Raw genomic sequence first — 72,089 nt, forward strand, 5'->3', positions numbered from 1 at the left:
CGAAAATCAATGAAAAAATCATCTAGTTTGTACTGCATGTGAAAATCAATGAATAAAATGCTCTACCTATATAGATATACATGTTTTGATATATATATATATATATATATATATATTCATGTGGAAGGAAATTTGGGAATTGTTCTGATATACTATTTTTTCTTCAGATCTTTTTTTTCTTGTGTATTTTTCAGATCTGTGATATTCTTTGTTTGTTGGTTTTCTTTGTTTTAAAACTTGTTGGTTTGTTGGTTTTTTTTTTATTTGAAATCTGTGGTCTTTAATATTGACAAGGAAATTCGGGAATTGGTCCGATATGCTATTTTTTCTTCAGATCTTTTTTTTTTCTTGTGTACTTTTCAAATCTGGGATATTCTCTGTTTGTTGGTCTTTTTTGTTTTGAAACTTGTTGGTTTGTTGTTTTTTTTTTTTTTTTTTGAAATCTATGGTCTTTCATATCGAAAACAACTTATTAAATGTATATAAAAGTTTTTAGGAAAATCGTCTAGTTTGTACTGCATGTGAAAACCAAGTTTTGTGATCAGTAATTTAATACACACAGGAAAAAACTATAAAATAGAGAAAGAATCAGTAATTTAATACACAATAAAACTACATTAGGATACATTAATTTCTTCATGATCTTGTGGGAGTTAGCTTAGTTTACTGTTTTGTGATCAATAATTTAGTACACAGAGGAAAAAACTATAAACCAGAGAAAGAATCAGTAATCTAATACAATATACAATAAATACAACATAAAACAACTCACAAAGAAGAGCTAGCTTAGTTTACTATTCTGTGATCAGTAATTTAGTACACAGAGAGAAAACCCATAAATTAGAGAAAGAATCAATAATTTAATACAACATACAATAAATACAACATAAAACAACCCACAAAGAAGAGTTAACTTAGTTTACTATTTTATGATCAGTAATTTAGTACACAGAGAAAAAAAAATATAAACTAGAGAAAGAATCAGTAATTTAATAAAACATACAATAAAAACAACATAAAACAACCCACAAAGACTCGGCATAAAACGTAGAATGAAACAACAAATGCTAAAATGACATTTCTTTGCCTTAGAAGACAAATACTTCTAAACATAAAAATCAGGAATCAACTCTCAAAAAGAAATCACTAGACAAACCACAAAGGAAATCACCAAACAACCATGAAGGAAAATAAAGCTATGGAAGGGAAGGAAAATAACCCATGGAAGATGCTTGTAGGGTGCATTGTACACTTTTATTTAAACTACTGATTAGCTTACGTAAATAGAAAAGAGAATGAAAATTAAAAAAAAAAATGGAAAATATATTTATCTGCAAAAATCACTGACACATTAGTAAAAGCCATCCAAACAATTAAATTGAAGTCCAGTGACACAACCGACGAAATGATATAGTTACTCAATAAAATAGAACACTTAAACCTTTAGTAATGAGTGCTCAAAATTTCTATAATTGTTTGAGGAAAAAATCACAATATTATGTAAGATACAATTTTCTAATTATCTAATTTCTAATATATATATATATATATGTATGATGTATGTATATTTTTGCAGATATCCTACTGCTTACCCACGGATAGAAAGAAAAGAAGCTAGCATATGACACTGGAAATTGGAAGAGAATTTTGTAAATTGTAACTTATTATAATATTTTCCAAACTCAACATATAATATTTGTCCAACCCAACATGTAAATGTAGAACAAAAAATCTAAGATTTATATCCATAGAGCCAGACGGCATTGGAGAGAGAGTAGCAATTAGGGACTTTTGCACTGACACATGTAAAATCAATCTATCGAAAAAGACAATTATATCCCCAGAGTACATGGATCCACATGCTTATTTAACAAAACGTGTTTGGCAGGATATAAAATAATCAACACTAATCTACTATTCATTACACAGGGACTCAACATGAAAAAAAAAATATAGTTACTGCTCATTAATGTAACAGCTCATTAGGCACTAATATAATAGAATATTGTTATGAACTCAATGAAAAATGAGAGAGTTTCAAGAGATTGAGAGAGAATAAAAGAGGAGATTTTCTTATTGATCTGTTATCAAACTTATGAATTCCTTAAAGGATACGGCGATATATATAGGAGTACAAAAGAGATTATGCTTTTGACGACTAGCACTATGCATTTAACAACTAGCACTATGCACTAGCACTATACATTTGACGACTAGCACAATGCATTTGACGGCTAGCTAAATGTGGTCATACAATTCAAGATAGTTTATAACACTTCCCCTTTAGATGACCATATTTAAAGAATATGCCTCGTTAAAACCTTGCCAAGGAAAAACCCTGTGGGAAAAAAACCAATGACGAAGGAAAAAGAGTACAGTATTCATGTGAACCGCCAAGTGTTTTAGGATTGCCTCATTAAAACCTTGCAAAGGAAAACCCAGTGGGATAAAACCTTAGCGAACGAAAAAGAGTACAATCAGTACAAGTCTTCAAGACATTACTTTTCCTGAAAAGTGTATGATAACAGGTCTTCAAATCTCCGCATTCCAATGTTCTGCACAATTTTCTTAAATGTTGTAGTTGTTAATGCTTTTGTGAATAAATCTGCCAGATTTTTACTTGACCGTACCTTCTTGATATCAATTTCAACTTTCTTTTCATGAATTGCAATGGTCTTCTTATGTATATCTGAAAGATAACTCGCATCTGTACATCCAACTAACTGTGGACTTGATCCATGTTGATAAAATAATCACAACTGGATCTTTCTGCTCATCACTACTCTTCTGGAGTTCTTGTAAATAACACAGTTAGTGGAGAATTCATCAACATTAAACCGCTAACCTCATTTTTTAATAAAAATGGTGGCCAGCCTTTTAAGATCAGACAAGCACCGCAGATTTTCAACTCCTCTGTAGGTGTCAGGCGTGCTGTTAGGTGCCGCAGAGCTATGAAGCTATATTTCATCTCTTTTCTCTTGCTTCACGAGAGATGCTGTATCATAATTTTCTCTATAAAAGAGATATTCAGCTCATCTTCATTCGCATCTCATCTTCTTCACTTTTCTGTAATCATACTACATTTTTACTCTGCAATCTCTTTCTACATTCTTATCCTACAATGGCTCAGCGATCTTCTCATGGCCAATATATGAGGTACTCTGCACCTCGTTCATCAGCTGTTCCTGCTTCTACCACAGGTGCTATCATGCAATATAATGAGCTGACTCATAGGTCAGATAATGAAGCTATATATGAGCTTGTGAGTCTCAGTACCCGATACTCATCATCCATTGTTGCATTTTCTCAGCGACTACAATCCAAAACTTGTGGAGTTGACAATCTCCACAAGAATATTGCTATACTTCAGCGACTTCTTCTGGAGTCCAACATGAAGATAGAATCAATAAAGCAAGAGAATAGGAATTTAAAATCATTGCTTAAATATTCTTTTCGATTGCCCACCCCTTTAGATAGGGATGCCATGCAGATTCTTGAAGAACAATAGCGTTTGAAGAATGAGGCAAAGTGCCTCAAATTTCTATAATTCTTGCTTCAAGATAATAAATAATATTTCACAAATATTTGTATTTGTGTTTCTATCTTTTAGTAGATGTTCTGTGTGCTCCCTTTTATTTTTTCTTTAATAATGCACACTTCATATCAAACCCATAATATGAATCTGAAATACTAATTATATTAAAAGATGGTATTTCATGACTAATAACATTATCCATCTTCCCCTTGAAGCCGCAAGGGTTTCAGATTTATATTTCAAATATGTGCAGTTTTCATGAGCTCTTCTGGAGCCTCAATGACATTTAAATCATATATATAAACTGCAATAATAGCTTGTTTCCATTTGCGTTTGGATTGCTTTAGATCATATAAGGATCTTTGAAACTTGATAGAATACATATTTCCAGATGTACTCATATTAGAAGTTTCAGACATTTTCTATCCTTCAGGGATTTTCATATATATATATCATGATCCAATAATCCATATAAATATGCAGTTAATCATGCATATCCAAACTCTCGGTAACTTTCAAGCTAATAAAAATCTCAATATGATTTCAACCACTTTAAAATCATATCAATATTGTTTCTTCAAGAAACTAACTTGTGATTTCTATATCACATTTTCATATTAAAAGCTTCAGGCTTTTTATATCATGTATATAAATATCCACTAATATTTAACAAAAATCACTTCTTTAGGTGTTTGGACTTCAAGTCCATATTTATCACATTTTACTTAGTGATATCAATTCTGCAGGAATTGAGAAACTAACTCGTGATTTATATATCACATTTTTATTTCCTTTCTATAAATACCCACTGACATTCAACAAGCATCACCTCTTTAGGTGTTTGGACTATAAGTCCCGATGCATCATATTTTACTAGTGAATCAATTCTGCAAGAATTGTTTCTTTCAAATTTGGCCAATATTTTACGTCGTTTTCTTCGACGGTTCTTGATTCACTTTCATCATTACTTCTGGTAATGTCAATTGCCATCTCATATGGAAATACGTTATCGACAACGATTTTATTTCTATCCATAATTTCTCCAATATTCATGAAATGTATCGAGATCTCGTTATTTTCAGGTACCTGTCCCTCTTCAAGGGAAGACATTTTCATGAAAAACCTCTTTAGGAGGCACTCTTCAGGAGATTTATACTCTTCAAGAGTTTATATAGGAGAATTTTATACAGAAAATTTGGATGGACTTTATTGCTTGTTCTGTGGGTATGGCCTCTTCAGGAGCACCAAATTATTTGTGCCTTTCTCTTTTGAGATACTCTATCTTTTGTATCGATAATTCTCACATGTCTTTATACATGTCTTTAGACTGCTGAATTTCTTAATTGTCCTACAGGGACTTCAATCTTCGCTTGGATTTTAGCAGCTAGAATATGAGACATTTTTATCTTATTGCATCCAAAATTTAATTATCATCTGAACTTCTGGTTCACATATGATAATTAAGATAACGTCGAATAATTTCATCTTATTTGCTTCAAGCAAATTTTTCTTTCCACTTATGGTGGTAAGACTTTATAGTAAAAGAATCTTTTGGTTCTTTTATGGACATCCATATGAAAATCATTCGACTTATCGTAATTGATTTTGGATGATCAAGATAACCATAAATGATACAAATACTTTGAATCATATCACCTTTTGATGCATCATAATATTTGATTCAATAATTGTATAATATCATCTCAAAGAGAAAGCTTATAGTTTTTCCAATATGAGCTTCTGGCTCGAAAAGATATTCATTATCACGTTCAATCTCTTAGTTTCTTTGAATGAAACGAATCATTCTTTTCACTTCAGGGAATAGCATGATATAAATTCATTATCATTCACTTCAGGGAATGATGTAGATCTAGTAAGACGTGACTAATGATTCTCATCAAAATCTCATTATTTTGCTTAGTCACTGAAAGATCATATATAAATTTAGAATATATTGTGAACGTTTACATTTCATATTGCTACTTCAGGAGCACATTCGAGACGTTCATTCAAATATATATTATTTCCACAATTTCAATTATGCAACTTCAGGTGCATAAATCATAATGAACTTTTGGTACAAGTATCAATCATTTAAACTATGAGATACTCAAAAGTTATTATTGATTTAGGGCGATCCTTCAGGGATGCTCCATTTCCATTTTCAGATAAATCATATCATCAATAATTTATAACAAGTATAAAAGAATAAATAAAACTTGTATTTTAGAGATTTCAAATACTATATTGAAAAACTTACTTGAAATAGAAGACTACTATCTTCAGTATCATCTGAATTTTCGTGCACTATAAAAATTAGTAAGATTGAAAAAGATCACAGTACATAACTCCTGTCTGAAAAACTAAAATTTTTAATCAAACATGTCAAGCTAATCATAAAAATTTATCTCTATCTCTTATAAAGAGGGAACCAGTCTAACTATTATTACAATAATAGTAATAATCACTTACCAAACTCAAAACCTCATAATTCATATTTATCATCCGTAAACACCCACCAACCATTGACTAGTGCACCTTGAGGGCCCCACTTGCAGCCCACCCACCTACCTTTCACAGTTCTCACTCACCAAACGAAAAAAAAAACTTCTGCACATGGTCAGCGTGTAGAGCCAACCAATTTAGACTTATAGGTGTAGTTGTTGGTGGGCCGTAAATCTCTCCTATGTCTTGTGAGCCACTTTTAAAGACTTTGTTAAAAAGTCTTAAAGTCTTATCCCTACTAAGAAAAGGGGGCAAAATGGGTCCCAATAGCCACAATGGCTCAGGCAAGTCTGAACTGAAACGCACTCACAACACAGCAAAAAGCCGTGATTTGAGGAAAGATATTAGGGAGGATTTGGACCAAATATAGAAAAGAACTTCTTATTAGTGTTGCGATATCGGCACAAGCGAAATCTTCTTCAGCTTCTCCATGTTCCTGAAACCTGCAAAAGTAATAATCAGCACCTTATTCAAATGCTGCCGACAAGCCCTACGCCTTTTAACTTTTGTAAAGAAAACTAAAAAGCATCATTGTATAAGTTCCATCAATTTTGTTTTATTCATTTTTTTTTCTTCTTTTGTTTTTTTTTTCTTTGTTCAAATTTCTCCATTCTCTTCTTGCTCGGCTTTGCTGACCACCCAAGGGCATTCAAAAGATTGCCCCTATGCTGTACAAGGTCTCCCCCTTCAAAGAATGCATGCGAAGATGGATTCAGAGGTGACAAGCCTCTCAACTTCGTCCCCTACCAGATCTCCTTGCCGACCAGTCTATTATGTGCATAGCCAGTCGCGGGACTCCCCATCTTCAACCTTGTCCACCATGCCTGGACCGGGGGCTTAGCCAGATCTCGAACCCTTCGTTCTTAGATCTCTTCCTCTCTCTCAAATTTGAGAATCACCTCACATCTCCTTCATTTACGCCCTCACTCAACAAATCCTTCCTGAATCCTCTCTCCAAATACAAAGAAATATCTCCGGACACCTCTCCAAACGATATACCACCACCATGAACATCTTGAACAAGCTTGTTGGCTTCGGCTCCCCGAGGGTCACTCAATCCACTGCAAAGCTGCAGATCATCACCTCGATCAAGGATAAGGATTCAAAGTTTTGGTTGATTCTTGTTGAGAGCAGGATTCACAAGGCCGCTCAGAAGTCGGCTCCGGCTACCGGAGGAGTGAAGAAACCACACAGGTTCAGGCCCAGGATGATGGCACTAAGGGAGATCAGGAGCTGATCCAGCAGCTGCCTTGCCCCAGGAGACACAGTTGAGGTGCTCGGAGCTCGGCGACTCGCCTATAAGATAGATCTGGAGGCTCGCGAAATCGAGCTTGAGAATCTCGAGGCTCGCGGAAGATCTGAAAGATAAATCCACAGCCTTGGCCATTGTCCCCGCCGCCATGTAGGGCTAGTCCGGCGCCAACACCACTGACGCTAATCTACCCACTCCTGTATTAGAGACATGATCGGCAGCAAGCTTGGATCGTGTGGTATGAAGATGAAGGTTGAGCCGTATGGCTGGCCGTCGATCTCGCACATCAGGTGCTCAATTTCCTGGGCAAATGAACGGTGGATATCGAACTGACCAAGACCAACCGAGAGCCCCAAAGAAAAACTGGGAGTTTTCCGTCTCCGAGCAACTCGAGAACCAAGCAGTAGCAAAATTTTTTTTTTTTTTTTTTCAGGATCATGCTGATAACGTGTTATGAACTCAATGAAAAAGAAGAGAGTTTCAGAGATTGAGACAGAACGAGAGAGGAGATTTTCTTATTGATCTGTTATCAAACTTATGAATTCCTTAAAGGATACGGCGATATATATAGGAGTACAAAAGAGATTATGCTTTTGACGACTAGCACTATGCATTTGACAATTAGCTCTATGCACTAACACTATGCATTTGACGACTAGCACTATGCATTTGACGGTTAGCTAAATGTGGTCATACAATTCAAGATAGTTTATAATAAATATATATATATATATATATCCTAATTCACCCGCCTTTGTGTTGCGGCAAGTCTTCTTTAGACACACACGACTCTAGAAGACTCAATAGTATCGATTCTTTCAAACGTGGACCTCCAAATGCCCTAACCTCTGTTCCCACCCGCTAGTACAATCTCTCATGAGCGTTCTTGGGCAGTAGGAACTCGGATTGTCATAACATTTTATTTGTTCTTGTTTTTGCTCTCCCTGGTTAAGTCAATGCTAGTTTGAATTTAGAGATGAAATGAGATAGTTTTTTATGAAAGATTAAAGTAATTAAAATATTGTTAAAATATTATTTTTTAAATATTATTATGGGTTAATTACACTTTACCTTCTCGGACTTCACTCAATTCATAATGTGCACCCGAAACTAACAATTATTTCAAAGCAGACCTGCTTATTTTCAAAACTTCACAATCCCCCCTTCAGTCTACCATCAGCATTAAATCGAACAGAAATTGAGTACGTGCTATTCATGTGCAGCTTCTTCTTCTACAAAGATAAAAATACCCCCAACAAGAAATTTCACTTTGCCTCCTCGAACTTTCACGTGATTCTCAATTTGTCTTGAATGTCATATTAAATTAGATTTTTATAATAAATTGAATTAAATTTTTATAATAAATCTGAATTTACAAATCTCGAATAAAAGACTAGCAAAAAGATAAATTTTTGAACTCATTAAAATACTAGGATATAATTTTCTAATTCTTTTAAAAAAATTTAAAAATGTATTTGAATAACTCTATATAAAACATACTAAATATATAAATATATATAACTAAATATGTAATATTAATAAAAATAAAGGTTTTTTTCTCTACCTCATGAATAGCTATTATTCTCATTTTATTCTTAAATTCTTTGATTTTTTTTTATATATTCGTCGTTAATTATGGAATAGCTCCTGAAATTTTGGAATAGTGTCTATAATAATTTTATTTCTTTAATTTTGTAGGATTTTATGAAGAGGAACAATAACTCATGTTCCATAAATAAGAATAAATCAAAATCAAGAATAAAATGAGAATAATAACTATTCATGAGGTAGAGAAATAAAGCTTTATTTTTTTAATATTACATATTTAGTTATATATATATTTGTATATTTAGTGTGATTTATATAGAGTTATTCAAATATAATTTTAAAAATTAAAAAAGAAACGAAAATTATATCCTAGTATTTTACTGAGTTTAAAGATTTATCTTTTTGCTATTCTTTTTATTCCAGATTTGTAAATTCAAATTTATTATAAAAATTTAATTTAATTTATTATAAAAATCTAATTTAATGTGACATTCGGGGCAAATTGAGAATCATGTGAAAGTTTGAGGGAGTAAAGTGAAATTTTTCCTTAGGGGTATTTTTGTCTTTGTAGGTGAAGAAGCTGCATGTGAGCAACACGTGCTCAATTTCTGTTTAATTTAACGCTAATGGTAGACCGAAGGGGGGATTGTAAAGTTTTGAATGTAAGTGGGTCCACTTTGATGCAATTATTAGTTTAAGGTGTATATTGTGAATTAAGAAAAAGTTCTGAAGATAAAGTGTAATTAATCCTATTATTATTGTTTTGAGATTTGAAAAAGTTAAATTATTCATTATATTTTGTGTAAAAATTTAAAAAAATTGTAATAATAAAATGAGATAAGATTGATACTTTCCAAATCTAAAACAGTGCCTAAGCTTTCTGTTGAATCTAAGATTTCAAGTTTTGTATAATTATATATCTACACATAGATTTTGATGATAACAAATGAATTCAAAGAATAAAGGAGTCTCAAACTCAAGTTGTCTACACAATGGAGTCAAGCACATCAAGGAATCAAGTATGAGCAAGAAGGGAACAAGTTCACATTAAAGTGATAGAGTAATGTTGTAAATCTCTTAAAAATTTGAAATTAAGATTAAGGTTCAAAATTAATATTTTATCATAAAACATTAAAATACATTTTCCACATGTGCATGAATATTTTTGAAAATTAAATTTGAAAATTTTGAAAGATGACTGATTGTCATCTTTTACATGTGCATGCCTTGATTAAAGGGTTGAACTTTGAAAATATTAAAGATGATTGATTGTCATCTTTCACATGTGCATGTTTTATTTGAATATTTTTAAAAGTGATTGATACTTTTTTTGACTTATACAAAAGGTAGATGATTTTGTTTGAAATATTTGAAAAGTAAAGTGTGTTCCTTTTGTCATATGCAAAAAGTAAAAGATTAGGTTTGAATTTTTTAAAAAGTAAAGTGTGCTCCTTTTGTCATATGCAAAAACTAAAAGATTAGGTTTGATTTATTTGAAAAGAAAAGTGTATTCCTTTTGTCATATGCCAAAAGTAAAAGATTAGGTTTGAAATTTTTGAAAAATGAATGATGTTGTCTTTGACAATTGAAAAAGAAGAACTTTCTATTTGAATTTTTTGAAAAAAGTGAATGATGTTGTCTTTGACATGTGAATCTTTTTTAATTTGAATCTGAAGTCTCATATGCCTATAAATAGATCATTTGAGAGCTTCACATTTACAACACCAAGAGCATACAACATTCATTCAAAATTTTCATTTTCTCTTCTCTAAGCATTGAGCCTTAATCCTTGTTCATTATGAGAGATATAGTTTGCGCTATATTGTTCTTATTTCACTCATTGAGGAGTGTTTTCTGATAACCTATCCACTATCTGTGACGCCCCCAAAATCCCCACGCCCGAACACGGGGAAATTGAGACGTCCGGATGGTGACACCCCGGGTCACCATCCCATCGACGGGTGCCGAGTGTGTGCAAGGCAGCAATTGTGTACAGAGAGGCACGCAGCGGATAAGAAAGTCATAACTAAGTACCAGAATTTTTCTTAACGTAGTACAAGCTGTTTAAAACATACATAGATAAAATATTACATATATCACAAATACAGTTTTAAACAAATAAAAAGATAACATCAGCAACCCGGCGGAGCCGCATCCTCGGGCTCAGCCTCTTCCTCCTCAACCTCATCTCCTGCACCAAAAGCTACGGGACCACGAATGGTACCGCAGGTAAGTAAAACCCAAACACTACCAGATAAAACACATATAACTCAAACAAGATGCATGAAACATGCCCAATGCACAAACCCGTAAAACACAAGTTTTCCACGCACGCCAAAAGACACATTTGACATCTCAAACCATTATCCAATTTTAACCGTATGCACCATGACCTCCCCTAGGGGTCATCCGCACACCCTGGCTCCAGTGTCACACCGCAGAGTACCGCCACGCATGTGACACCCAACGAGCGATGCCCAGTTCCGCGCCCCGCGCGTGCGTAGCCAAGCATCCTCTAGCCCTCGCCAGCGAAGGGCCACGGAGTCGGTGAGTAGGCCGATGCCCGGTTCCGCGCCCGGCGCGTTCGTAGCCAAGCACCCCCTAGTCCCGCTCCCATTATCGCTTTCGATAACTCAGGGGACATCACTCAGTTTATTCCGCTCCCGAGTGACCAGAGGAGCTCCACCGAGATAATAACCCATCCCGGCTTGGGTTCGTGATACCCACGCACCCGCAACACACTCACGCCAAAACACAGGCTTTTCTCATAAACCCACACACACGTGCATGCACCATGTAATGCCAAATCAATGCACAATAAAATAATCCAACAATCATAAATCAAATAAACAAGCAACTCCGTCCTCCATCCATCCGACCCCCGAAACTCCTCGGACTCAGTCCGGAATCAACAACCAACAACAGTAAAATAATTGAATGAGCAATATATATTTAAATCTGAAAATAGGGTTTGGAAAATACTTACAGCGCTATACGGCAATTTTAGAAAACACGAGGCGTTGCAAACGGCGGAAAAACAGCAACGTCACAGTGAAAATTCACTGTGGCCGTGGGTCCGAAAAACCCACTTTTGAACGGGGACAAACTAGGTCACGAAATTGATAGGGAATGGTCTAGAGGTGGTTGTGAAGCTATTGGAAGTGACGGACGGCCGTGGGTGGCGGCGGAATGGCCGGAAATGGCCGGATTACCCAAAACGGAAACTAAGCTCGTAGGAGCTGTTCCGGTGGTCGTTGGAGGCCGGAAATAGGTGGGTTAGGACGGCAAGGAGTCGGTGATGAAGTGGTGAAGAAATGGTGGCCGGAGGTGGAGCGACGGCGGCGGATCGGAGCAAAATCCGTGCGCCCTTTGGAAGCTTTTTCCGGCCAAATGGCCGGCCGGTTGGGGGTGGGTTTTGGAGGGAAGGTAGACCGGAAGGAGAGGAAGAGAATGGGACCGGTGGGAGGCCGAACGGTGGCCGGACGGCGGCGGTAGGGCTTAGGGAAGGTGACGCCGGCGTAGGGAGAGAGAGAGAAGAGAGAGAGAGAGCACGGGGGGGGGGGTATCCGGGTCGAGCGGGAGGGAGGAGAGAGAAAAGAAAGAGAAAAAAGAAAAAGAAGAAAAAAGAAAAGAAGGGAAAAGAAAAAAAAAGGAAAAAGAGAAAAAGAAAAAAAGATGTAAAAAGAAATGAGGTCCAGTCCTCACTCCGGGAAAAGAAACAAACCGCCAAAAAGATTAAAACCACAAAAACAACTAAAAGAAATAAAACACAACCTCAAATAAATTAAAATAAATTAAAAACCGACTTTAAAAACGCAATTAAAATAAAATAAAATATCTGATATATTAATTAAAATAAAAACAATTATTTCAGCGAAAATACACTTAAAAGCGGGTCATCACATCCTCCCCTCCTTAAAAACAATTTCGTCCTCGAAATTGCAAGATCACCATCAACTTAAACCAAGCCACACAAACGCACATGAACCAACTGAGACCAAGATTAAAATTACATACCTTCATCATTCAAACAAATATGGATATTGCTCCCTCATGTCCGCTGCTCGCTCCCAAGAGAAGTCTTGAGCTAACGGATCTCCCCAAGCCACTTTAACTAAAGGTATCGTCTTGGACCTCAACTGTTGCTCCTTCCAATCCAAAATCTGCGACGGAACAACCTCGTAAGTGAGATCCGGTTGCAACTGAATACCTGCTGGGTCGACGAAACGTGGCTCTTGCTGTCCAAAGCTCTTCTTCAGGGATGATACATGGAAGACGTCATGAACATCTCCAAAATAATCCGGCAAAGCAACTCTATAGGCGACGGACCCTACTCTCTCCAGAATCTGAAAAGGGCCGACGTACCTCGGATCTAGTTTCTTTTTCTTACCAAAACGCTTAACACCTCTCATGGGAGAGACTTTAAGATAAACCCAATCACCAACTTCAAATGACAATTCTCTCCTCCTGGTATCAGCGTAGCTTTTCTGGCGACTCTGAGCTGCCGCCATTTTTTCTCTGATGATCCGGACTTGGCTTTGCATTTCCTGAATTATTTCGGGTCCAATTACCCTACTCTCCCCAACTTCATCCCAACACAAGGGCGACCTACACTTTCTCCCATAAAGAGCTTCATAGGGAGCCATCTGAATGGTCGCATGGTAGCTGTTATTGTAGGCAAACTCAATGAGCGGCAAATGATTTTCCCAACTCCCTTGGAATTCCAGGGCACATGCTCTCAACATGTCTTCCAAGGTCTGTATGGTGCGCTCTGACTGGCCGTCTGTCTGCGGGTGATAAGCAGTACTGAACTTCAACTTAGTACCCAAAGCTGCCTGCAAACTCTTCCAGAACTGCGACGTAAACCTCGGGTCTCGATCCGACACTATAGTCTTTGGTGTGCCATGTAGCCGAACTATCTCTTTGACATACAAACGGGTCAACTTACCCAAAGAGTCGGTGTTGTTAACAGGCAGAAAATGAGCACTCTTCGTTAACCGGTCCACAATCACCCAAACAGAATTCTTCCCACTAGGTGTTCTCGGCAAACCCACAACGAAATCCATCGTGATGTCATCCCACTTCCACTCAGGAATAGGGAGGGGTTGGAGCATACCTGCAGGTCTCTGATGCTCGGCCTTTACCTGACGACACGTGTGGCATTTCTCCACATATAAGGCAACGTCCTTCTTCATTCCATCCCACCAGTAATTTTTCTTCAAGTCTCGATACATCTTTGTACTGCCGGGATGAACTGAATACGGGGCCGCATGAGCTTCCGCCATGATTCGTTCCTTGAAATCTGAGTCCTTTGGGATCACTCTGCGATCTCGGAACCGAAGTATTCCATCACTATCCATGCTATAGTGCAACGGCCCTCGAGATTTTCGGACTCTTTTCCTGATGTTCAGCAGCTTCTGATCCTTTCTTTGGAGAGCTTTCAATTCTTCAAAATCTATTACCCGAATGTCCAGAACCGAAGACAAAATCTCTACTTGCTGCGAACTCTCTATAAGGAGCCTTCTCATCCCATAAAGTAACGAATCCATTTCTGACGGTTCGGCTTCATCCTCCAAATGAGACTTCCGGCTCAAAGCATCAGCAACTATGTTAGCCTTCCCCGGGTGGTACTTGATCTCACACTGATAGTCACTGATTAGCTCTAGCCAACGCCTCTGCCTCATATTCAAATTTTTCTGGGAAAACAAATGCTTCAAGCTCTTATGATCAGTAAATACCTCACAAGCTTCCCCATACAAGAAATGCCGCCAGATCTTGAGTGCAAAAACAATCGCAGCCAACTCTAGATCATGCGTCGGATAATTCTTCTCATGGTCTTTAAGCTGACGAGATGCATAGGCTACAACCCGTCCTTCCTGCATAAGGACACAACCCAAACCGAACTTAGACGCATCACTGAAGACTACAAACGGCTTATGCGGTTCTGGGAGTGCTAACACTGGTGCCGTCGTCAGCCTGTTCTTCAATTCCTGGAAGCTTCTCTCACATTTCTCTGACCAAACAAATTCTGTATTCTTCCGAGTCAAAGCTGTGAGAGGTCCGGATAAACGAGCAAAACCCTCTACAAACCTTCGGTAGTAACCGGCGAGCCCCAAGAAACTCCTGATCTCGCGTACTGTAGTTGGGCGTGGCCATGACAAAATGGCTTCTACCTTACTGGGATCAACTGCCACTCCACCCTGGGAAATTACATGCCCAAGAAATTTAACTTCTTCCAACCAGAACTCACACTTGCTGAGCTTGGCGTACAACTGGTGCTCTCTCAATTTCTCAAGTACCAGACTAAGATGATACACATGCTCTTCAATATCTCGGGAATAAATCAGTATATCATCAATAAATACTACCACGAAGGAATCCAGATAAGGTTGGAACACCCGATTCATCAAATCCATGAAAGCGGCAGGAGCATTAGCTAGCCCAAACGGCATCACCTTAAATTCATAGTGTCCATACCTCGACCTGAAGGCTGTTTTCGGCACATCCTGCTCTCTGATTCTCAGCTGGTAGTATCCTGACCTCAGATCAATTTTTGAGAACACCGCTGCTCCTTGAAGTTGGTCAAACAAGTCATCAATCCGCGGGAGAGGGTATTTATTTTTGATGGTCACCTTGTTCAACTCCCTATAGTCAATGCACATACGAAGGGTTCCATCTTTCTTTTTAACAAATAAAACTGGAGCACCCCACGGCGACGTACTAGGCTGAATAAACCCCTTCTCTACTAATTCTTGCAACTGAGTCTTCAACTCTTTCAATTCAGCTGGTGCCATGCGGTAAGGAGCCTTATGCACAGGAGCCGCTCCAGGTTCCAAGTCTATAACAAACTCCATCTCTCGCACGGGGGGCAGTCCGGGCAAGTCATCCACAAACACATCGGGAAACTCTTCCACAACTGGAATATCTGCCAAGGACTTCTTCTCAGACGGCGTGGACACCATCTGAACCAAGAATGCATCCGCTCCCCATGCAATCTCTCTTCTTGCCTGTATCGCCGATATAATCATCGGCTTTTCTTTTAATCTACTCCCCGCAAATTCCAGACAATCACCATCCGGAAGCTGAAAGCTAATTGTCCGACTTCTGCAATTAATAGTCGCAGAATATCGGTATAGCCAATCCATCCCGAGGATGATATCAAAACCCAACAGCTTGAATACCACCAGATCAGCATCCAAAAATCTTCCCTCAAAATTTAACGGGCATCCCAAGGCAACCTTGGAACACCACACCATCTCGCCGTCGGGCAGCGCCACTACCATAGCCTTCGGCAACGGTTCCGTGACCAAGTTACACACCCGAGCAAATGTGGAAGACACAAACGATCGTGAAGCACCAGAATCAAACAAAGTACAAGCATAAAACTCATACAACCGGACTCTTCCTGAACCAAACACACAACCCATGAAATCCAAAAAACAACGAAGAAACCAAATATACCAAAAATAAATCCAACTTAAAAGATTAAATTAATCCATACCTGTGATTACTCCCGCATCATGGGTCGCTGGTGCCTCATCGTCCACCTCTCCGGGCGTGACAGCATAAACCCGGGCTTGCACTGCTTGTCTCGGGTTGGTTCTTCCACCGTGTCTACCTCCACGGCTTCCTTGAGCTCTGACGGGGCAATCCCGAACTATATGTCCCACTTGACCGCACCGATAACACTGGGGTCCGCTACTCGTGCGACACTCGCCCTCATGAGCTCTATTACAAACCCCACAAACAGGCATACGTCCTCCCATGCGAACACTGGAGGATGCTTGAGATCGGGTTCCAGTCCGCTGAACAAACTTCTGAGGCGAACCCGAGCTGCTTCCTTCACCAGAAAAACTCCGCCTCTTTTGCCCTGAAGGGGATCCCATACACAGATTATTTTCCCGCTCTATAAGGGTGGCCACATCCACTAACTCCTGAAAAGTGGATATCCGATGGCTGACCACCAAACGGCGTATATCAGGGCGTAGTCCCTCCTGAAAACGCTCAGCTCGCAGCTCCTCTGTGGCAACAAGATGAGGAGCAAACCGCTCCAGTTCTATGAACCTCCGGGCGTATTGTTCCACTGTTGCGCCCCCTTGGACCAGATTAGAGAATTCTCTTGCCTTTTGCTTCCTTACCGATGCGGGAAAGAAGCGGTCATTGAATTCCTTCTTGAAACGCTGCCAGGTCACCGCAGCGAAAGATCCCAGTTCAGCTTCCAACATCACCCTCCTGGTATCCCACCAATCAGAAGCGATACCTTGTAAGAGGTAGCTGGCATAGAGTACCTGTTGTGCTTCAGTGCACCCACTCACCTCAAAAGTCTTCTCCAAATCTTTGATCCATTTCCCAGCCTGAAGTGGATCCTCATTCCCATTGAAGTGTGGAGTCCTATGCGCCAAGAAGCGCTCATAGGTGCACCCAGCTTGCACCGTGCTACTGGACCCTCCTTGATACATCCAAGGCCCTCCCTGATATGGCCAGGGACCTCCTGGTTGTGGCCAATACATTCCCTGTGGCGGACAAGGCTCTCCTGACGGTGGATAGGGCCCTCCTGATGGTGGATAAGGCCCTCCTGATGGTGGCCAAGGACCCCCTTGTGGTGGCCAAGGTCCTTGTGGTGGCCAAGGCCCTGCCTGTTGTGGCCTAATATTCTGTTGCATGAACTCCGTCATCTGCCGAATTGCTTCGGCTATGGAGTCATCCCTGGATGTATTGTCTTGCGGTTCCTGAGTATTTTTCCTTGGTCTACCTGGTCTCCCCATAATTCTGTCACAACACCACCCTTGACCCTCCTTTAAGAAAACAAACAAAAACCATCATAAAACCAACAAAACAAAACAGCACCACGCAGCGAGAAACAAAAGAAACCCGCATGCCAAAACATAACTAAATAAAACAAGCAAACAAACATAAACAAATAAAACAAATAAAACAACTATACTTAACATAACTTTAAAACACAACTTTAAAAACATTCTGGTACTACCTACGGGACTTGTGGTTTTACCCAGAGCCAAACCGCTCTGATACCACCTGTGACGCCCCCAAAATCCCCACGCCCGAACACGGGGAAATTGAGACGTCCGGATGGTGACACCCCGGGTCACCATCCCATCGACGGGTGCCGAGTGTGTGCAAGGCAGCAATTGTGTACAGAGAGGCACGCAGCGGATAAGAAAGTCATAACTAAGTACCAGAATTTTTCTTAACGTAGTACAAGCTGTTTAAAACATACATAGATAAAATATTACATATATCACAAATACAGTTTTAAACAAATAAAAAGATAACATCAGCAACCCGGCGGAGCCGCATCCTCGGGCTCAGCCTCTTCCTCCTCAACCTCATCTCCTGCACCAAAAGCTACGGGACCACGAATGGTACCGCAGGTAAGTAAAACCCAAACACTACCAGATAAAACACATATAACTCAAACAAGATGCATGAAACATGCCCAATGCACAAACCCGTAAAACACAAGTTTTCCACGCACGCCAAAAGACACATTTGACATCTCAAACCATTATCCAATTTTAACCGTATGCACCATGACCTCCCCTAGGGGTCATCCGCACACCCTGGCTCCAGTGTCACACCGCAGAGTACCGCCACGCATGTGACACCCAACGAGCGATGCCCAGTTCCGCGCCCCGCGCGTGCGTAGCCAAGCATCCTCTAGCCCTCGCCAGCGAAGGGCCACGGAGTCGGTGAGTAGGCCGATGCCCGGTTCCGCGCCCGGCGCGTTCGTAGCCAAGCACCCCCTAGTCCCGCTCCCATTATCGCTTTCGATAACTCAGGGGACATCACTCAGTTTATTCCGCTCCCGAGTGACCAGAGGAGCTCCACCGAGATAATAACCCATCCCGGCTTGGGTTCGTGATACCCACGCACCCGCAACACACTCACGCCAAAACACAGGCTTTTCTCATAAACCCACACACACGTGCATGCACCATGTAATGCCAAATCAATGCACAATAAAATAATCCAACAATCATAAATCAAATAAACAAGCAACTCCGTCCTCCATCCATCCGACCCCCGAAACTCCTCGGACTCAGTCCGGAATCAACAACCAACAACAGTAAAATAATTGAATGAGCAATATATATTTAAATCTGAAAATAGGGTTTGGAAAATACTTACAGCGCTATACGGCAATTTTAGAAAACACGAGGCGTTGCAAACGGCGGAAAAACAGCAACGTCACAGTGAAAATTCACTGTGGCCGTGGGTCCGAAAAACCCACTTTTGAACGGGGACAAACTAGGTCACGAAATTGATAGGGAATGGTCTAGAGGTGGTTGTGAAGCTATTGGAAGTGACGGACAGCCGTGGGTGGCGGCGGAATGGCCGGAAATGGCCGGATTACCCAAAACGGAAACTAAGCTCGTAGGAGCTGTTCCGGTGGTCGTTGGAGGCCGGAAATAGGTGGGTTAGGACGGCAAGGAGTCGGTGATGAAGTGGTGAAGAAATGGTGGCCGGAGGTGGAGCGACGGCGGCGGATCGGAGCAAAATCCGTGCGCCCTTTGGAAGCTTTTTCCGGCCAAATGGCCGGCCGGTTGGGGGTGGGTTTTGGAGGGAAGGTAGACCGGAAGGAGAGGAAGAGAATGGGACCGGTGGGAGGCCGAACGGTGGCCGGACGGCGGCGGTAGGGCTTAGGGAAGGTGACGCCGGCGTAGGGAGAGAGAGAGAAGAGAGAGAGAGAGCACGGGGGGGGGGGTATCCGGGTCGAGCGGGAGGGAGGAGAGAGAAAAGAAAGAGAAAAAAGAAAAAGAAGAAAAAAGAAAAGAAGGGAAAAGAAAAAAAAAGGAAAAAGAGAAAAAGAAAAAAAGATGTAAAAAGAAATGAGGTCCAGTCCTCACTCCGGGAAAAGAAACAAACCGCCAAAAAGATTAAAACCACAAAAACAACTAAAAGAAATAAAACACAACCTCAAATAAATTAAAATAAATTAAAAACCGACTTTAAAAACGCAATTAAAATAAAATAAAATATCTGATATATTAATTAAAATAAAAACAATTATTTCAGCGAAAATACACTTAAAAGCGGGTCATCACACTATCAGCTTTTGTATCAAAAAAAGGGTATGTATAACCCTTGTGCGTGTAGAAAGTATTCTACACGGGGAATAGTTGAATCACCACATGTAATGTGATTGCAAGTGTAGAGGGTGTTCTACACGGATCCTTTGTAGCGGTGTTGTTCAAAGGTGTAATAGGTTTCTATCTCCACCTGAAGGAGGTTGAATAGTGAATTTGAAAATCCTCAAGGGGTAGTTTGAGGCGAGGACGTAGGCAGTGGGGCCGAACCTCGTTAACATACTAAGTTTGCTTCTCTTTTACCCTTACTCTTTATATTTATTGTTATTTCATATTTTGTTTATATTTTATATTATATATTTGATTTATAATTGTTATTTTTTTTAATACAACTCAATTCACCCCCCTCTTGTTTTAGTCATCTAGGCAACAATTGGTATCAGAGCTAAGAGCTCTATTATAAGATTAACTATCTTTTGAGTTAAGATCTTATGATTAACATTTAAGCTTCATTTGGTGAAGGTCAATCTAGCAGTCGGCCTCCACTCTTTTGTGGAAATAATTACTCATTCTGGAAAGTTAGAATGAGAATATTCCTTCAGGCTCAAGGTCGAGAAATCTGGAAATGCATTGTAAATGTACCTTATATTCCAACAAAAGTGGTTGATGGAGTAAAGGTCAAAAAGAAAGAAGAAGAGTTTGATCGTGAAGACGATAGACTTTATACTTTAAATTTAACTGCTATGAATTTATTATATAATGCTCTCAATGGAAATGAGTTTAATATAATAATGACTTGTGCTACGGCAAAAGAAATTTGGGATAACTTGGAAGTTACTTATGAAGGAACCTCGCAAGTCAAGGAATCAAAAATTTATATTCTTACTCATGAATATGAAATGTTTAAGATGAATAATGATGAATCTATTTCTAGTATGTACACTCATTTTACTAACATCATAAACAGCTTGACAGCTCTTGGTAAAGTTTATTCCAAGGTAGAGATAGTAAGAAAAATTTTCAACTCTTTACCAAAACGCTGGGAATCAAAAGTGACAGCAATTTTTGAAGCTAGAGACCTCAAGAAGTTCGAAGTGAATGAACTCATCGGGTCACTTATCGCCCATGAGTACACATTGAAAAGAGGAGAAGAAGAAGGAAAGCCAAAAAAGAGCTTGGCACTTAAAGCTGTTCTTCATGAAAGTGAAAGTGATGAAGATGAGGAAAATGAAGACAAAGATGAAGAAGTTGCGATGATAACAAGAAGAATTCAGAGGTTCTTAAAGAAAAATAAAACTCTTCCGAGTAAATCCTTCAAAAAAGTTTTCCAAGAAAGATTCAGGTAAAAATGACACTTTAATTTATTATAAATGCAATAAACCTAGTCATATGAAACCAGATTGTCCTCTGCTAAAAAAAAATCGAAACAAGGGCAAGAAAGCAATGAAAGCTACATGGGATGATGATTCAAGTAGCTCAGATAGTGAAGCAAGCAATGGAGAATCAGCAAATCTTTGTCTTATGGCTAAAAATGACATTGAGGTAACAAATCTTGATAATATTGAAGATCCTTCATATTAAGAATTGCAAAATATTTTAGAAGAGGTTTATGAGGAATTTGAAAAATTGGGTATCAAATATACTGCTTTGAAAAAGAAAAATTTTTCTTTAACAAATGAAATTGATATTTTAAGGAAAGAAAGTATCATTTTGAAATATGAAAATCTTGAATTGAATAAGAAGAAAATCGATTTAGAAAATATTGTTGAAAACTTTACGAATGGAAAAAAAAAATTTTGAAAAACTTCTTGGTAGTCAAAGATGTGTTTTTGATAAGGCAGGTTTGGGATATATGCCAAAACAAAAATACAAACCTTATAAAAATTTCTTTGATAATCCTTCTATATCAAAGACCAATAATCAAAATTCTTTTCATAAAAATAATTTTGTCAAAAAAAGATATTATTATAATCATTCAAGTTCTTCATATATGTCACATGCTATTTGCAATTTCTGTAATAGAAATGATCATAATTATCATACTTGTCCTATTAGAAGAAATCATACAATGACTATTAGGGCCATATGGGTACTTAAAAATCTTGTTTCTTCTAATACTAGTAAATAAATGACCCAAAGAACTTGGGTACTAAGAAAAATCATTTTAATTATTTTTATAGGTATGCATGAAGTCATCTACAAGCAAAAACAAGTAGTTTTTAGATAGTGGATGTTCAAAACACATGACGGGAGACAAGACTAAGTTTTTTGATCTTAGATCTAAAGAAGAAGGATACGTGACATTTGGAAACAACTCGAAAGGAAAGATCGTGGGAATAAGTAAAATTGGTAATGAATCTTCTCTCATAATTGAAGATGTTCTACTTGTTGAAGGTCTAAAACATAATCTTTTGAGCATAAGTCAATTATGTGATAAATGATTTACAATTACTTTCAAAATGGATAAGTGCATTATTTTGAATAATCATGATTGTAATATTTGTTTTATTGCTTTTAGAAACAATAATGTTTATACAATCGATTTTGAAGAAATCATCTCATAAGATGTTATTTGCTTTTCAGCTCAAAATGAAACTAGTTGGCTATGGTATAGAAGATTAGGTCATGCCAACATAGAACTTATTTCCAAACTTTCAAAAAATGATTTTGTGAGAGGTTTACCAAAAAAAAAATTTCTTAAAGACAAAATTTGTGATGCATGTCAATTTGGTAAACAAACAAAAACTTTTTTTAAAGCTAAGAAACATATTTCCACTACTAGACCATTGCAACTGATACACATGGATCTTTTTGGACCAAATAGAGTTGCAAGTCTAGGAGGAAAATATTATGCATTTGTTATTATTTATGATTTCTCTAGATATACTTGGGTCATCTTTCTTACTCATAAAGATAAGGCACATAATGCATTTACCAAATTATGCAAGAGAATTTAAAATGAAAAGGGTTATACTATTTCAAGTATCCGAAGTGATAGGGGAAAAGAGTTTGTTAATAAAAATACTGAAACATTTTGTGATGAAAATGGTTTTGTGCATAATTTTTCTGCTCCTCGAACTCCTCAACAAAATGGGGTAGTAGAGAGGAAAAATAGATCTCTTCAAGAGATGGCAAGAACAATGCTCAATGAGAACAACTTGCCTAGTTAGCCGAAGCGGTAAGTACTGCATGTTATGTTATAAATAGAGTTATGCTAAGGTTTAAGTTAGATAAAACCCCCTATGAGCTTTGGAATGAGAATAAGTCTAACATTGGTTACTTTCATGTATTTGGATGTAAATGTTTTATTTTGAGTGACAAGGATAATTTAGGTAAGTTTGATGTAAAATCTAATGAAGATATCTTTCTAAGGTATTCTATTAATAGTAAAGCTTATAGAGTATTCAATAAAAAGACTTTGACTGTACAAGAATCTATGCATGTAGTATTTGATGAATCTAATTCTTCACTCTCCAAGAAATCTATTAATGAAGAAATAGGAGGTATAAGAACACAGAAAGTCTCAATCTCAACAAAGAGAAAACAATAGAGGAAGTTCAACATGGAGCCATTAGGAAAGATCATCAAAATTTAATACAAGATCCAACCAAATAGTGGAAATTTGTGAAAGATCATCCAGTGGAACAAATTTTGGGAGAACCTTCACGAGGTGTAAGTACTCGATCATCTCTTAGAAATATTTGCAATCATACTGCTTTTCTATCTCAAATTGAACCCAAAAATATTGATGACGCACTTCTTGATGAATCTTGGATTCTAGCTATGCAAGAAGAGTTTAATCAATTTGAAAGAAATGATGTTTGGAAACTTGTCCCTAAACCTAAAAATCATACTATTATTGGAACAAAATGGGTTTTTACAAACAAAAAAAATGAGTCCGGAGTCATTACTAGAAATAAGGCTCGACTTGTAGCCCAAGGTTTTAATCAAGAAGAAGGAATCGATTATGATGAGACATATGCACCAGTCGCAAGATTAGAAGCTATTCGAATGCTACTTGCATATGCTTATTATAAAGATTTCAAACTTTTTCAAATGGATATTAAAAGTGCTTTCTTAAATGGTTTTATAAATGAAGAGGTATATGTTGAGCAATTTCCAAGTTTTGAAAATCATATTTCCCCAAATCATGTTTTCAAACTGACAAAAGCACTATATGGACTTAAACAAGCTCCTAGAGATTGGTACGAGAGACTCAATGGTTTCTTAATTGAAAAATATTTTTTAAGAGGAAAAATCGACACAATTCTTTCCATTAAATATGAAAATGATGATATTCTTTTGATTCAGATTTATGTTGATGATATAATATTCGATGCTACTAATGAAAATATGTGTCAAGTTTTTGCTAAGACTATGCAAGAAGAATTTGAGATAAGCATTATCGGAGAACTTACATTATTTCTCGGATTGCAAATTAAGCAAGCAAAAAGTGGGATATTCATCAATCAATCAAAATATATTAAGGAATTACTGAAGAAGTTTGGGATGGAAAATGCTAAAGAAATTGGAACACCAATGAGCCCATCAACTAAACTTGATAAAGATGAATCCGGTAAACCAGTTGACTCAAAGATATATCGAGGTATGATTGGTAGCTTATTATATTTAACAGCCAGTAGACCAGATATTATGTTTAGTGTGTGCTTATGTGCACGCTTTCAATCATCTCCAAAAGAATCACATTTAATTGCAGTTAAGCGCATTCTTAGATATTTTAGTGGTACAATTAACCTAGGGTTATGGTACCCTAAGCACACATCTCTCGATCTAATCAGCTACACAGATGCAGATTATGCTGGCTGTAAAATAGATCTATCAGGCACTACTGGAGCATGTCATTTCTTAGGTCATGCATTAGTTTCATGGTTTAGTAGAAAACAAAATTTTGTTGCACTATCTACTGCTGAGGTAGAATATGTTACTGCGAGTAGTTGTTGTGCTCAAGTTCTCTACATGAAGCAATAACTTGAAGATTTTAAACTCATGTATAATCAAATTTCAATCAAATGTGATAATACAAGTGTTATAAATCTTTCAAAAAACCCAATACAACATTCTAGAACTAAGCATATTGAAATAAGATATCATTTTCTTCGAAATCATGTGCAGAAAGACGATATAGTACTAGAATTCACAAACACACACGATCAGTTAGCAGATATTTTCACAAAGCCTTTACCAGAAGATAGATTATGTATGATCAGAAGAGAAATAGGTATGATGCATGTTATGAATATCTCTTAAAAGATAGACCAGAGTCAATAAAAATAGAAATAATTTTTTTAAGTACTTTTACATAAACTTGAGATTCTTAGCCTCATATTTGAGACGCTCATTCTCTTCATACAATATCATGTCATTCTTATCCATGGGAACCGGCAAACGGAATGAAGAATCTAATAAAGATTTCAACTGTTTATTCTTCTGCCGAATGATTCTTTCCCTTGTGTGAAACTCTTGAACAATTCGTTGAAATACAATAATTTGTTCTTTGAACTTTTCAACTTCATGATTTTTGGCTTGTAGCCGCTGAGAAAAAGTAACAATAGAGGAGAGTAGCGAGTCCCAAGACTCACCAAGTCATAAATAGTCTCAGAATCTGACTTATTAGTCAGATTATTATTTTATTGCTGTAACATGACACCAATGGCAGCTGCAGAAAGGACAGGAGGTTGAGATGCATAATGCCTCATGGATGGATCTAGAGAAATGTTAGAAGAATGAGCCATTGAGAATAGAATAGAAGGCTTAAAACGAGAATATTGAAGGAATACAGATGAGTTATAGAGATGAGAAGAAAACTTGATGCGGATTGGATGAACTTTAAGACTGATTTTATAAAGATAGCATAAAGAACCAGACGAGCTATCATCCAAGTCAAAGAGTAACGTGATTTTTTTTCCCGATCGGTGAAAATGACATCTTTTAGAAACTCGGAGCCTTCAATCTAGTTTGTCAACAACATCAAGCGATTTTTTCAAATCTCCAGCCACACTTGTCGGGTCACGGACGGATCCAATTTTTTTTTTCAACTATCTACAGTGTCTACTAACGCACCGTTTTTTTCAGTCCATTTATTTGTTACGAATCCTTTTTAATGATGCCAAAAGGGGGAGAAGTGTTAGAATAGAACATTAACTGTGACGCCCCCAAATCCCCACGCCCGGACACGGGAAAATCGAGACGTCCAGATGATGACAACCCGGGTCACCACCCTAACTACGAGTGCCAAGTGTGTGTAAAAGCAACAAATGTGCAAAGGAAACGCAGCGGATAACGAAAGTCATATAACTAAGTACCAGAATTTTTCTTAATATAATACAAGCTGTTCAAAACATACATAAATAAAATATTACATAACACAAATATAGTTTTAAATACAGCTACAAAACATTACTTCAACTCAAAACTCCGGTGGAGCCGCATCCTCGGGCTCAGCCTCCTCCTCCTCCTCGAATCCTGTACCAAAATCTACAGAACCAAAAATGGTACCGCAGGTAAGTAAAATCCAAACACCACCAGATAAAAACATATAGAACTCAAACAATATGCATGAAGTGATGCCAATGCGCAAAACCCATAAAAACATATTTTTCCACACAAGCCAAAAATCTCATTTGGCCCCAAAAACACATCATTTCCAAAAACCCACGCCAAAAGTCACATTTGGCCTCTATAACCGTCTCAAACCAAAAACCATTTTATCTGTATGCACCATGACCTCCCCTAGGGGTCATCCGCACACCCTGGCTCCAGTGCCACACCGCAGAGTACCACTACGCATGTGACACCTAACGAGCGATGCCCAGTTCCACGCCCCGCGTGTTCGTAGCCAAGCATCCTCTAACCCTCGCCAGCGAAGGGCCACGGAGTCAGTGCGTAGAGCGATGCCCGGTTCCGCGCCCGGCACGTTCGTAGCCAAGCAACCCCTAGCCCCCGCTCCCGTCGTCGCCTAGCGACAACCCAGGGGACATCACTCAGTTTATTCCGCTCCCGAGTGACCAGAGGAGCTCCACCGGGATAATACCCCATCCCGGCTTGGGGTCATGATACACACGCACCCGTAAGTCCATTTACGCCAATAAACAGGCTTTTCACAATTAAACAAAAACACACGTGTATGCACCATGTAAATGCTATATCAATGCACAAAAATAAACAACCAACATAATTCAATAAAATAAACAACTCCGTCCTCCATCCATCCGACCCCCGAACTCCTCGGACTCAGTCCGGAATCAACCAACCAGCAGATAAAATATTTATTGAATGAGCAAAATATATTTAAATCTAAAAGTAGAGTTTGGAAAATACTTACAGCGCTATATGGTATTTTTAGAAAGCTCGCAGAGTTGTAAACGGCGGAGGAAGAGCAACGTAACAGTGTAATTTACACTGTTGCCGTGGGTAATAAATTACCCATTTTCGAACGGGGACAAACCAAGGCTCGGGATTGATAGGGAATGGCCTTGAGATATTTATGAAGTTAAGGGAAATGAGTTTTGGTCGTGGGTGGTGGTGGAAATGGCGGTCGAAGGCCAAAAAGGGGCTGAACGGAGTTGAGCTCATGGGAGCTGCTCCGGCAACGAATCGAGGCCGAAAATAGGTGGTTTAGGTCGGCAAGAGGTAGGGGAAGAAGCTGTGAAAAGATGGTGGCCGGAGGTGGTGCGACGGCGCTGGAAACGGTGAAAAACCGTATGGCTTGGAGGAGCTCGTGGCGGCTAACAGTGGCTCGGATGGAGGTGAAACTTGGTGGGGATGTTCACCGGTGAGAAGGGAAGAAAACTGGGTGGGTGGTGTAGGTCACGCCGCCGGCGAGCGGCGGTTCTGGGCTGCGAAAGCAACCGGCGACAGGGGCAAAAATAGAGCAGGTGCAGCGACTTCCGGCGGCTCTCGAAGGCTAACGGCTGGTCTGATGGCTCTGAAAATTGGTGGAGATGATCTCTGGTGGAAGGGGAAGAGAATGGTGGTGACGGTGCACTAAAAAGTGGCTGGACGGCAGAGAACGGGGCTGACAAACAGGCGGCGACGGAAGGAAAAAAAAAAGGGGGCTGCTGCGTACGCGGGAGAGGAGGAAGAAGAAAGAAAAAGAAAAGGAAGAAAAGAAGGAAAAAGAAAGAAAAAGAAAGAAAAGAAAAGGGAAAAGAAAAAGAGAAAAGAAAAGAAATGAGGTCCAATCCTCACCTCTGGAGTCCAACAACTGATCCAACGAAAATAAGTTTAAAAGCAATAAAACTAAGAAAATATTTTAAACACAACGTAAAGCTAAAATATAATAATTAACTAGTAAAAACAAACTATTTAATTTTAAATCCAAAGACAAGCTAAAATAAATTAAACAGCAATTTAAATTCAACAGTAATTAAAATCCAATTAAAATCCGATAATTTAAAATAAAAGAAATATTATATTAATTAAATTAAAATATTCCTTCAGTGAAAATACACATAAAAATGGGGTGTCACATTAACATTATTTGAATTGCTAAACTTATTATATATATTTGGAATTACATTTATACTTTTGCTTGAAAAACTAACGCACATTCTTAGGGGGAGCTTAAATATTAATACAGGCTTCAGGTTCTATCAAGTATTTGTCATCATCAAAAAGGGGGAGATTATTGAACCCAAGGTTTCAAGTTTTGTGTAATTATATATCTACACATGGATTTTAATGATAACAAATGAATTCAAAGAATAAAGGAGTCTCAAGCTCAAGTTGTCTACACAATGGAGTCAAGCACATCAAGGAATCAAGTATGAGCAAGAAGGGAACAAGTTCACATTAAAGTGATAGAGTAATGTTATAAATCTCTTAAAAATTCGAAATTAAGATTAAGCCTCAAAATTAATATTTTATTATAAAACATTAAAATACATTTTCCACATGTGCGTAAATATTTTTGAAAATTAAATTTGAAAATTTTGAAAGATGATTGATTGTCATCTTTTACATGTGCATGCCTTGATTAAAGGGTTGAACTTTGAAAATATTAAAGATGATTGATTGTCATTTTTCACATGTGCATGTTTTATTTGAATATTTTCAAAAGTGATTGATGCTTTTTTTGACTTATACAAAAGGTAGATGATTTTGTTTGAAATATTTGAAAAATAAAGTGTGCTCATTTTGTCATATGCAAAAAGTAAAAGATTAGGTTTGAATTTTTTTAAAAGTAAAGTGTGCTCCTTTTGTCATATGCAAAAAGTAAAAGATTAGGTTTGATTTATTTGAAAAGAAAAGTGTGCTCCTTTTGTCATATGCCAAAAGTAAAAGATTAGGTTTGAAATTTTTGAAAAATGAATGATGTTGTCTTTGACAATTAAAAAAGAACTTTTTATTTGAATTTTTTGAAAAAGTGAATGATGTTGTCTTTGACATGTGAATCTTTTTTAATTTGAATAAGAAGTCTCATATGCCTATAAATAGATCATTTGAGAGCTTCACATTTACAACACCAAGAACATACAACATTCATTCAAAGTTTTCATTCCCTCTTCTCTAAGCATTGAGCCTTAATCCTTGTTCATTTTGAGAGATATAGTTTGCGCTGTATTGTTCTTATTTTACTCATTGAGGAGTGTTTTCTGATTACCTACCCACTATCAGCTCTTGTATCAAAAAAATGGTGTGTATAATCCTTGTGCGTGTAGAAAGTATTCTACACGGGGAATAGTTGAATCACCACGTGTAAGGTGATTGCAAGTGTAGAGGGTGTTCTACACGGATCATTTGTAGTGGTGTTGTTCAAAAGTATAATAGGTTTCTATCTCCACCTGAAGGAGGTTGAATAGTGAATTTGGGAATCCTCAAGGGGTAGCTTGAGGCGATGACGTAAGCAGTGGGGCCGAACCTCGTTAACATACTAAGTTTGCTTCTCTCTTACCCTTACTCTTTATATTTATTGTTATTTCATATTTTGTTTATATTTTATATTATATATTTGATTTATAATTGTTATTTTTTTTAATACAACTCAATTCACCCCCCTCTTGTGTTAGTCATCTGGGCAACACTTTCTATCTTTTGGGTTAATTATACTTTACCTCACCAAACTTACACAGTTGCACTCAATTTACAATGTGCCCCCAAAACAAATAATTACATCAAAGTGGACCCGTTTACTTTTAAAACTTATCAATTCCCCCCCTCTATATACCAATAGCGTCAAATGTAACAGAAACTTCTTCTACGTACTGCTTACATGCATAACAGTCATTGCAAAGACAAAAGCACCCTTGACTACATCGAAATTATTAATTTGGAGACATATTGTGAATTGCGTAAAAGTTTGATGAGACAAAGTGAAATTAATCCTAATTAATAAGTCTAATATAAAAAAGAAATATCAATTTGATGCAAAATAAATTAAGAGAAATATATGGTCTAAAGTATGTTAATTAAATATATATATATATATATATATAGGTTTCTATCAATCTGAAAGAAATGGTTGTGCTTCAATGAGTTCTTTTACTTTTTTTCCTTTTTTAACTTAAAAAATATTTTGTAAGAGTTTTGCTGTATACAGTCACTTTTGTATATTTTTTCTGCATTCTACTAATGTGATTGACCAAAACAGTTATTTTATATTAAAAAAGGTGACGCAGCTAATCACATTAGTGGAGTGCACAAAAATTATGCAAAAGTGTTTGCAAATAAGATTTTTGTTAATTATCCCATTTTTAACAATAATATAAAACATCAATTGCAAACAATTTTATTAATATTTTAAGAAATATTTATAAATAAATATGAATGACTTGTATTCTATCAATTTGTTATTATTAGAATCATTAAGAATATATTTGAATAAAACAATGCAATTTATATAAAATTATGTTAGATAAATTTTTTTTCCAATTCAAATAATACAGATAAATTTATACAGAATAATACATTCTTGTGTATTTTTAAATAGTATAAAAATTTCTAAAATACACATGAACTTTTACTTTGCCCTCTCGATCTTTCACGCAATTCACAATATATCCTCTAAACTAATAATTTCGATGCACATGAGTAGCACGTGGAGGAAGTTTTTGTTACATTTGACGCTGCTGGTAGACAAAAGGAGGATTGATAAGTTTTGAAAATAAGTAGATTTATTTTGATACAATTATTAATTTCAGAGACATATTAGAAATTGAATGAAAATTTAAAGAGAGGAAAATGTAATTAACCCTTTATCTTTTTCTAGCTAAGAATGATCAAAGTCACAGAAGTAAAGTCCTCCGTCAACCAACTTACAGATTGCTTTGCCATAACATCTGTCATGGTGTTCGTGTTGTCCTGTACCTTATTATTATTATTATTATTATTATACTATATTAATTGTTACGAGATGTTTTTTTTTTAATCAAGTGGACAATGTATAGTTGTTGGAATAGTGGAGAGTCTCGCTCTTTTTACATATTACACAACATGTGGATCTTTTCCATTATGAATTTGCAATAAACTTGGAGGGATTTTGATTAAGAGAATATTTCCATAGACTTTCATTGTTGCCGTCCATTGTGCTAGATTATGCGTGTATCGATTTGAAAATCGATGAATTTTCGTTGCTTCCCATCTTGTGAAGGATTTTAAAAGATGCTTGATATCATTGATGATGGGGTTTAGCACCCAGTCTTGGATAGCTAAGGAATTTATAATGTCTTGTATGACCACATTGGAATCTTCTTGAAGAATTATATTCTTCAATTTCATTTTTTTAGCTTCTTAAATGGCCATTAGTACTGCTCTGGCTTCCCCTATGTTCGAATGGGAGCTATATATCCAATCTATTTCAACAAAACAAAAAATTGCCCCTTTTGAGTCCCTTCCTACTGCAGAAATTGTTGTATCTTAATCTTCACAGCTATATCAAAAGACAATATCTTGGATTCTGGTGGGTCTTGGTGTTTTTCTTTGATTGACAAGAAATCTTCAAATGCCAAATAATTATCTTTCCTTGTCCAAGTTCTTATATGATCCTGAAAAGTTTTTTTGAACTAATTCCACAAATTTGATTGGGTTAGACTGAATCTGTTCATGTATGACTTTGTTCCTTTGAAACCATAGAGAATCCATGGCAATGCAAGCAAAGATTTAAAAACTTTGGTGTTTAGATTTTGGGATTTTTAAAAACTTGCTTTGATTGATGATATTTTTGATCTAGTCATGAACTGGTTGATTCAAGAATATAGTGATATCTATAGGTCATTTGGACTGTCTCTACACAATTTTGAAATAAATACAGTTTAGAAATAAGTGGGTAAGATTTTCTTATTCAGTTTTGCAAAGAGGGCATAAAATCTGTTCTTCATCCAGGGAAATGAATCTATAAATGATTTCTTTTGTGGAAAAGATGTTGTGGCAAATTTTTCAAATAAAGAGTTTCGTTCGGTCTTAGATTTTTATTTTTCACAAGTATTTTCAGTTAATTAAATTATTTGAGTGGAAATGATTGAAATTTTGATTCATAAGGCAGCATAAATTGACTTTACTGAAAATTTTTCTGATTAGTGATGGGTCCATTTGCTTATGTCAGGGATTGAGCGGAAGTTAGGGATGGCTAAGGGAATTGTTACGAGATATTTGTTGTGAGTGGTTCTGTAACCTATATTTAATAATTAATATATATGAACCGTAGTGGTTAAAGAAAAGAATAGATGGGGGGAGCCATGGGCATTTATTACCTACGAGTGAGGACCACCTTATTCCCTTTTGGCAAGCGGCTTATCGTGGGAAGTTCTGACTATTTAATTGATGGAAATGTACACGTGTACAGATCGTAATACAAGTAGCATCGACAAGCCTTTGTGATTCCCAGGTGACGTACGTTTTAGTCGCTTTACAGGGTTTTTGGCATCTTCTTCCTTGAATATCATGGACTACAGTTCTCTGACTATCCCCCGTTCACGCTCACCCACTCGCCCAACCTCCGAAACTCGTACACTCGCTGACCCCGCGCAGCTAATTTTTAACTGGAAAAAACCTATTTTAGTACCAATTTTTCGTAATTTTCTTTAAAACCATTATATAACTATTAAAACACTTCTTTGTTTCGAAAATTACGAAAATCTCATTCATCATGCATATAAAATTATAAAAAAATAAAAATTTTATATACAGTTATTTTTATATATTTCATGCGTATTTCACTAATATGATCAATTGCGTTATTTTTTAATATAAAATAATTATTTTGACCAATTACATAAATACAGTGTGTAATAAACAAACAAAAGTAATTATATATAACAGAACTCATTATAGAGTGTGCAAGCATCGCATATTTTTTTAAAAAAAAATTATATGAATATCAAATTTAATTATTTTTTCTAAAATGAATACATTATGCAAATATCATGTCTTTTTCTTTGGTCACAATATTATTTTAGCCCAAAACAAAATGATACAACGGTAAATAAGTGCGGATTATGCAAATGCATAGATGGAAGAAAGTTGGCCATAGTTCAAATAAAAAAAAACTATGAGTAATGTTACATACAGTCATTTTTACGCACTCCCTGCGCACTCCACTGATATGATTGGCTGGATTAATTTTTTTTAATACACAACCAATCATATCACTGGAGTGCGCAAAGGAGTCCGCAAAAATGACTGCACATAGAATTTTCCAAAAACTATATGCAGTTGGTTCTTGCAAGCACTGTGCAAACGGCTCTGACGTGGAAAAATAAACACTGCACCATTTCAGTGTTTCCTCTATTTCCCTCATCTCTTTCTTGAAGAATTCAGTTTGTATTTTTCCCCCGATCCCCACTCCCCAGATAGTAAAAGAGTTGTGTGCTTCTTCTTAAGTCCTGGTAGTAACGATAGAAAAGAGAGATCAAGGGTTGTTGCTTGCTCATTGATCTTGAAGCTCCAGCCCAAGATGCTGTGTGAGCTAGCGAGCAAACCCGTCGAAGTAGAGAACCCAACGAACATAATTCTTGAAGGATCTATGAGAGATCTACTTTAAGTGACAAGTGGCTTACTGAGTTTTGAAGAAAATGGCGAAACCAAAACACATATAAATTCTTGAATGATCTGCAGAGAACCCATTTTTTGGTACAAGATTTTGAGATTGATCGAGGTATTCAGAAATTGCATCTAAAAGGATTGGTGAACTCAGAAGAGGAAAGTGTAAGCACGGCTCGGAAATCACTTTTTTTCAAGTGGTTGACTTGAAAAAAGTGATGTGATTTAAATAAAGAATTCATCTATTTGTTTTTTTTTTTTAAACAGTCACGTCTCTTCAATGGTCTCCCTTTCTTCACCTTTTTAATTGGAGCACCAAAAGATGGATTCTAAACTCTAGACTCTAAGGTGTCTATTACTTGAGGTAGATCTTATTTGGAGATTGTCCATTTGTTTTGTTTTGCAAGGATGTTCCTTCTGTACAACAAACCCATATAGATGGTCATGAAAATAATGACTGATGCAGATGCACATAATAGACCCAGAACCAGAGCTTTGTTTTTTTATTTTCGATTTTTAGTGCTGGAGTTTCTGATCAAATGGTTATGTTTTTAGATGGGTCAGCGATCCAGAACCTAAAATTTTGTAACTATTTTGAGGTGCACTAGCTTGGTGATGATGAGGTAGGCGAACCAACAAGGCAAAGCTCGGATTATTTTATTTTATTTTAAACTGACGTGGAGTCAATGACTGTAAAGTGGTTGTATATAACGCTTGTATATAGAAGAATTGGTTCGAATATACTTCGAAAACAACTATTCTTTATTTTATTTTATTGATTTATTTTCTAAGCAACTCCATTATTTATTTAAATATGAGTTGGAATATAAAATTATTAGAATGCACGACACGTGAAATGTTTCCTTATCTCTATTTGACATTTAAAATTATTAGAATGACTTGAAATTGGTTTACTAATTATTTTGGAAGCCAACAACTCCATTGGTTGTTTTATCTCTTTTTAATTTCATTTCTTATCCCTAATTTTGGAGTAACCTATAGCATCTCTCAATAAGATTAATATTTTTGAAATAAGAAACTTTATTTCCATGAATAGACCTCAAGTCTACACAATGCCTGGAAATCTTGCAAATAGAATTTCTCACAAATATTATTAATTGGGCCTTCCATCTAGTTGCCTACATCGCATACTATTACAAGTAATTTTTAATTTTTTTTTTTTAAATTTCTTATTCATGCTAATCATATAGAGTTTTTCTATTCATCATAAATACACAACACACTTGCTAAGGAAAAATAAAACATAAAAAATAAAAAATAAATACAGGTATGTGATATAGGGATAATAAGTAGAATTTTTCTTATTAATTTTATTTTAGATTTTATTATTGATCATGTTGATTAAGTATATTTCAGATATTTCATAGTCAATTACTTAGACAAAATATTTCTTAAATATAACAAATTTCTAATAAAAATGTACATAATAAAATTTAAAATAAAAAATAATTAACATCTATCAAATAGTAAAAAAGACAATTATATACCTTAAACAATTTAATGATTATATCATAAAAAAGGTAATAATATTAATACAAGAGATGAAGCTTATGTTTTAAGATAAAAGAAATTATTTTATTTATAAATCGGTCTAAAAAGAATTCTGTTACATATAGTTATTTTTGCACACTACACTGATGTGATTGGCCGAAACAGTTATTTGCTGGTTTGTATACCTAAACCTAAATTATCTCATTTCATCTTATTTCATATAATCATTACAATTTTTACAAATTTTCACACAAAATATAACAAAACAATTCAATTTTTTCAAATTTTAAAATAAAATTAATATTAAAAAATTATATTATATAATATTTTATTCAACTTTTAACAAAATATCACATCTCATTTCATCTGAATTATATAACCAAACGAGGCTTATATTTAAAAAGAGTAATGCAAACAATCACATTAATAAAATATACAATAAGTATATAAAATTAACTTCACATAGATTTTTTAATCTGAAAAAAACATCTTATACAATATTTAAACGATAAAATCTAATTTAGAATAAATTTAATGGTATCAAATCAGGTGAATTTTTGTATTTGGATACGTCATAAAATGCAAAACTCGTTAACGTACGAAGCGAGTAGCAATTTACTCAACACTCGCGAGTACGGTTCACACTTTACGCCATCCAAAAAACGCCGTAACTAGACCGCTCCATTCGATGCTTGTTCCTTCGATTTTCTTCATCAATACAATGGATAATCATAATTCGAATCCAAAACAAAATTTCATAGCAGAGCTCCAAATTCAATTCAAATCTGCAACCAACTAAAAACCTTGATAACAGATTTTCTTATCTTCAATCCCTTCAAATCTGCCCCTGAAATTGCATCGATACACAGAAAAACAAACCAAGCCGAAATTCACCTCCTTTCCCTCAAAAAAGTCATTTTTCAAAATGCATGGCTCCAATCCATCGCCGCCTTCGGAGGCTGCGCTCGACACGTCGCCGCTCCTCGGCAACTCCACAGCCGAAAACCTCCTCCGGAGCCGCCGGTTCATCCGGCGCACGACGCCGCCGCCTCTTCGCGGTGCCGCTCGGTTTCTCCGGCGCGCTAGCGGGCGGCGCATGATGCTCCGAGAACCGTCTGTCCGGGTCCGAGAGAATGCAGCCGAGCAGCTCGAGGAGCGGCAGAGCGGCTGGGCGCACTCGAAGCCGGTGATAGTATTGGATCTTCTGTGGAACTTGGCGTTTGTGGGGGTTGGGTTGACGGTCTTGGGGCTGAGCGTGAAGGAGGCGCCGATCGTCCCATTGAAGCTCTGGATTATTGGGTACGTGGTGCAATGCTTGATACATATGGTGTGTGTAGTCCTGGAGTATAGAAAGCGACGCGAGGAACGTACGTTGGGAGCAGAGGGAAGTGCGGGTTGGGAAAGTGGTGGCGATGCGTATTTGAATTCCGATTCCGGGTCTGGGAGTGATGGGGAGTATTATGGAATAGACCAGCGTCTGGTTGAGGAAGAAACCAGGTTAGCCTTGAGACTTGCTAACGTTGTTCTCCTTGTTCTGATTTGAATGCTAACATTAATCTCCGTACATGTACGGCTTCAAGCCTTCCCCACCCCCACCCGCCCACGTAATTACGAGGTAAACCGTAAAATTTGGGGGCATGGTCACTGTTTTTCGTTGAGTACAACGCAGAACCGTAATTGGCGAATTATTGCTATTTTTCTCTTCAGATTCTATTTAACTTGTGCATAATTTACCTTGCGACTTGGTGAGGATTCCGAGTGCAATTCGCCTCAGGAACTATATATATAGCTCTACAATTTGGTTCTTTTTCTCAAATAACTAGTGCTGTTGGAAGCGGTAGATACTTTGATAACAACGTTTAATATTTTGTGAAGTAGTTGGTGGTAATTTCATTGAGAAGCAACGAATTCCTGTTTTTCTTGCACTATGATGGAGCATACTGGTAATGGTTGTCTTTGAAACAAGTAGATTTGGATGCTCGGTTAATGAAATACTCCTTTATAGAATTTGGTAACTAATGGCTTCCATATGCACGGTTAGAATTCGATAGCAACTTTTTTAGACTGAAAAGAAGGGAAATAATACTGTACCAATGCTGCGATCCTCCACGGTATGGTTGTCATATATAAAAAGGCTAGGACAGGGTACCGTTATTTGAGCTTATACTAAAAAGGGTTGAATAAAGTGAACAAAACCCTATCCCATCTTCATGGTGGCTTTGAGCCTGCTTGAATCATTTAGCAATTCTAAGGAGCAGGACAATGGGGGCGAGATGAGTATTGTTGATTCTTTTGATCCATATGATCTATATAGTTGTTCAATTTTTTGTACGACTTTTGGGTCAGTTCTGCCTGCAGCGAGGATTTGATGTCTGCACTATCCTTAGCTGAAAGTTGACCCTGCTTCCCCCTCCCTAAATGCAAAGCTGAACTGAAACACTCTCTGAGCATTCTGTTGAAAACCTCATTTATCCTTCGCATGCGCATAATTTAGCCATATAAATGCTCTGATTATATCTCATAGAAATGTATGGTGATAATATTGAAAACTGTGGCAGTGTCATGAAGAATCTTGAGTTCGCAAATACAATGTTTTCATTTATCTGGTGGATCATCGGATTCTACTGGGTAACTGCTGGTGGTCAAACTTTAACACAAGATTCACCTCAACTTTACTGGTGCGTTCAAACAAATTTCTTTTGATTCATCTTCTTCTTTGAAGTGATTTTCTGCTTGTCTCTTTTTATTGCTTATGGATGGGCCTATTTTGCAGGCTCTGTATTGCATTTCTAGCTTTCGATGTTGTTTTCGTCCTGATCTGCGTTGCTGTTGCATGTCTTGTTGGTATTGCTGTTTGCTGCTGTCTACCATGCATCATCTCAATCTTATATGTCGTGACAGATCAGGTAGATAATCATGAATTTTTTCATTATATTCACAAACTATGTTGTAAGCCATTTTGTGTTATTTTTCAATTGAATTTGCAATCTTCAGTTGGAGGTGAGAAATTTTGCTTATGTGATGGGTAGCTCTTCTGGCAGACATGGGCTAGAGTCTGCATGGTCAACGAGAAATAGTTTACATTCACACTTATAGTTTCTTGTTTCAGTTACAGACTTGCTCAACTTCCTTTTCATACTTAATAGTTTATTGTTTTTTTCCCTTTTTTGGGGTGGGAGAATAAGATTGGATACTTTTCATTTAAAAATTAAGCAATTATCTTCAAACTTGTGAAATCACATCCCTTCCCTATTGTATGGTTCACATCATATTTGTTTTAGGAGTGACATTTTTTCTATGCTTCTTTAGTTAAACTAACACTTGTCTTGAATATTCATACATGTCAATGTTATCCATGCCGTCAACTAGAGCACATAATCTGTTGATGTGGCTCATAAGAATTGTCCATAGGGTTGCTACCCACCCCTAGCGGGTGGGCAGCCAAGGCCCCCAGCCCCATCTATAGTTAATTGGTTAGGCAATTTGAGCCGAACCCATTTATGATGTAGCTATATCCTTCAGCTCTGATTATATGATGTATGGTTCACATCATATCCGTTTTGGAAGTGACCTTTTTTTATACTTCTTTAGGTAAACTAATACTTGTCTTGAATATTCAATTGTGTCAATGTTATCCATGCTGTCAACTAGAGCACATAATCTGTTGATGTGGCTCATGGGAATTGTCCATAGGGGTGCTACCCGCCCCTAGCGGGTGGGCAGCCAAGGCTCCCAGCCCGGGCCTGTCTATAGCTAAATGATTAGGTAGTTTTGACCTGAACCCATTTATGATATAGCTATATCATTTAGCTCTGATTATATCATTTACCAATTTATGAGATATATCATTTAGCTATATATGTCATTTAGCTCTTATTATATCTCACCTATAAAAAAAAAGCTCTTACTATATCTCATTTAATTAGATATATCACCTATAAAAATGGATTTGAGTCAAAGTGGGTTTGTGTTTGATATAAATGGGCGAGGCGGGCTGGATGCAGGGGCCCGCCCAGCACCCCTAATAGTCCATGTCATTGATGGTGGTTATTAGTGGATTTATGTGGCGTTGGGATTGTTTGTGCAAATTGATCTAAAAAAGATATTTAAATTTAGGGTTTGCTTGGCATGGAACAGATGAAGGACAAAAGTTGATTGGGAAACACAGGAGAAAATGTGCCACTTTAGATAAGATGTACGCTCTTCACTGTGAGCAGTGAAACTTTATGGCTTCTGTTAGCCATGTCAGCAATTCCAATGCTCCAGTGATGACAGGGTAACAGTGGCATTAGAATTGGTTTAATTGAAAGTCCTGAGACGAATTTAGTGCATTAGTGGTTTAACCTCCTTTTTTTTCCTCTCTTCCCTGCATAAAGAGTCTAAAGAAATCACTTTTAACTAATTGAAAGTTCAAGTGATTTATGACTTTATGTTAAGTAAAAGTATTTTGGTCAAGTATCACCAAACCTAAATATAGAATCTGGTATGTTGCAAGTGAACTTTATTTTCTCGTCTTTTAATTTTCTTTTTTTTTTTTTGGAATTTTGGGGTCAATCCGTTTATATTTAACTGTACAATTCACTCTTCTTGCTGCATTCCAATGTAGTGGAAGATTTATGCAAAGAAATAAATATGGAGTATAATACGGAATTAAATCTAGATGATGGATGGGAGTCAATTAGGGGACATTTTTGTTTGATTTTAGACTTTTGCAATGTGATATTTTTATGTTGTTTTTTTATTGGCAACCAGTATCCGGGGATAAATTCCTGACTAATTTGAGGGTGCACAGGCCCTCGGCAATGAGTTTTTTCGCAAGTGTACTTTGGGTTGTTCAAGGGAAAATTTCTCCTAGTCCGATAACTCTTAGAAATTGTTTGCACCCAAGGGTTTTAACCGTAGATCTGGAGGAATCATACCAACAAGACTAAGGCTCTACCACTTGAGCCAACCCCTAGGGGTTAATGATATTTTATACGTGAGCTCACTTCATCTTTTGTATGTATAAAGGAAGGAGCAACAGAGGAAGAGATTGATCAATTGCCAAAGTTCAAATTCCAGAAGATAGTTGATGTTGAGAAAGTTAATGGTGAAACTCAGGAGTCTTTTAGAGGAATGATGACTGAATGTGACACCGATACGCCAATTGAACGTGCTCTGTCCCAAGAGGATGCTGTAAGTTATAATTTGTTGTTAAATATATTTTTATTTTTTAACATTTCTTGGATGTCATTCTTGAAAATAGCTTAACAGCTTTCACCTGGGAGTAAAAGCTTTTGTGGCTTCAGCACCATATCTGGACTATAATGGGACTTATATGATCAAAGTGCATAATGAGTCTGAATTGTTGATGCCAAAACCATCATCAACTTTTTCTAAACTGGAAAAGAAAGTTACTCAGTACAATTAGGTGTTTTTAAATTGTTTGATCACTTTCTGTTGAAATTTCACTTTTTGTTGTAAATCATAGGAATGTTGCATTTGCCTTTCTGCCTACGATGATGGAGCTGAACTGCGTGAGCTTCCTTGTAATCACCATTTCCACTGCAGCTGCATAGACAAGTGGTTACACATCAATGCCACATGCCCTCTGTGCAAATTTAACGTATTGAAGTATGTCAACCAAAGTGGCAGTGAAGAAGCATAGAAAAAAAAGGTTCATTAACCAAGTGCTTATCAAAGCATTTCTCAAGGATCTCATGCACGCTTGGCATGCTATCAGCAACCATGAATTCAGATTGCTCCGAGTGACTTTATGGTTTGGTTCTGTTCGCTAATGTAGATTCAGAGTATTTATTGTTTTGTAATCCTCATCTATAATGTATATGGGTTTATGCTATGTTTCCACCATAATTGTAAAAATACCAGTTCTTATGATTTTACTTATTAATTTTTAGGAAGATTTCTTGCTGTCAATTGTAATGGGCTATTTCCTGTGCTGTATCCACAGAAACTTGAATCGTGGTAAGCTGCCTGTAAAATTTGAGGGTTCGTGTATGAGGAGGATTGCTCAGTGTCGAATGGTATATCATATTTCATAGAAATAAAAAGGAGAGATTTTGGGTGCTTTTTCTCTTTTAAAAATATTGGAGAGTAAAGAAGAATAAAAACAAAAATAAAAATAGCTGCATCCGCAGAAACTTTAATATTTCACAGGGAAAAAAGGGAGATTTAGGGGGATTATTTTAAGGAAATATTGGAGAATAAAGATGATTAAAAAAAAGAAAAGGGTTTAAAAGAGAGCTCAGATGTGCTAGTTTTCGTCTTGGTTATCAGACGTCGGTGATGGACCCAACCATCACATTTTAGCACGTATTTCATCATCGCTCATCTGCACCAGCCGGGAATCGAACCCGGGTCTGTACCGTGGCAGGGTACTATTCTACCACTAGACCACTGGTGCTTGTTGTTTGTCCTACCGTTCTGTATATATATATTCATTAAATTATTGGACCGGGATTAAAAGTTAAAACTCCCTTTTAACTGCCTATATAAAAGTCTAATCATTAGAATTTTTTCAAATTCTTACAGATTATAAGAAATAATTCAAGATTTTTAAATATTAAAATAATATTTAACAATATTTTATTCAACTCATCTCATCTCAATTCACTATCTAAACACCTCTTAAAGGGTTTTTAATTATCTAGTATAGGTCAAAACATAATTTGGTTGAAAGAGTAGTGATGCGCGCTTCAAGTATCATGAGGTATGTAAGTCTTATGCAGACCTTTTATACACCCATCAAGAAAGTGATTTTTATAACATTTTATAAAAGATTTGTACGCACATGCACTTCCAACTTGTTTAAATTTTACTCTTCTTTTTAATTTCTAAAGATTAAAGAAAGAAAAAAAAAAAAAAAGACAAGTTAGCATAAATTGCTGGGATTAGTACTAAAAATTACTCTTTTAATGATTTATGATTTTTATCGGGGCGTAATTGAAATCACACAAATTCCCAAGTTGAAATCCTCAATCTACCCGGCCCTTAACAGCCGATAATCAAATTCGGAAACAATTCCAACAGGAAATGAATACACTTTCAACAACCCAAGATCACTTTCTTCATATCAAGAAAGAAACTGCTAGACCTTGATGATCTGTTGGTTGAGATAAACCCAGCACAAAAAATTTTATGAAGACCACTTACATGTTCTGTCTTTGATACTCCATCTGGATGGCTGAGATAAAACCAGCACAAAGAATTTTATGAAGACCACTCACATGTTCTGTCATCTGTCAATCCATTTTCTTCTCCATATCTATGCTGCATCTCAAAATTTATGATCATGAAATAGTCAAGTGTGTGTGCATATATATTTCCAAAAATCTCCATATCTCCTATTAAATCTACTTTTGTTTTTATACCAGTTCTACCTGCTCTACTTCAATTATGAGTGTTAAAAGCAAAGAGAGATTTCCGACTAATCCCGATGGTGCATAGGCTTAGGCAAAGAGTTTTCCGCAAGTATACCTCGGGTAATTCAAGTAAAAAATTTCCTAGTCAGATAGCCTATATAGATTGTTTATATCTAAGGAGATTTGAACCTTAGACCTAGGAGAGCATACCTCCAAGTCCAAAGCTTTTACAACTTGAGCCAACTTTTAAGGGTTTAAAAAAAGCAAAGAAAGATTTATCACATATGAAGTAAGTAGATTGCTGATGAAAAAGAAAAAGACAAAACAAAACAAAAGAAACATAAACAGAAAGAAATTAGAGTAGTCTTAACAAAACAAAAGAAAAATAAACAGAAAGAAATTAGAGTAGTCTTAGTGGTAGAGAAATGTTACCTTTTCATGTAGTGAATTAGTTGGCTATGCTTAATTTGGTAATATGAGACGACTTTGTATGCAAATCGTGTAGGAAACACGCAAGTCTTTTGGCTATCTGATCGTGATGACAGCCATTAATATATAGATCATATCGATCATCTCATGCATGCACCCTAGCCTTCTTTAAAATGTTATATATTATATTCTCGTCCTTACGTTCATTAAAATGAATAATTATCGACGTTAATCTTTATTTTAATTTTGGAAAAATAACATATGCTATATTGTTGATCGAAATATTCATTCTCTATTTTTTTCAATGAATAGATTGCATAAATTTATCGATCAATTACACAAATAATAATATGGTAATTTTCTAGCCTTGATAGTACTGTTTCATGATAGGAGCACCAACAGGAACGCCAGGGACAACCCCTCCATAACACGGTGTCTTCCCGAAAGGTACTCCAATGGTGGTGGCAGTACTCGAACACGATGAGGCTGCATATTCTGGGACTTTTGCCTTTACAGAGACATTGATAATCCCATTCCGCTCCCCATTACTGTTTCTCAATCTGTAACTCAAAAAATGCAGATAACTCTGCGGCACAAAACCTCCGACGAAATCTGACACCGGAATCCTTGCCATCCCCAATGTTTTGTCCCCGGCGGAGGTCTTACATTGTACCTCTACTGTTATAAACCGCGCAAGCTGTGGGATTTCCACGTTATGCTTTTCATTCCAGTAGGGATAGCTCCCGCCGTCCTTGTCCATCTCCGTTCTGCAGAGGGGCTGCGAATCCGTTCGGATTACGGCGAAAGCATTCTTCTTGACGGGTTTCCGGTTGTTTCTTATATCTTCACCGGAGATCACCGTGATCTCAAGGGTGCTGGATGCCATGCTAAACATGTCGATCGAAGAAATAAATATATTGTAATTAGCGGCCGGCGAAAGCCTACGTGAGGTTTGGGTATCTGCGAATTAGTGATATTGAACGTACGATTTACTGGGTCTCTGAATTCCCAATGTTTTGGAGTAACGTCGATAACGGGGGTAATGTGCTTTTATAGACGTTTTAAGGGAGGAAACTGTCGACTTAAGTCTAGAGAAGGAAGACAGAAACACGTACGTGGTTTCTGTGTTTGTTCGAAATTTTGAACTAACGCGGAAGGTCCAAGGGACTTACCGCCTGCTTGCCGGCACAAGGAATTACATGGCATTTATTATTATTATTATTTTTTTGGTCTTTTTATTTATTTACTTTTAAATAAGTGTGTGGGACTTGGAATTCAATTCTGGCGTGTGGAAGTGAACATGCTAAAATTGATTTTTCAATTTCTAATTTGCTACTTTTCTCAATTTTTTTCTGTCTATTTATCATATTTACACATTATATGTTATACATAATTTTTAATTTTTTAATTTTTTTTTCTTACTAAATACATGGTGTTTAAACGATAAGTAATAAAACTCAAATAGTTTATAAAGAATAAAATTAAAAAAAAATAAAATATATAATATATAAGGATGATCAGCAACAAAATTTATTTTCGATTAGAAAATTAAGATGAAGTCATATGTAGTCTTTGACTAGTCGGCACATGATTTCAATATGTGCATCAACTAATCAAATGATTAACTTGGTGTAATAGTGACACGTGTCAATCTTGTCCTTAATTTTTTGACAACAAATTAATGGATGTACCTAATTTTTTGACAACAAATTGCGGTTCTTTAAAATTCAAGTATGATTTGGTGAGAGTTAAAAATTGATATCATTTTGTGAGGGTTAAAAATTGATATCTCAAATTATAAAAACATAAAAATTCAATTACTGATATTGCAAGTTTACCCTTTCCCATATATATTGGGAATTGAGTAGATTTTACTCTTTTATTATATACACGTAAACAACCAAACCTCCACCTAATTTTCCATCAAACTCTCACCTAAATTCCATATGATTTGGTTCCATCTTCTGGTTCCCGTTTTTTAACATTTCTTCATTAAATAACTATTCCCCCGTTTTCAATATTATATATATATATATATTATATGACAGCGTGTCGAATAAGCTTATCAGGATGACATATTTAAATAATAAGAGCTCCCAAAAGCAACGGCGCCGTTATGGTGCCATTCCTATTTTCCACTTTGGTGGGCGCCCGTGTTTTTGTTTGTTTCGAGTCTTTGACGGTACAAAATATGAGTATATAAAAAATGAGTAAATATAAAATTTATATAAAAATTAATTTTTTAATATAAATTTTATATTTTTTAAAGATATTTACACAGTCTATAATTTTATCTAATATTATTCAAAAATTATTTCTAATATAATATATATTTTAATGTTGTATGAAAAGTTTATGCAATAAATACTAAGAATTTTAATTTTTTTTTTAAATTATGTTTATAAACTCTCAAAAGTAATCCATTATCTTTAAATTATTATCTTTTTATCATTTTATATATTAGGAGGATGATAATTAAAAATTAATAAAATACTATTTTTCATTAGCGCATTTGTTGACTTGTCAACAACAAAACACATTTTCGCGTGAGCTGAGAGCTCTGACGAAGCCTTCGTCTGACGAGATATTGGTAGACAAATTTGACAATTTCAATATACGGTCGGACGATTCCCTCGAGCTAATAATTCTACTGCACAATAAACTGTGTGGTCTGACCGACCCTAACATGGATGGTGCTAGGATTCCGCTGTTGGTACATTTCGTTGGAGTTTCCCTTTTTGTATTTTGAGTTTATCATATTTATTTTTATTTTTTTACATATTTATTAAATATTTTTTTTTTAAATAATCACAATATTATTAAGAATTAATTTCTTAATTACTAAGTAAAATAATAATAATAAAATAAAACGAGATCCTTATCATTTTTCACCCTAACAAAAGCCACTTTATGGAAGTCTGTTACATACTTTTTTACTTTAAAAAAACAAAAAAAAAACATCAATGAGTGCATGCGAGAAATTAAACACATGGGAGAGAACAATAACATATGTATCTCTTTTATTGTTGTTCGCTTTGCTAGATATAATTCTAAGAGATGTAAATTTTTTGTACTTTCTTAAAAAAATAATTGAGTATAGTATTTAAAAAAATAACTTTTTCATATGAATTTCAAATTTATCCACTTTTTTTTTTTTAAGAAATAACTTTTTTTTTTCAAATTTATCCAATTTCAAAAAAAATAATTGAGTATAGTAAGGGATTTACCAACTTTGAAACTGCAAATATAATCATTTATATAGGATTAGTATAACAAGATCAAATGAAAAGCAATGTAAAATACTATTAGTGTCTCCCTTTGCAGTCATAGAATGTTAAGCTAGTATACAATCTTGCATATAGGGTTATGTGTGTGGGCTAGTATAATAATTTCAGATAAGTCAAGATAAGTTATGCATGTTATAGCATACGTATGATCATTCATGATTTTAAGTTTTTAGAAAAAATATTTTATGAAAAATTTTACGTTAAATATGTTTACGTTATAATGAGTTTCTTACTGAATCATCAACTCATTTGATTTGTTTTATATTTTTAAACTTCCTTAAGTCATAATATTTAAGAAGGTAGAGCTACATGATAGGATTTAGTCTAGAAAAAAGTGATAGTAACTTAGATTATGTGTATAGATTTTAAGTTATAATTATTATTGTACGAACTTTGATAAATTTTAATAAATATTTCTGTCCATTTTTATTTATGATTTTAATATTTTAATACGATACGATTATATTTATTATAAAAGATCTTTGTACTTTTCGCTTCTTTCAGAACAAAAATATATATATATTTTTGAGTCAATATCATCAATAGTACTTCGGCTGAAATTTAGAAAAATAATTTTATTATTAACTGTAGATAGTAGGCTGACACACAAATATATATATATATATATATATATATGACATGCATGTTAAGTACACGTGAACTATGACAAAGTGGAAGAAACGCGTGGCAGAGAAGTTTTTGACACTGTAAGATTGGATTTTCCAGGAGCATGTGCGTGGCACGTCAGAGTCAGACCACCTTGACTTCGTCAACACCAATTAATATTTTAATTAACGTAATTTGATTGTGAAACACTGTGCGGTTCCCATATTTCGTTCCACGAAAAGATCATCCAATTTCTTTTGGTGTTTCCTTTTCTGTATTCAGGACAGCAGGGCTTAATTACGTAGTCCCTCTAATAATAGTCCAATGGTTCTGTTCCTATACCAAGAACGAATGAATCGTTCAGGACAGAAAGAATGAAACGAATGAATCGTTTTAATTAAAAGTTTTGCTACATACAAACACAATCGCACACTAATCTGTGTACCAATACTGATTTATTCATACTTAAAATTTAAATTAATACTATTTTCAATAAAATCTACTTTTTGACCAATCACATTATATGAGTGCACAGATTAGTGCACAATTATGTTTGTAACTATATTTTTCCTTTAATTATCTATTAAATATAATTTACATTAAAATTATCTGAATTTAATTTAATTTAGTATTCTTGGATTTAGTTTTAAAAATAATAATAATCTTCCTCTCAATTCTCATATATATATATATATATATTAGACTTTTTTTTTTTGGATAAATATATATATATATATATTTATATTCGACTTGAATACACCTTTTGTTCTCTTTTATTTTATATATGAAAGGAGAAAAGGAGATTTGAGGGGGCAAATCACCTATGGCTATACTAAAGATATATGAAAAAAGCTTTTAAACAATAAGATTAATGTAATTTGGAGCCCCTCCCCTATTTGAAGCAAAAAGAAAAGCCCCTATTTCAAGCATCGCTTTTTTTTTAAAAACAAAATTTTTAAATTTTTCTTTGAAAAAATGTTATCTATATTTACAATTTTATGCACATAAATATAGGTGTTAACACATCAGCTATTGAAAAATTGAAGATTTTGAAATGTAAATTCAGAATTTGAACTAAAAAATTGATAAAATAGGACGGATACTCAATACGTATTATTGTGCATAATACTTTACATACATATAGTACTATTATTTTTCTTTTTAATTAGAGTAATACTACTATTTATATTAGACTTTTTCATCTCTAGTTTTATACATTAATAGGACGTATTTCAAGTAGATTCATATCTATAAGTAGGATTGAAGATGAAGATGATAAAATTTATAATAAAGAATAAAGTTATCTATATAAAAATTCTATCACTTATGAATCCTAAAAATAAAAGAAGTACTGCATGCACAAAAATATTTTATAAAAATAAATTAACAAATTAATGTTGATTGACATAGATGTAACATATCATATAAAGTCATATCATATAAAATTATAAAATTATTACGTTAGATTATAATTTTTTTTTATAAAATAGATATAATATATCATATAAAATCATATCAGTTTATGAATTTATTTTTATAAAATCTATTTATGGTTAAAATAATTTTATGAAATAAAGAATAATTTAAGAGTTTCTTTTTTTAATATTTATATGGACTAGATTAGTAATTGAAAATTTGACTCGGCTAAGTTAGTTGCATCATCCTTTTAAGTCATATGATTACGCAAGCAATCTAGAGGGGGGATCCCTATTATCACACATAATTTGCCTACGTGGCACAAGTATAAAAGTTTCCAATTCATTACTTCAGCAAGGTAGGTAATTCCAATCATGCATGCCTTGCTGGTAATTTTGGAATTTTCTTAAGTGAAAAAAGAAACAAAAGTAATTCAGTAATTAAACTTCCATTAATTTCCATAATATGCACAACCATTTGCATATTATGTGATTTCTTTTTGGGGGTTTATAAATTAATTAATTAATTAAAAAAATAATTTTTTTTTTTGTGTGAAATAAATATGCATTTAAATTAAGGCTCTAGCTATTTTGTTTTTTAAAGGTACATGTGGGCTCTGCGAAAGAAGAAAGGAGGACTGGTAGAGAAATGTACATTGCGTTGACAGTGTCAACCATATATCTATCCTTCAGGATCATTTCCACGATCGCGACGGACCCCTCTAGTCATCAACTCATCACCCTGATTATGTAAGCGTCTGTGACATCTTATTTACGGAAAAAGGACCACCAATAATTCTATCTCCACAAAATAGATATATGAAAATATTGAAAAATATTATTTGAATTACATAAAGATCTCTTAGAAATAAATAATTTCACATTTTAATCTGATTTGGTCTGCTACATCAAGTTATAAAACTCTTAATTATCATTTCTATATTATTATAAAAAAAAATCAAACGTATCCTATTTAATCATGTTAATTTTTTAATTTTATTTTTATAAGATCTTTTTGTAAACCAGTCAATTCTCTAACATAGATTGAATAACAATACCAATTTCCCTGCTCTATCATGGCATTCGAATAATTCTACATGTAATTATAGAGTGTGTAAATACAATGTAGTCATTTTGAAAAAGAATAGAGTTCATTATTAAAAAATTAATTTCTTTTCATATGAATCTCGTATTTATTCAATGTTTTTAAACTGATTACACAGCATTTGTGTATTTACAACTGCAACTATCATTTCTCTTTGTTATATTATTAAGAGATACAACCCTTCATGTGTAGTACTTTTTATATATCAATCTATATTTATATTAAATCTAGTAATATAATCTATGTTTCTTTAGTTTAATTATGGCTTCGAGGAATTTAGAAGTAGAAGAAATGGAGGAAGAAAGAGAAAAGAATTATTCATTTTCCATCGATTACGAGATTTGTGGCAAGCATTTTAAACCTTTTGGCTTTCTCATGCTATGATCAGCAACATTTGTATTCCATTGATCGATTTTGTTTTTCTTGACTTGTGGAAAGCATGGGCATGCAAACCCCAACAAAAAAACAAAACAAACATGACTTAACCATTTGAATTTTATATTTTTTAATGAAAAAAATCATTAATTTTCCATGGCCAACAAATGCCAAGTTTTTCTTGGCCTTAGTGGTGGTGACATCATCGCTAATGACGTAACCCTATGATCTGCAAGGGAAACATTTTTTCCACGACTTTAATTTGTTTGTCACCAAGGAAAATGCTGCATGCAGCACTACAAAAGTCACGATATTTTGTTTTTATTATATGTTTTTTAATTTAATTGTTAAGAAAGTGTGCTTATATATATATATATATATATATATATATATATATATATTTTTAAAATAGTTAAGAGTATAAAAAAATATTTGAAAAACAAATGATTGAAAAAAAAAGCCATTTAATATGTGACCACTCTCATATTCGGTTAGTGTAGTACGACTCTTTTTTACCCATAACATAAATGTCTACCTCACTTGCAATGACAATTTTCTGTTCTATCTTATCTCATCTCATTATTTAAACACATTTTTTTACAAATTATTTCATCTCATCTTAATTAAAAAATTTTACTGCTATTTAAAATATCTTATCTCATCTCATCTAAACTGTATATCCAAACGAGACCTAATTGTTGTTGATTGGATAGTCTCACTTAATTGAATGTCATGGATAGAGATGAGAAAAATTGTGGAAAATGCATTTTTGTCTCCCTGTATAATATATGTCATGAATGAGAAATGCTACAGACCACTTTCATATAATCATATGATACAAAATTAAAGTGTTTCAATAACGTGTCTTTTTTTTCATCTTCTTCATTTTTTTTTTTGTCTAATCAAGCATTCATTAATAGTAAAGAGTGAGTACAAAAGTTTAAGGAGAATTAAAAGGAAAAGAAGTGGAAAGAAAGTCAATAGGGCTACCAAAAACAAGATTAGTAGCCGCCCACTTTGGAATAGAATGCATACATCGATTTTAGGTTCGATGAATTTTTGCTAAAAGATAAATTTTGAAAATGTGTTTATGTTCACAAAGCTATAGAGAAATTTATTATGCTAAAGAATCATAAAATATACTTTGAGGTGAAATTTTACTGTTCAAAACATTCAGAACCCGCATTAAGTATATATTTATAGTCTCCTACAATAGAAATCATAATTTGCACTTTTCTGCAATATTTGCTAGAGTGGCGTGCCGAACACGCATTAAGCTAATTCTTTGTCAAAACTTCACTCGAGCAGAGTATTGAGCAAGTGTCAAGCAAACTCTCTATGTAAGTTTCACTTGATCGAGTGTCGAGCGAACTTTTTATTTAATGTTTTTTTTTATCGCAAAAATCTACAAAAAATCATAACGCATTCTTGTCGGGTCAAATCATCAATTCAAACCGAGACATCAATAAAATTAGGCTCCACAAACCCAACAATTTGGGGTATAAAATTTACTATAAATGAAGTTAATAATAAGTTGAATATGAAACTCTTACTCCCCTAAAGCGTCCCCATGTCATCTAACCCAGTTACCCTTGGTCTCTATCACAATTCAGTCTTTCGTATTTAATATATAGTTGTCTTCTCCCATCATAAATAATTGCATCTTTTTATTAAACAGTATATCAACACAAAAATGATCTTATTCATAACATAGTAATTTACAAGCCTTTGTAACCTATTTATGATTGAGGAAGATGAAGTGGATAAAAGAACTATTTTTTTTTTTTAAAAAAAAAAAAAAATCAAGTGAGCTTTTCTTTTAAAAAAATTTAGCCACATTAACAAAGAAAAATGCTAGATAAATAATGAACAGTACAATAAACAGTAACGAGAATATGAGGGATCATCCGTTTTTTCGGCATGTGCAATTGTCCATACCCATGGCCCTACTCAAGGACGAAACCAGGATTAGAAGTTTGGAGAAGCTTATAATATTTTAAGTCTAAAATAAAATAGTTAAACTGAATTTTTTTAGGAATATCTTTAATCAAGTGATAAAAAAAAATTATATTCTTTGATGCATACGGGTAATTAAGAGAAGAGATTGAACTATGGAATTGAGAACAATCTACATAGAAATTATAGATCGGAAAGAGGTAATAAGTTTTTAAGTAGCACAATCACATACCACGCAGCCAGCTAGCTACTAAGCAAACGTGAGGTTTTTAGTAAATATGTTGCCCTAATAATTATAAACTTTAAAAGAGAAATACTGTAACGAGAACATCATATTCGAATTTAATTTCTTGAAATAAAACAAAAAGAACAAGAAAAAAAATATAATTACCATAAAATTATTGCTTGTGTAGCCACCACTTAAAAGTTAAAATTCTCTTTTATTATAATTTTTTCAAATTTTCACAGAATATAAGAAATAATTCAAGATTTTTAAAATAAAAATAAAAATAATATTAAACAATGTTTTATTAAACTCATCTCATGACAACTCACTATCCAAACCTCTCCTAAACAGTTTTTAATGATCTAGTATAGGTCAAAACATAATTTGGTTGGAAGAGTAGTGATGCGTGCTTCAAGTATGAGGTGTGTAAGTCTTATGTAGACCTTTTATACCTCCATCAAGAAAGTGATTTTTATAACATGATTTTTATAAAAGATTTGTACGCACGAACTTGTATAAATTTTACTCTTCTTTTTAGTTTCTAAAAATTAAAGAAAAAAACAAGGTAGCTTAAATTGCAGGGATTAGTACTAAAAATTACTCTTTTAAAGATTGATGATTTTTATCGGGGCGTAATTGAAATCACACAAATTCCCAAGTTGAAATCCACAATCTACCCCCTAATAGCCAATAATCAAATCCGGAAACAATTCCAACAAGAAATGAATACACTTTCAACAACCCAAGATCACTTTCTCCATATCAAGAAAGACCCTGCTAGACCTTGATGATCTGCTGCTTGAAAAAAAGCCAGCACAAAAAATTTTATGAAGACCACTCACATGTTCTGTCTTTGATACTCTATCTTGATTGTTGAGATAAAACCAGCACAAAGAATTTTATGAAGACCACTCACATGTTCTATCATCTCTCAATCCATTTTCTTCTTCATATCTATGCTGCATCTCAAAATTTATGATCATGAAATAGTCAAGTGTGTGTGCATATATATATATATATATATTTTCAAAGATCTCCATATCTGCTGTTAAATCTATATACTTTGCTTGTTTTTATACCAGTCCTACCTGCTCTGCTTCAACTATGAGTGTTAAAAGCAACTCTTGGTGTCCAAAACAGCATTCCAACTAATCCCGAGGGTGCATAGCCTTAGGTAACGAGTTTTCCACAAGTGCACATCAGGTAATTCAAACGAAAAATTTCCTAGTCAAATAATCCTATAGATTGTTTACATCTAGGGAGATTTGAACCTTAGACTTGGGGAAGCATACCTTCGAGCCCAAGGCTTTTACCACTTAAGCGAAATCCTAAGGGTTTAAAAAAAGCAAAGAGAGATTTATCAGATATGAAGTAAGCAGATTGCTGATGAAAAAGAAAAATACAAAACAAAACAAAAGAAACAGAAACAAAAAGAAATTAGAGTAGTCTTAGTGGTAGAGAAATGTTAGCTTTTCATGTAGTGAATTAGTTGGCTATGCTTAATTTGGTATTGTGAGTCGTGACCATGATCAATATATATAATATGAGACGACCTTGTATGCAAATTGTGTAGGAAACACGCAAGTCTTTTGGCTATCTGATCGTGATGACAACCATTAATATATAGATCATATGGATCATCTCATGCATGCACCCTAGTCTTCTTTAAAATGTAATATATTATATTCTCGTCCTTATGTTCATTAAAACGAATCATTATCGACGTTATTCTTTATTTTAATTTGGAAAAATAACATATGCTATATTGTTGATCAAAATATTCATTCTCTATTTTTTTAAATGAATAGATTGTATAAATTTATTGATCAATTACACAAAAAATGATTAATAATCTTCAATTCCCTAGGAGAAAAAATAATAATATGGTAATTTCCTAGCCTTGATAGTACTGTTTCATGATAGGGACACCAACAGGAACGCCAGGGACAACCCCTCCATAACACGATGTCTTCCCGAAAGGTACTCCAATGGTGGTGGCAGTACTCGAACACGATGAGGCTGCATATTCTGGGACTTTTGCCTTTACAGAGACATTGATAATCCCATTCCGCTCCCCATTACTGTTTCTCAATCTGTAACTCAAAAAATGCAGATAACTCTGCGGCACAAAACCTCCGACGAAATCTGACACCGGAATCCTTGCCATCCCCAATGTTTTGTCCCCGGCGGAGGTCTTACATTGTACCTCTACTGTTATAAACCGCGCATGCTGTGGGATTTCCACGTTATGCTTTTCATTCCAGTAGGGATAGCTCCCGCCGTCCTTGTCCATCTCCGTTCTGCAGAGTGGCTGCGAATCCGTTCGGATTACGGCGAAAGCATTCTTCTTGACGGGTTTCCGGTTGTTTCTTATATCTTCACCGGAGATCACCGTGATCTCAAGGGTGCTGGATGCCATGCTAAACATGCCGATCGAAGAAATAAATATATATGTAAATAGCGGCCGGCGAAAGCCTCCGTGAGTTTTGCGTATCTGCGAATTAGTGATATTGAACGTACGATTTACTGGGTCTCTGAATTCCCAATGTTTTGGAGTAATGTCGATAACGGGGGTAATGTGCTTTTATAGGCGTTTGAAACTTTTAGGGAGGAAACTGGCGACTTAAGTCTAGAGAAGGAAGACAGAAACGCGTACGTGGTTTCTGTGTTTGTTCGAAATTTTGAACTAACGCGGAAGGTCCAAGGGACTTTCCGTCTGCTTGCCGGCACATGGAATCTGAAAGCGCGCCGTCCTTTTTTTTTTTTTTTTTTGGTACTTTTAAATAAGTGTGTGGGACTTGGAATTCAATTCTGGCGTGTGGGAGCGAACATGCTAAAATTGATTTTTCAGTTCCCGATTAGTTATTTTTGTCCCCCTTTTTTTTTTTTTTTACTCGTCATCTTTACATATTAGATAATATATATGATTTTTATTTTTAAAATTTTCTCTCTTATTGATAATAAGTAAAAAAACTCAAATAGTTAAAAAAAATAAAATATATGCTATGTGAGGATGATTAGTATCAAAATTCATTTTCGATTAGAAAACTAATATGAAGTCATATGTAGTCTTTGACTAGTCGGCACATAATCTCAATATTTGCGTCAATTAATCAAAGAATTAAACTTAGCATAGCGGTGACACGTGTCTATCCTGTCGTTAATTTTTTTACGACAAATTAATAGATGTAACTAATTGCGATTCTCTTAAAATTCAAGTATGCTTTTGTGAGAGTTAAAAATTAATATCTCAAATTATAAAAATATAAAAATTCAATTACTGATATTGCAAGTTTACCCTTTCCATATTTATCACGTAAACAACCAAACCTCCACCAAATTTCCATCGAACTTTCACCTGAATTCCATATGATTTGGTTCCATCTTCTAGTTCACGTTTTTTCACATTTCTTCATTAAATAACTATTCCACATTTTCAATATTATTCATGATGACTTTACGTATACATAACCCTTTATGTATTATATGACAGTGTGTCGAATAAGCTTATCAGGATGACATATTTAAATAATAAGAGCTCTCAAAAGCAACGGCCCCGTTCTGGTGCCTATTTTCCACTTTGGCGGGCGCCCGTGTTTTTGTTTGATTTTGAGTCTTTGACGGTATAAAAATATGAGAATTGATGTTTTTAGTCGTATAGCTACACGCAATCATGCGTATATAGTTTTAAAAAAATGAGTAAATATAAAATTTATATAAAAATTAATTTTTTAATATAAATTTCTTATTTTTTAAAAAATGAATACACAATATTTACACCATCCTTAACTTTATCTAATATTATTCAAAAATTATATCTAATATAATATTTAGATTTTAATGTTGTACGAAAAGTTTATACGGTAAATACTAAGAATTTTAATTTTTTTTTAAAATTATGTTTATAAACTCTCAAAATTAATTCATTATCTTTAAATTACTATCCTCTTATCATTTTATATATTAGGAGGATGGTGATTAAAAATTAATAAAATACTATTTTTGATTAGCGCATTTGTTGACTTGTTAACAAAACACATATTTGTGTGAGCTCTGACTCCGGCTGCATTTGGGTATTAGGAATATTTCAAATACTCTCAATATTTCTAACTATTATTTATTATTTTATTATTAATTTTTATCTATTTTTATTACTATTCTTTATTTTTTACCTATTTTTTATTACTATTCATTACTTTATTATTACTTTTCACCTACTTTTTATTACTATTAACAATTCTTCTCAACATTTCTTAATATCCAAACCCACCTAAGTCTTTGTCTGACGAGATATTGGTAGACAAATTTGACAATTTCAATATACGGTCGGATGACTCCCTCGAGCTAATAATTATACTGCACAACAAATTGCGTGGTCTGACCAATCCTAACAAGGGTGGTGCTAGGATCCCGCTGTTGGTACATTTCGTTGGAGTTACCCTTTTTGTATTTTGAGTTTATCATATTTATTTTTATTTTTTTACATATTTATTAAATATTATTAAGAATTAATTTCTTAATCACTAAGTAAAAAAATAATAAAAAAATAAAACGAGATCCTTATCATTTTCCATCCTAACAAAAGCCACTTTATGGAAGTGTGTTACATACTTTTTTATTTTAAAAAAAAAAATCCATGAGATGAGTGCATGCGAGGAAACACATGGGAGAGAACAATAACATATGTTTCTCTTTAATTGTTGTTTGCTTTGCTAGATATAATTTTAAGATGTGTAAATTTCTTGTACTTTATTAAAAAAATTGTGTATAGTATTTAATAAAATAATTTTTTCATATAAATTTTAAGTTTATCCACTTTTTTTGTTTTTTGTTTTTTAGTAAAGAGTTCACGGAATTTACCAACCACTACAACAAATATAGGTTTTAGTGACGGATTGAAGATAGTGACAATCTCTAAACCGTCACTAAAAGTCATTTTCTGTGACAATTTGTGGGAACTGTCATTAAATGTTAGGGAAGAAATTTTTAACGCTCAAATGTTTTAGTTAATTTGTTCGTACATCACAATAACGTCTGAACGTTACGTATATTTACGTGCAAACGTAAAAATTTTAGCACCAATGTTCGAATGCTATATGTAATTACATGCAAACGTAACCACTAAGATTCGAACGTATATTTGTAAGGTTCGAACGTTATATTTTAATTTGTAAAAATTAATCATAATATATATTTGTTTAATATTAAGGTTGCATAATATTAATCGTCATTGAGAGTATAAATTAAGCTATAATACATACATTAAATAATATTGTCAATTACATATTTCGAAAATAGAAAACAAAATATGATTATATAATAACAAATGACATTTAGAAGTACTGCTGGTTTACAAAATATCGAAACTCTTTAGTCAATGTCTCAACCTTATTATTTAGCACATCTACATGATTTGCAAGATGTGCAACAGCTTGATCTATATGTGCAATCTGTCTATCGATCTGTCAGTCTATATGCGCCTTCATATCTGTCACCATTGCATCAACCCAAGCAGGTCGCACATCCCCACCAGATGCAGTCGTCGATTGCTGGCTAGTACTCGCAGACGGGGGAGCAACACCGGCCCCAGCCTCAGTCGGAGGAACAAGATCTGATATAGCAGCAGCAACAGCATGACACCGAGCTGAGCCTCTCCCCTGTGTAATGCTCCGACGGTGTGTGGTGATGTCGATGGGGCTTATTTGGTTTAGTACCATCTCCTTCGCCTGAAGTGGCACTCCCTGGGCTAGTAAGAAGTGGCTGATGATGACTCCGTACGAGAGATTATCCATTGTAACAATGCTGGCCTCGTAACGGATCTGCTCAAATACAACGAGTGGCAAGTCAATGGGATCTCCACGTGCCAAGCAAATAAGGAACTGTGCGCGAGCCCGACTGAATGTGGTCTTATGTCCGGGTCTATATTTGTTGCAATAAAAAATTGCAACATGCGGAAGAAAGGCAGCAACTGATTCTGGTTGAAGGAGTTCGGCCTATCCAGTTTCGTGTGGTCTGTGCCGGTGAGGATGTAGAAATCCTGATCCCGCTCGTCATCACCAACCTCTGGAGCAATATCCTTGCCTTCGGGCCGATCTTCCTGTTCACTAGGCATAGTGTCAACAGGGCCCGTAGATGAAGCAGAAGTGGCTGGATCTACCTCAAAGGTGCCAGGAGCAAATGCAGCTGCTGTGTCACCAGCTTGAGCAGCTATCGCCTCAGGCAGTATCCGGGGAATCTGGAGTAACTCAGCGATAACATCCGCCGAGAACTCAAACTGTACACCATGTATAGTGAGGGTATGGGATGATGCATCGTTAGGCATGGTGGCCATCCCAATATAAAACTCCAGGACCATTGAGGGGTAAATCTTTCCCCTCAATGTGCAAATTGGGACCCAGCTTCTCGTGACAAAGACGTCTCTGAGCGTTTTCCGCTCCCAGCTGAGCGCATCGAATTGATTAATCAAAATTTCTTGTTCACCCATGTCAGTTCGTGCCCCAAGCCAAGCAATATCCAGATTGCCTCCATCCCTCCCTCGTTTCTTCGTTGTCATAAAGTGAGCCATATCCTGAAGAAAAAAAAATATAAGTTAAAATATAATAAAAAAAACCTTAAATTTTTGCAGATATATATACATATTACGACATATATGAATTATACAAAATTAACATATCATAATTATAAATTTACATAATTTTGACAGTAACTATATTAAAAAATTCAACTATTTAAATACCCAAAATAGACTATAATAAGATGAGAAAATAGAAATTAAATTAAATAAAGAAACGTTCGAATATTACACAATTGACGTTCGAACTATAAAATTATGCTACTTAGAAATAAATTACGTCCGAATGTACAATGATTTGACGTTCGAATGTAATATTAAATAATCGAACGTAAACCATTAACATTCGAACGTACTTAGTCAAACTAATATAACAAAATGACGTCCGAATGTAAATTTACGTCCGAATGTAACTTCGAAGAAACGTTCGAACGTACTTAGCAATGTAAATCTGATCCGAACGTCTTATTTATACGTTCGAATGTTCTATTTACGTATGAACGTACGTATCGAACGTCATATTTAAACGTTCGATAGCACATTTAATAAATTCGCACAGTGACGTTTGAACATTATACTGTAACGTTCAGATGTAATGAACTTGAAATGTCACACGTTCGGACGTATTTGCTAACGGAAGAATTCGAACGGTTCATGTTCGGACGTTTTATCCAACATCCCCTGAAAATGTTGGATAAAAACATTTGAATGTGAAATTTTACGTTCGCACGTTACAGCGTAACATTCGGATGTAAAAAACTTAAACGTCACATGTTCGAACGTTTATTTTGTAACGTTCAAACGTACGAGACAGAATGGCTGAGTCAACTCAACCATTTCTGAAAGCTTCAAAACATGCATTTCGAAGGAAAAAAAAAAAAAAAAAACCATAAAACTACTTTATAGGCTATGGGGAATGTTTCTACGGTGGTTGATTAAGGTTTAACAACCAATGGTGGCCGGAAATTCAAGAAGAATATCTGGCCTTGGGTGGGTTTTGAATTTTTGAAACCCACTGATACATATAATAGTCTATATGAGATGAGGAGGGCACATTACCTTTTAGTGACGGTTGCGGTGGCGTATGGCGGCGGATGCGGCAGCGTGCATGGCGGAGAAACGACGTACGGATAGTGGAGAGGACGAAATGAGTTTATTCAGCCGTCGGTGAAGACTTTATATACAGTTAACGTTCGAATGTTTAATTAAATACGTTCAAACGTTTACAAAATATTCGAACGTATTGGTGTTATACGTGCGAACGTTATACGAATGACATTCGAACGTTAAACGAATGACATTCGAACGTGTATGAAGTAAATTATATTTTTTATATAGTTATAGAAGTACTAATATATAATAACCATATAATATAGTAAATATTATATACATGTATATTAATATATATTATATATAACAGTACTAATATATAATACCTGTAGTATAGTATATATATATATATATAATTTATTAAATATCACATGGAGTAAGATATTATAATATATATTATATTATATAGATAATATATAACTATAGTATAGTATAGTTTAACTAATATTTATTAAACAAAATATACACGATGTATTTTTTTTTTTTTTTTTTTTGAGAATAGACTTTAATTTCATTCACTGAAATCGAAGTTACATCTGTGACTAATCAATACAGGACAATCCATATTATCAGCCAAAACTACTCAATTGTTAGGGGCTCCCCCGCCAACAAAATTTTTTGTGACGGACATTGTCTAAACTTCTACACCTCCTCTTCTGACAACAGTCAAAAGAGAAAGCACTCTGTCTAAGCAGAGATAAAACGACCTTTCTTCCAAAGAAGAGAGGTACACCCAAGCTCCATCGTCTCAAAGAGGAGAAGTACAATCACACTCTCTCCTCCCAAGGAGGAAGAGTACCGGCCATCGCCTACCTTCCTTCAAAAGAAGAGTAGGACAAATACCTATCTTCCTCTAAACGAGGAAATGGGACACTAGCCTATTTTTTATTTTTTATAAAAGCTAAAACAAACCAATAAAAGAAAATATAGAAACACAAAAAAACTGGACTCATCTAAAAAAACTAGAGGCCCAGCTTGCACGTGGGGGCCCAACCCGTTAGGGTTCATCTCTTCCATCTGCTGCCGCCGCCCGTCTTCACCACTGAAGATTCACCATCTGCGCAGTAAACCAACCAAAAGCACCGAACAAACCACTGCTCTCATGATAGAAGTTTTCAGGTCAGCCCACGCCGCATCCTAATGAGTTTCTGCTCAGCCGCGCCCCGGTACTTTGGTCGGCCCTCGCTTCCGCACCTCTCACGTACCTCCCCCTCGATCTTGCAGCACCAAAACCACTCCAGCGGTTGACCAGCACGGGAGCAGCCCTTAGTGATACAAACCCAACCCACGCCACCCCTGTTTTAAGCCAAAAAACAAAGCAACTGTCAACCATCTAACCACCCTCACAACGGGTTGCACGTCCACGAAAGACCACCCCAAAAGACCAGAGCCACCGCTCTGCCACTCACCCCAAAAGACCAAATGCCAATCCGACCACCGAATCCTCTCTGCCACAGGTCACCATAAACATCTGGAAAGGGGTGAAACCTAGGGCTTGGCCACAGCGCTTGAGTCACGGTGATACAGCTCCTCCTTCAGCCTTCACCCGAGAGCTTATTCAACACCAAAACAAGATTTTTAGAGCAAATCTAAACTAAAAAACCATATAAAGGAAAAGAAAAAAGGAGGGGGGAAGGAAGGGAGGATGGAACCGAAACCCCTATCCCCCCTGCCCCCAGACTCGTTACTGATTTTACTGGTTTTCTAGAGAGAAGCTAGAGGTTCTCTCTCTAGCGGCTGTGTATCTAGGTCTAATTTGAGAACTTCTTAAATATACACGATGTATTTTATAGTAAGCCATTTATTAAATATTATAATATTTAGTATATATTATACTATATATTATATACTATAATATATGCTATATTATAGTATATAATATATACTATATTATAGTAGATATTATATACTATATATTATTAATATATTATAGTATATGTATTATAACTATATTATTACTAATATAATATACTATAGTAGTATATTATATTAGAGTACTATAACATATATTATATATTATATAATATAGTATATATATATTATATATATATATATATTCTAATATATAATCTAGTGTATATATAATAGTATATTATATTAATAGATATACTATCTATATATATAGTATATATACTACTATAGTATATATACTACATGATTTACTATAGTAGTATATATACTGTATATACTACATGCATTTACTATAGTAGTATATAGTATATATGTTATATATAGACTATTTTGTATATAGTATTACTATATATAGACTATAGTACTATATTATATAAGACTTCATTATAATATATAATGTATTATACAAAACCAAAACAGAAAACTTCATCCAACTGGGCGGAGATTCATTTCTTGTAGGGGTGGAGGTTCTCGGTTTCGTTTTGGCCGATGTTCCTGACTATTTACGTATAGTCTCCTATGGGGACATTTCGGAGGGTTACGGTGTGAGTGTGGGTAGGGTATCTTGCTCCGGAGATGATGGTTTTGCATGATGGTTTGGGGTGCTTCCCGCGAGATAAAGGAGCTCTGTTTTATCCATGGAAAATAGATGGTTTGTTTCGAGTGGTATGTTGAGTTGCATGGAGGGGTTGAAGTGGTTTCTGGGAAGGAGTCTGGTCGCAACTCACAGTGGACATTCCCATGGTTGGTGGCCGGAAATCGGGAGTTGCAGTGGCTAGACGGTTGCTTAGTTTTTCGTTTCGTATGGTTGTTAGATCTGTCAGTCTTGTTTATTTGGATTTGGGTGTCTGTAATAAATCTCTCGTTGGCCCTGTTTTGCTAGTTGAAAAATAGAGGTTGGTTTTGTCTCTGGTTTAGCCTTTGTTAGCCCATAGTGGAGGTTATCGAATATGTTGTTCACAGCTTATTGGTGCTGGGAGAGGTTGACGGCGATGAAGCTGGTTAGGCAGACTGGAAGGAGATGGGATGATGGTGGAGTGGTCCTTTCATGGGGCAGGGGCTGCGGGGTGGAGTGGTCCGTAGAGTACCAGAAGAAGATGGGGTGGGCATTCGGCGTGTGCATACGGCTTGGAGAGCAAGTGTTTGTTTGTTTGCTTTTCAGTTAAGGTTGTTTGGTGTATTAATTTTTATTTTTTCTGTTAGGTTAATTAGGATTTTTGAAATAGACAATTCCCTTTCCTCTTTTGGAGGAGGAGGGTAGTGAGTTCCTATCCTTCTTTGGAGGATGAGGTTGGAAAGTCCTTTCCTCCTTTGGAGGGTGAGGTGAAATGTGAAATGTGAAATGTGTTTGTTTTCTCTGACAAGTCGAGATGGACATCTCTGTTTATAGAGTCTCGCATCTCAGAAAGGACTGTGTTGTTAGAGAATTTTCTTGAAGTTTTTTAGATAATGTCCGGCACGATGAAAGTTGTGTGCGGGAGAGCTTATAACCGATAAGTAGTTGGCTTGTAATCAGGGTTTGTACCCGGACTTATTGGTCACAGTTGTAACTTTCTTCATTCATGAATTGAATTGAAGTCTATTTCAAATATATATATATATGTATATCACATAAGACTTTATATAATAGTATTAATATATAGTAGTATAATATAATATGTTCATATTTATATAATATTTAATATAATATTATAGTTTATATACTACTATATATATAGTAGATTTACTATATTATATAAATGATATATAATATACAATTAATAAAGATTATTTTTTCACTTAATCAATGAAAATTGAGTTTACATGAAATACTTTAATATAAGATATAATAATATATAACATTATAGTACGAATACGTTCGAACATACATGTTATACATTCGAACGTATTTGAAAAATGGCCGGGTGATTTCCCGCTTAAGTTTGGAACCCTAAAATGTTCGAACATTTTATATTCGTGTTTGAACGTTAAATTGACGACGTGGGCGGGATTATAAATACGTTCGAACGTATTGTTCAGAATTTGGGCGAAATAACTTAGAGTTCGAACGTAAAATATATTATGTTAGCAAGAGAGTGAAACGTCCGAACGTTTATTGTATTAGAAGCAGAATATAAAACTTTCACGCACGGGAAAGCAGATCCATCTGCTTCATCCCGTGCGTGAATGATTTAAGAGTTGAGCACAGAGTTGTAGAGAGAGAGAGAGAGAGAGAGAGAGAGAGAGAGAGAGAGAGAGAGAGAGAGAGAGAGAGAGAGAGAGAGAGGAAGAAGAGGAGGCTTAGAGTGAGAGAGGATAGAGAGAGTGTTAAAGTGAGTTAGAGTGAGAGAGGGTTAGAGTGAGATAGATTGAGTTAGGGAGAGATTTTGTGTTTATTTTTGTTGTGTATTTGTTTTTTCCTCCTAAAGGAGAAAGTAAGGTAAATTTTTCAAAGCTTAATGTATTTACAATTTAAATTATATTTGTCAATTTGTTTTATATGTATTTAACTATCTAGTTTTGTGAATTTTTTGAAGGATTGTTTGTTGTGGATTGTTGAAAACTTGTGATTTGCAAGAGGAGGATATTGTGAGCACAAGGTATATTATACTAAACTCTATTGTTAAATTTTGTTGAAGGATTGTTATTGTGAAATTTTTGATATATAGTTTATTGTGGATTATTTGTGTAATATGTGTGAATGATTGTTTATTGTGTAATATGTGTGATTAAAGAATTTATATATATACATATTATATATAATATGTAGTGTGCTTATTTGTTGTGCAATATATTTATTATATTTGAAATTATATAATAACATTAAGATTTTTTAGATTAAAAATCCCTAATACAAATTATAATATAATATATGGTATAGTATTGGTAAATATAATATAAATAAGTACTATATAGTATAATATAATTATATAATAACAATTAAAATTTATTAGATTAAGAACTAATATAATACAAATTATAATATAATATATAGTATAATATTAGTAAATAAGAAATAAATAAGTACTATAATATATAATTATATGATAAAATAACATTAAGATTTTTTAGATTAAGAATCCCTAATACAAATTTTAATCTAATATATAGTATAATATCAGTAAATATAATATAAATAAGTACTATATAGTATAATATAGAACTACTATAACAATCAAAATTTATTAGATTAAGAACTAATATAATACAAATTATAATAAACTATATAGTATAATATAGAACTACTATAACAATTAAAATTTATTAGATTAAGAAAAAAAAAATCAATGGAGTACAAATGTTGCTGATCATAGCATGAGAAAGCCAAAAGGTTTTTAAAATGCTTGCCACAAATTAATCTAGTAATCGATGGAAAATGAATAATTGTTTTCTCTTTCTTTCTCCTACATTTCTTCTACTTCTAAATTCCTCGAAGCCATAATTAAACTAAAGAAACATAGATTATATTACTAGATTTAATACAAATATAGATTGATATATAAAAAGTACTACACATGAAGGGTTGTATCTCTTGATAATATAACAAAGAAAAATGATAGTTGCAGTTGTAAATATGAAAATGCGGTGTAATCAGTTTAAAAATAGTAAATAAATACGAGATTCATATGAAAAGAAATTAATTTTTTAATAATAAACTCTACTCTTTTTCAAAATGACTATATTGCATTTATATACTTTATAATTACATATAGAATTATTCGAATGCCATGATAGAGCAGGGAAATTAGTATTGTTATTCAATCTATGTTAGAGAATTGACTGGTTTACAAAAAGATCTTATAAAAATAAAATTAAAAAATTAACGTGATTAAATAGGATACATTTATTTTTTATTTTTTTTATAATAATATAGAAATGATAATTAGGAGTTTTATAACTTGATGTAACAGACCAAATCAGATTAAAATGTGAAATTATTTATTTCTAAAAGATCTTTATATAATCCAAATAATATTTTTCAATATTTTTGTATATCTATTTTGTGCAGAATTATTGGTGGTCCTTTTTCCGTAAATAAGATGTCACAGACGCTTACATAATTAGAGTGATGAGTTGAGGACTAGAGGGTTCCATCGCGATCGTGGAAATGATCCTAACGGATAGATATATAGTTGGCACTGTCAACGTAACATTTCTCTACCGGTCTTTCTTTCTTCTTTCGCAGAGCCCACATGTCCCCATAAAAAAACAAAATAGCTAGAGCCTTAATTTAAATGCATATTTATTTCACAATATATATATATATATAATAATTTATTTATTTATTTATAAACCCCCAAAAAACCATCACATCATATGTAAATGGTTGTGCATATTATGGAAATTAATAAAAGTTTAATTACTGAATTACTTTTGTTTTTTTTTTTTTTTTACTTAAGAAAATTACAAAATCCAAATCATGAGGTCCAAAGATAATTGGAATTTAGTCAATATAAATATTAAAAAATAAAAAACTCTCAAGTTATTCTTTCTTTTGGAGAAATGTTTTAGTTATAAACAGATTTTATAAAAATAAATTCACAAATTGATATAATTTTATATGATACGTTACATGTATTTTATAATAAAAATAATTTTATAATTTAACATACCACATCAAATAATGTTAATTTTTTAAATTACTTTTGTGTAATCTCTTTATACCTGTAATACTTCTTTTATTTTTAAGATTCATAAGTGATGAAATTTTTTTACATAGATAACTTTATTCTTTATTATAAATTTTAGCATCTTCATTTTCAATCCTACTTATTGATATGAATCTACTTGAAATACGTCCTATCAATGTATAAAACTAGAGATGAAAAAGTCTAACATAAATAGTAGTATTACTCTAATTAAAAAGAAAAATTAATAGTACTATATGTATGTAAAGTATTACGCACAATAAAACGTATTGAGTATCCGTCCCATTTTATCAATATTTTTAGTTCAAATTCTAAAATTTGAGTTTCAAAATTTTCCATGGCCAACAAATGCCAAGTTTTTCTTAGGCCTTAGTGGTGGTGACATCATCGCTAATGACGTAACCCTATGATGTGCAAGGGAAACATTTTTCCACGACTTTAATTTGTTTGTCACCAAGGAAAATGCTGCATGCAGCACTACAAAAGTCATGATATTTTGTTTTTATTATATGTTTTTTAATTTAATTGTTAAGAAAGTGTACTTATATGAATTTTAAAAAAAAAATAGTTAAGACTTAAGAGTATAAAAAAAATATTTGAGAAAAAATGATTGAAAAAAAAAAAGCTGTCTAACCTCATATGTGACCACTCTCATACTCGGTTGGTGTAGTAGCACTCTTTTCACCCATGACGTAAATGTCCACCTCTTTTGCAATGATAATTTTCTATCCTATCTTATCTCATCTCATTATCTAAAGCCACATTTTTTTATACATACGGATAATTTTACATCTAAGGTTTTCATATGTTATAATTAAGAGAAGAGATTGAACTATGGAATTGAGAACGACCTACATAGAAATTATAGAAAAGAAGTAATAAGTTTTTAAGTAGTGCAATTACACGTCACATAGCAACGTGAGTTTCTTAGTAAAATATGTTGCCCAGATAATTATAAACTTTAAATGAGAAATAATGTAACGTTAATATCATATTCGAATTTAATTTCTGGAAATAAAACAAAAAGAACAAAAAAAATATATATAATTACCATAAAATTATTGCTTGTGCAGCCACCACTTAAAAGTTAAAATTTCTATTTATTATAATTTTTTTAAATTTTTACAGAATATAAGAAATAATTTAAGATTTTTAAATATAAAAATAATAATAATATTAAAAAATAATATTTAATAATATTTTATTAAACTCATCTCATCTCATCTCAACTCATCTTCATTTATTATTCAAATCTTTCAGGTTTTTAATGAATAGGTCAAAACATAATTTTTCTTTTTTTTTTTAATAATTTGTACGGCAGATTTTAAGGCTGACCATTTAAGAGCATTGGCCAGGACCAGTTATAAATTGTAGATGAGAACAAATAGGGATGAGGACAGAAGGAAAGTAGAACTGTAGAAGAAACGGAGGGAGAGCAGTGTTGACAATGTCAACTATGGATTGTATTGGATAGTTTCCGGGAGCATGATGTGCGCGCACCGTCCACGTCGGAGTCAGACGACCTAGTCTTTGTCAACCCAATTCTTTTAATTAACGTGTAAATTGATTTATGAAATACTCGGTTCCCATATTTCGACGAAAATATCATCCAATTTCTTCGTTCTTTCCTTTTCTCTATTCAGCGCTTATATGCGTAGTGCCTCTAATAATAGTCCAATATTTCTGTTTCCAGACCAAGAAAAAATAAAATGATAGGTAGACAAAACTTATACTAGTTTTGCATAATTATCTATTAAAATATTAATTTATATTAAACTTATCTTAATTTAATTTTAAAAATATGAACATTGTAGTAGATAATTCTGTAAAAATTGTAGAGTAATTGTCTACCTCTCAATTCACAACAAGAAATACAACCATTTGTTGTACACAATATTGTCGTAAAAAGTAGCTTATTTCGCCGCAAATTAGAATTTTCAACTATTTTCGATGCCCGCAAAGCAGCCTTGTAAGAAGCGTCTTCAAAGGTATCTTACGGCAATAAATTTTTGTCGCAAATATAATGGACATTTTTGATAATATTCGTTGTCACAAAAAGTCACATTTCCTAAAGTAAAATTGTACAAACCAGGATTACATATGGTCGAATATACATTTTAAGGCGATTTGTGTCGCCCTTATTTGTGGCCAAAAAAAGAAAAGAAAAAAAACACATATTTTACATTATATTGCAATACACAAAGCAATTACACAGTTGTATGTCTAACTACACAATGCCAAATTTCAAACCAGAATTTAAGAAAAAAGAAAAAATGAAGTCATATCAAAGATGTAATCTAAGACATAGACATGAGAAAGCAAATGCAAAACCTTATTAAAGAAAAACCTATGTTAACAAATAAAAATTACAACAAGAAATAAAGAAAACTCCTAAAACTCAAGGAAAGGACCGGACCAACACTACAACATTTTGTGGCTTATTCCACAGAGGAGAGTGATAAGAAAAAACTAGGATTAAGTGGCAAAAATTTTTTTCCTACCAAAATCGTTCGTGGGGACATTCGTGGCATATAATAAGTGGCGAATACTATTTTTCCACAAAAATTTTTTTTCATGGGAAAAGATACATTTTTTCCACGAAATGAATTTGTGGTAAAAATTATTTTGACCCATGGCAAAAGCTGCTTGGATTTAAGCCCTTGTGGTCCTTTAAGTTTATTTACCCACTAATCTCTTTGGTTGGAAATAATATAATTCCCACGATAATATTCATGTATAATATGGTGGCATAAAGTTTTTTATGATATATCTTGTTGTGCCAAAAACATGTTTGCAATAGACTTCGTGGTGCCAATTATATCACAAAATGAATTATAGTTGTCAAAGTCCATTTTTTTTCCCACCATCTTGTATGATTGCTAATGTTCATTTTTCATTAAAGTCTACAATTTGGTGGCAAATACGCAATAGCTACCGAGCATATAGTGGAAAAATGTATTTGCCACGAATAATCATAACAAATAGTCTAATATAGGCTTAAATAAGTATATTCCAACATTAGAGATCAAAATTGACCATTATAATAATTTAAAAAGAAAATATGAGAAAAGTTTACATTTGTTTTTACAAACTTGACCATTCTCAATACATTCAAGTTTTAGAAAGCAATACCAAATCATGCTTTACAAACTCAAAACTGCTCCATCACAAAATCCCAACACTTCAAAATAATTCATCTTTATCCAACTCCATTCCATGCTCAAACATCAACACAAATGAAGCCAAATTACCTGTAAAATAATGGGTGTCTAATCAGCTTGACCTATAAAAACCATAACTGAGAAATGCTTGCTGGAAAATTTCAGAAAGATAAAATGACATGAAGAAGAAATCATCTGCATGAAGAAGAAATCATAAGCAGTAGTTAATCGGGGTGGGACATGAGAGAATGTGCTTGCAAGTCAAATTCCATGCAATTAAGTCATATGGGCTGTATGAGTCTCCAATGATACCTAAAAAAAAAGGGCATGCATGCATGTGAGTAGGTTCTTCCATTTTTAATCAAATAGAAGCAATATATGTGCCATGGAGGCCCTAGATTTGGTCTGAAAGGCAAGCATGCATGGATGTTTCATGTTTAGAAAAATAGCACAAGGGTGACAATCTCACCACAGACAGCATACTCACATTTGATTCCTTCTACAGGTATACTATCTCTCATACTCCTAGAGTGATTTATTTTTTGTATTTTCTAGCAAATTACCCAAATCTATTTAGGGAAATAGACATATCATTTTTTTTTTTTTGATAAGTAAGGGAAATAGACATATCATACCATATGGAAAGTCTAGAATCTCTCATTTTGATAATTACTGTTAGTAGTCTATATAAATGACAGAAAACTAACCGAATCTACTGATGAGATAAAGAAAACACTAATAAAAATATTGTATAATAGTTTTCTGCCAACTTACACAATATATTGATTTTTTCTCCACACAATGGAAAATACTGATTCTAGAAGTCATTTGCATAACCACGAGTTCCTTTCCTTCCTAACCACAAGTTCCTCATCTTTACTATAATTAAAACAGGGGCCTCTCTAAGATTTGCAAACCCCAATTTGTATATCTCTTATAACTTTTGCAAACCCCCTGGCCTGTGGAGATTTAATGGGCAACACACAGAAATTAGGTACATAGTATTGAGCAGGTAAATATAAACAGAAACGCCAAGAGGATTACAAAATCAGCAGGTAAATTAGGTACTCTAGTAATTGGGCACAACAAATATATACATCTTAAAGTGACTTAGCCAACAAGATTTTTCATGCACATTTATATTGCTATACAATTCCTAGTAAAAAAACCAAATGAAATGAACTTAAAAAATATAAACAGACACACCAAGAGGATTACAAAATCGTGAGCATTGAATACAAGTCATTCTGCACTACTAATTGAGACCCTCATAATCACAAAGAAATGGACAACAAACAGAGTTTGAACCTGCAGAACAAAAACAGACGCACCTCAGTTCCAACGAGCTTACAGATCAAAACAAAAAACATAGCTTTATACCTACAACTGTTAGCCATTAACTAAATCCTATAACTACAAAACAGAGCTTACATACAAAAAAAGATGAGCAAAACATGAGGCAAAAACCGGAAGCCGTGAAATTCAACAAAGACCAAATCCAACAAATTAAGCCGCGAAATTCAACAAAGACCAAACTCACAGGCTAAAATCCAGTAACCTATCAATTAAAAAGAACAGAAAAAAGAAAGTGGAGCCACAGATCAACAATGTATTAAAGCAATTATATCACAAATGGAGATGGTGGGGCTTCAAAGATGGCGGATCGGGGCTGGGGAATGGTGGTTTGGGTTGCTAGAGGACCGGTAATGAAGTGGTGAGAAGATGGTGGCCAATGGTGGTGCGACGGCGGTGCGGGGAGGATTTTGGGCCGCGGCTTGCAGCCTTGCGTGGAGGAGCTTGGCGGTGCGAGAGGGGCTAAAAATAGAGGGGTGAGGTCGCCAGTTAATGGGGAAGAGAATGGAAGCAACGGTGACAGAAATGGGCGGCGCAACAACCCACAACCCGAATGGGTTTCGCAACGCCAACGGGGAGGAGAGAGAGAGCGTGGGGAAGAGAGGTTGGGGTGGGGGAGGTTGTCGAAGCGTGGGGGAGCTGGTGGGTTGGGCGGTGTCATTGGACGGCGGCACACGGCGTGGTTGGGTGGAGGAGGTTGGAAACGGACGGAGATCTTGGCTAGGTCGCACACGGGCTGGGGGAGAAATGAGGAGGAGAAAAAGAAAAAGAAAGAAGAAAAAAGAAAGAAGAAAGAAAGAAGAAAAAAGAAAAGGAGGGAAAAATATGTAGAGATTTTTGCTGCAAGTAATATTTGTGAAAATTACTTATTTAATAGTGGGTAAAAACAATAAGCCACGGTGACGAAGGTATTAATTAAACAATTTTTTATGACGACTTTAATTTATGGTAAAAAGACAATTTAACTCGTCACAATTGATTTTTTTCCACTAAAAATTCATATGCTGCCCATTTTTATTATCCATGAAATAAATTGGTCACAAAAATTACGGACGTGATAGGAATAAATATTTTGCCATCAAACATTATCGACCAAGACAATCTCATGGAAAAATGTCTATATTTATTCTCTCCAAATGTTTTGATGGCAAAATGTCACTTTTTTCCACGAAAGTAAGTTATAGAAAAAGAACTCGTGGC

General features: G+C 34.7%; 3 protein-coding genes, 1 long non-coding RNA gene and 2 other non-coding genes across 6 annotated transcripts in view; 2 read left to right on the forward strand and 4 right to left on the reverse strand.

The window, feature by feature from the left end:
• LOC122309473 overlaps window positions 1–1,704 on the forward strand; it is a 3,131-nt gene extending 1,427 nt beyond the window's left edge. The window contains exon 4 of the long non-coding RNA XR_006242439.1: window positions 1,577–1,704. This is a non-coding gene — a long non-coding RNA (uncharacterized LOC122309473). The remainder of the gene's footprint in view (window positions 1–1,576) is intronic.
• A 34,341-nt stretch (window positions 1,705–36,045) lies between these two features.
• Window positions 36,046–41,392, forward strand: LOC122309478 (E3 ubiquitin-protein ligase At4g11680-like). Its single transcript, XM_043122983.1, has 5 exons — window positions 36,046–36,892; window positions 37,954–38,073; window positions 38,169–38,301; window positions 40,406–40,570; window positions 40,866–41,392. Exons 1-5 carry the CDS (start codon window positions 36,321–36,323, stop codon window positions 41,040–41,042), a joined length of 1,167 nt encoding a protein of 388 aa, XP_042978917.1. The 5' UTR covers window positions 36,046–36,320; the 3' UTR covers window positions 41,043–41,392.
• Window positions 41,393–41,635: 243 nt separating this feature from the next.
• On the reverse strand, window positions 41,636–41,724 carry LOC122293973. The gene has a single exon (XR_006237422.1). It is a non-coding gene; the product is annotated as a small nucleolar RNA snoR114 (small nucleolar RNA).
• A 3-nt stretch (window positions 41,725–41,727) lies between these two features.
• On the reverse strand, window positions 41,728–41,798 carry TRNAG-GCC. Its single transcript has one exon. It is a non-coding gene; the product is annotated as a tRNA-Gly (tRNA).
• A 1,593-nt stretch (window positions 41,799–43,391) lies between these two features.
• On the reverse strand, window positions 43,392–44,219 carry LOC122309487 (BON1-associated protein 2-like). Its single transcript, XM_043122993.1, has one exon. It carries the CDS (start codon window positions 44,078–44,080, stop codon window positions 43,547–43,549), a length of 534 nt encoding a protein of 177 aa, XP_042978927.1. The 5' UTR covers window positions 44,081–44,219; the 3' UTR covers window positions 43,392–43,546.
• Window positions 44,220–53,923: 9,704 nt separating this feature from the next.
• On the reverse strand, window positions 53,924–54,728 carry LOC122301719 (BON1-associated protein 2-like). The gene has a single exon (XM_043113109.1). The coding sequence runs from the start codon at window positions 54,581–54,583 to the stop codon at window positions 54,050–54,052; it is 534 nt and encodes a 177-aa protein (XP_042969043.1). The 5' UTR covers window positions 54,584–54,728; the 3' UTR covers window positions 53,924–54,049.
• Between the last annotated feature and the right edge of the window lie 17,361 nt (window positions 54,729–72,089).

The sequence above is a fragment of the Carya illinoinensis genome, chromosome 1 (assembly GCF_018687715.1).
Source record: "Carya illinoinensis cultivar Pawnee chromosome 1, C.illinoinensisPawnee_v1, whole genome shotgun sequence".
Classification (NCBI taxonomy): Eukaryota; Viridiplantae; Streptophyta; class Magnoliopsida; order Fagales; family Juglandaceae; genus Carya; species Carya illinoinensis.

Coding starts and splice junctions, on each gene's coding strand:
- LOC122309478 (XM_043122983.1), top strand. CDS start 36,321: ATGCATGGCTCCAATCCATCGCCGCCTTCGGAGGCTGCGCTCGACACG. Junction 38,074..38,168: donor GATTCACCTCAACTTTACTG/GTGCGTTCAAAC, acceptor CCTATTTTGCAG/GCTCTGTATTGCATTTCTAG. Junction 40,571..40,865: donor CTCTGTCCCAAGAGGATGCT/GTAAGTTATAAT, acceptor TGTAAATCATAG/GAATGTTGCATTTGCCTTTC.
- LOC122309487 (XM_043122993.1), bottom strand. CDS start 44,080: ATGTTTAGCATGGCATCCAGCACCCTTGAGATCACGGTGATCTCCGGT.
- LOC122301719 (XM_043113109.1), bottom strand. CDS start 54,583: ATGTTTAGCATGGCATCCAGCACCCTTGAGATCACGGTGATCTCCGGT.